Genomic DNA, 72,089 nt, shown 5'->3' with positions numbered 1-72,089 from the left:
TTGACTTTTATTTTTGCTGAGTCCAGTAGCTTTTGATTTTGATTTGGACTAAAGGTCTTTTCTTTATTTTTTACTTTTAGATTTTTCTTTTCAAAGCTTGATTTGTCATCCCCTATTAGTAAGGGCTCTTGTAATTCTTGTTGATCCAGGTCTGGAAGTGGAGTGGAAATAGAATGAGTGGATGAAATAGTAAGGCTATGTGAGTTCTCAAGAGGGTTGGCGATACGCTCAATAGATTCTTCACTGGAACCACTCTTAGGACTATTGATATGAAGAGCTGCTTGCACCGCTGGAGGAGATTTGCATTCGGACCTAGTAGCCACAACACTAGGTGGTTCACACCCAATTCCTTGGCATTGCAAATTGTTTGTAGATTGTTCTTGTCGATTGAATGTCTTAGAAGATAGTGGGAGTTGATCAACATGAAAGATATACTCACCACATCCCATGTCTTTAATCTTGAACTTGTCTTCTTTTAGCTCTGCCTGTTTTGATGTAGAAGCTTTTAAGGATTTAGGATCCACATATGCCGATGAAGGAATAGCTTGTCGATTGACTGGTATTGTTATTTCTGATCTAGGTTGTAGATTGTTGCAATAGATGAATGGATTTGGATCCGCTTTGACGGTCACTTCAACTCCATTGTGTGGAAACTTGATACATCGATGATATGTAGATGGTATTGCTCTCATCTCATGAATCCATGGACGCCCTAGCAATATGTTGTATGCAAGATCTAAATCAAGGACTTGACAAACCACATCCTTTGTAACCGGTCCAACTCTGAGAGGTAAGATGACTGTGCCCTTGGACGAACGCTCTTCATCATCATAAGCCTTAATAGTGATTTGGTTTGTAGAATTTACAGCTTTGTCAGAATATCCCAATTGTCTTATGGTACTCAAGGTACAAATGTTAAGACCTGCTCCTCCATCTATCAGGACTCGTTTGATTCGATGTTTATGTATGAAGGCTTCAATATGTAGAGGTGCATTATGAGGCTGACTTATGGAGGCGTCATCGGCTTCTATGAATGTGAGGGAGTGTGGAACGGATAGGTATCCCACCATGGCTTGAAATTGGTCCACGTTTAGATCCGTAGGGACAGAAGTATCTCTCAAGGTTTTGTCAAGGACAGCTTTATGTGCAGGAGATATACGTAAGAGCTCAAGAATAGAGATGAGTGTGGGTGTTTTCCCTAATTGCTCTACAAGGTCGTACTCAGGCTTAGTTGACGGAAGATTGGTATTCTTAGTAGAGGTACCTGGCAATGTGATCTTACCTCGACGGGTTGTAACATGACATTCAGAGGTAGATGCGGACGAAGATCCCACACCTTTTAGGACAATTTTGGGTCTTTGAGAAGGATTCTCAGGATTTTTATTTTTGATAGTAATGGTAGAAATATGATTATCCATTGAGATGTGATTAATAGTGGAATCATAATTGTAAGGTGCTCTGGTGTAATTGGCTTGATCATCTGTGACTTTGCCTTTTCCCTTGTCATGTTTTGGGAATGTTTCCTTAAACACCTCATGCTCTTGGTTAGATGAATGTCCCTCAATCTCTATATCTCCTCTATCAATGAGATCTTGTACAATGTTTTTCAATCGATGGCAATTACCTGTCTTGTGACCCTTGCTCTTATGAAACTCACAAAATTCATCATCATTCCACCAATTCGGTTTGACCTTTGGTTCATATGGAGGAAAATCTGGGACCGTGATCACTTTGTTTGCTACAAGCTTTTTGAATACTGATTCAAGTGGTTCTCCCAATGGAGTGTACTTCCTTCGTGGTTTAGCAGTTGTTTGATTGTTCACTTGATTGTTGGTAGAACTTGATCCAGAAAAGACGAACTTTGGTCTCACTGTGTTGGCATCAACAACACCATCATTAACCGTGTTCTTGTTCTTGTTCCAAAATTTTGGTTTGTCCTTTCCTTTGAAGTCCTCTTTGTTTTCTTTGAATAGTTTGATAACTCCTTGTTCAATTAAGACTTTTTCTGTTGCTAGGCCCTTTTCAATGACATCCTTGAATGTAGACAAACAAGCTTTTCTGAGATCATAGCCGATAGCCTTGTTAACATTTTGTGTGAACATCTCCACCATTTGTTTTTGCGGAATCTCACAAGAGCATCTGCTAGCTAAGTTTCTCCATCTCTGTAAGAATGTTGCGAAAGATTCTCCTTCATTTTGTTTCGTATTGCACAAGGTAGTAACTGAGACATCTGTTTCAATGTTGTAAGAGAAATGCTGAATGAATGCCTCTGCTAAGTCGCCCCATGACTTAATACCGGGAGGTAATTGAGAAAACCATTCCATAGCTTGGTCACCTAAGCTCTGTGGGAACAACCTCATTAAGTATGTTTCTTCTGCCGCTACCTCAATGCAAGCTGTGAAGAATTGTCTTATATGTGCCTTGGGGTCTCCTCTCCCTCTATATTTGTCAAATTTTGGTGTTACAAAGTGCGGAGGAAACGGAGGCATTGGAATGCTCTTATCAAATGGATAAGGGCATATATCTCTCATAGTATATGTGGGTTTTGATGTGCCCATATCTTCCACTTTCTTTTGTAGATCTCTAATTTGTTGCTCCAAATTATTTTTGGGAGGAGATTGATTTCTTGTAGCATACCCCATGTTTGAAACACCCATTTGAGGAGGAGCTTGTTGCATGTATGGATGATACTGATCGTAGACATGTCCATATGGAGGTCTATATTGTTCCGACATGTATGGAGCACTTGGCATAACTTCTTGTTGAGGGACCCCATATCTGTTTGGTGTATATAAACCATATTCAATAGGCCTTTTATTTTCCATTGTGTTGCCCCCAATTTTGGCATGAGGTCTTCTTGTGTCAAAATTTTGAGGAAGTCCTTGAGTATCCATTTGTCTTGGTTGACCCATATCTTGAGCATGTGTTTGAGCATAGGGCCTCCATGAGGGTCTTTGAATGTAATTATCATACATTTGAGCTTGTGTATGTGGGATTGCTGGTTTCTGAAGCAAAACTGATGGTGACTCCGGCATCATATTATTTGGTCCTCCACTATGAGGTTGAGTTTGTTGTGAAGGTCTACTTTCCATAAGTTGAGATAAGTCAAAATCATGTGGTATCTTGGTGCCACTTTGTGCCATCATGTTTAGGAAATACTGACGATCTCTCTTCATTATCTCTTCAACCAATCTATTGAATTGAGGATCCATTATAGATTCTTGTATGTCTGCTGAAAGTATTGAAGAATTGTCCACGGTGTCATTGTGTGTAGCGTTGTGTATAGTGTTTGTGCTTTCCACATTTGGATTGTGTCTATAAACATTCATGTCTGGTAATGTAGTGTGCTCAGGATTGTAGAAGACGTCATTGTCATACTCATAAGAACTCATGTTTGCGGATTCTTGAGCTTCTTTAGTTATTCTCCTAGATTTTTGAAGGCGGGTTTCAACCATGAACTAGGTGTTTAGCAATATGTGAGAGACTAGACGAAAATGACAAGAGTATGGAAGACCAAGAGTTGTATGGAGTGTAAATGAATCTTGAGGTGTACTTGCAATGTCCAAAGTGTAAGACCAAGTATGTAAGTAGTAGAGTAGGTGTGACTTCCAAAGAGAGGATAGTTTCTCTTGATGAGGTAAGCTGACCTTGACTCTAAGTAAGACCAAATGAGACCCAAAGGTAAGAAACCTTGATGAGGGACCACTTAGCAAAAGTGTAGTTGTATGTAGTGTGTTGACAAAGTATGATGAGGACAAGCAAGTGACCTTTTGACTCAAGTTTAGACAAGTATGAATGTAAAATGAGATGTGAAGCAATGATGGACTATGTGAGACCCTAGAACAGGCTGAATGCTAGATGAAATCTGAAGAGACAACCTAGGAAGCTCAAGTATGCCGAAATTGATTTCTTTTGTTTGTTTGACTATTAAAATTTTCAAATCCTGACACAGATGCCTCTGTATACTTCACAGACGCGGTTTTAAGACACAGACGCTACTCTGTTTAACGCAGACGTGATTCTGAGATTTTCCTGTTGCTGTTTGCTGGGACTGTAACAGTTTTTTGCAATTGTGGACACAGACGCGCCTGTATACTTCACAGGCGCGATTCCCAGATACAGACGTGTCTCTGCTCGACACAGACGCTGATAAAAACACAGACGCTATTATGTACTTCACAGACGCGTCTATCCGACACAGACGCGGTTTAAACAGACACAGACGCGTTTCTGTAACCTTAGTGCAATCTTTCCTATCTGTGAATTTGTTTTGCTGTGACCAAATCTGATTTTTCGACTGTTTTTCGTGACAAGAGGACACAGTGTTGATGACTCAATGTTTGCAGACTGTTTAGACTCCAAAAAAGTGTGTTGTTTGATGTAAAAAGTTTTTTTGCATACACTTGAAGACACAAAAGACACAATGTTTTGTTGTTTTGTCTTTGAGTGTTTGAATGTTTATCATAAGTCAAGCACAATTCTTATGGCTGGCCAAGACAATAGTTGTTGATCCCACATGGGGTTTTACCCCCGAGGCTATGCTATTCAGAGTGGATACTTAGATGCTTGACCTCACTGGCTCCACCCTCGGCACTCACTTCTCGGGTCAGCCAAGCATCAGTCCCCATGAAAACTCCCCATGGTGAACTTTGTATCTCTACTAAGAACCGTATGTGTGTGGGCCGCTACCAGAGGTCCGACCTCCTGCCTCAACAACTAGAAGGATTTGGGCATCTAAAACAAAGAGGTGCTAGTAAGGGCATCCGCTCGTGTGGCCATACATGTGGCACTTTCAGCTCTGTAAATACAGAAGGCTCCCAGCCGGTAGGGGTTACGCCCTACAAATGATCAAATAAATTTGATCAAACGGGTTTATGGGGAGACATAGTGTCGGTATGAACTAATCAGCACACGTTATTCATAGTTTTCACCATGAATACATTTGATTATAGTGGCTTGGAAGAAGATGGCTTTTCTTTTGCTACCACTTGGGTCGTTCTCTTCTCACTAGTAGTCCTAATGACCACACGGGAAGACAGGCCCTCTGAAGAGTAAACAAAAAGAGCCTATTGCTCAAGACACAAAAGACAATGATTCAATTTTAATGCACCAATTGAAGTGTTTGCTAAGCTATGAAACAAGGCACACAATAAAAATTACAAAACCCTAGCCAAGGCCCTGCAACAAAATTGTTAGTAGTTTGGGTTGTTTCAAATGATAACCCCTTCCTGTAGGCACACAAGTTAGGTAAATTTTAGAAAACCCAAAAAGACTTTGTGAAAAGGGGCCTTCAACAAAAACGTATTTGCCTCCAAAGCAAACTGCACAAATCAGGTTAGCTAGATCTGCAAAGGTTAGCCGAAAATAAACCAGATCTGAAACCCCAAAATACAAAATCCAAAAACCCGAATTGAAAAACTTGAAAATTTGCAAAACAGAATGCACAGACGCTGTTATACCAGACACAGACGCGTATGTCCTACACAGACGCGGTTTTGTGATGCACAGACGCGATCGAAGAACACAGACGCTTCTTTCTGCTACAGACGCGATAAGATGATGCACAGACGCGATTCGGAATCACAGACGCGACTTTCGGAAACCTGCAAAAATAGAAAATGACAGAAACACAAACGCGATCCAAGATATCGCAGACGCCTCTGAAATACAAAAACGCGATCCGAACACTCGCAGACGCGGAAAAAACCTAAAATACCGTCGAAATCGTCCGATCTGCAACTTCAAAAATGCAAAATCTGCAACAAAATTGTTAAATGCAAAGGGACAAGAGTCCCACCGGCCGTGCCAAAATGTTTATGGTGAAAATGGATAACAATGAACAATAATATTAAAAGACTAAAATGGATTCAACCACAAAACCCTAGCCTAACAATGAACAAAGATCCACAATAACATATGAAGATAACCTAAGACAATGCAAATAACTCAAAATCACAAAGATTATACCATCACATGTCCAATAGGGTTTTGATCTCCATTCTTCCTATCTCCATTGATCTTACTTGATATACTTGCTCTCAGATTTTCATATGCACAAGAGCTCAACAAAGAACGGAATGCGGTTGCAAGTAGAATTGTAGTCTAGTCAATTGATCAAGTAGTTAGGCATGTCTCATTAAAGATTAGGATATGTCATTAGGGTTTGACAATGAAGAAAGTATCTCCTTAAATAGAAGACACAATAAGAAATGGAGGGTTAAGATTGAGAGGTGTAAAAAGAGAGGTCGGCTAGGATTAGAGGGTAGGTATAAGAAATACCAAAATAATGAAAGAGGTAGGTAGTGTAGGAATTAAGAGATGAATGACATGTGTCATGTGTAGAAAAGGATAATGAATTAATTAAATAAATAAAGATTTATTTAATTAATAGAAGAAGTAGGACAATTAAATAAATAAAATATTTATTTAATTTAGGAAAGGGATAATTTAAATAAATAAATGTATTTATTTAAATGAGAAATAAGGCTAGAAGAGGATAAATGAATTAATTAAATAAATAAAAATTTATTTAATTAATAGAAGAATTAGGCTTAGATAATTAAATAAATAAAATATTTATTTAATTAGACATGACAATTTTGAGTGTCTACAAGATGAAATGTAAATGAGTCTGAAGTGTACTTGTAATGTCCAAAGTGTAAGACCAAGTATGTATGTAGTAGAGTAGGTGTGGCTTCCAAAGAGAGGATAGTTTCTCTTGATGAGGTAAGTTGACCTTGAATCTAAGTAAAACCAAATGAGACCCAAAGGTAAGAAACCTTGATGAGGGACCACTTAGCAAAATGTAGTTGTATGTAGTGTGTTGACAAAGTATGGTGAGGACAAGCAAGTGACCTTTGACTCAAGTTTAGACAATTGTGAATGTAATGAGAGATGTAAAGCAATGATGGGCTGGGTGAGACTCAAAGATAGGTTGAATGCTAGATGAAACCTGAAGAAACAACCTAGGAAGCTCAAGTATTCCGAAACTGATTTCTTTTGTTTGCTGGACTGTAAAATTTTTCCAATTTGTGAAGTTGTTGGTTGTGACCAAATCTGAATGTTTGACTATTTTTCGTGACAAGAGGACACAATGTTGTTGAGGACTCAATGTTTGCAAGTGTTTAGACTTCAAAATGACTCCAAGAAAGTGTGTTGTTTGATGTAAAATTGTTTTGCATACACTTGAAGACACAAAAGACACAATGTTTTGCTGTTTGGTCTTGAATGTTTGAATGTTTAAAATAAGTCAAGCACAATTCTTATGGCTGGCCAAGACAATAGTTGTTGATCCCACATGAGGTTTTACCCCCGAGGCTACGCTATTCAGAGCAGATACTTAGATGCTTGACCTCACTAGCTCCACCCTCGGCACTCACTTCTCGGGTCAGCCAAGCATCAGTCCCCACGAAAACTCCCCGTGGTGAACTTTGTATCTCTACTAAGAACCGTATGTGTGTGGGCCGCTACCAGAGGTCCGACCTCCTGCCCCAACAACTAGAAGGATTTGGGCCTCTAAAACAAAATGGTGCTAGTAAGGGCATCCGCTCGTGTGGCCATACATGCGGCACTTTCAGCTCTGTAAATACAGAAGGCTCCCAGCCGGTAGGGGTTGCGCCCTACAAATGATCAAATAAATTTGATCAAACGAGTTTATGGGGAGACATAGTGTCGGTATGAACTAATCAGCACACGTTATTCATAGTTTTCACCATGAATACATTTGATTATAGTGGTTCGGATGAGGTGGGTTTTCCTCGCTACCACTTGGGTTGTTCTCTTCTCACTAGTAGTCCTAATGACCACACGGGAAGACAGGCCCTCTAAAGATTAAACAAAAAGAGCCTATTGCTCAAGACACAAAAGACAATGATTCAATTTTAGTGCACCAATTGAAGTGTTTGCTAGTCTATGAAAACAAGGCACACAATAAAAATCCAAAAACCCTTGCCAAGGATCTGCAACAAAGATTTATTAGTAGTTTGGATTGTTTGAAATAATCACCCCTTCCTGCAAGCACACAAGTTAGGTAAATTTTAGATCCAAAAGACTTTGTGAAATAGGGGCCTTCAATAATGCGTTTTGTTGACCAATTCAAAGATCTAATTCATCATAAAAAAAGACCACTGGAGAGTCTTGATGGTCTTCCAAACTTGTACAAAAAATTTTCATCACATGTCCAATAGGGTTTGGATCTCCATTCTTCCTATCTCCATTGATCTTGCTTGATATATATTTGCTCTCAGATTTTTATATGCACAAGAGCTCAACAAAGAACGGAATGTGGTTGCAAGTAGGATCGTAGTGTAGTCAAGTCCTCCAAATTGTCGATTAGGCTGAGTGATTAGGGTTTGATAATGAAGGAAACATCTCCTTAAATAGAAGACACAATATGAAATGGAGGGATAAGATTGAGAGGTGTAAAAAGGAGGTCGGCTAGGATTAGAGGGTAGGTAGAAGAAATAGTAAAATAATGAAAGGGGTAGGTAGTGTATGAATTAAGAAATGAATGACATGTGTCATGTGTAGAAAAAGATAATGAATTAATTAAATAAATAAAGATTTATTTAATTAATAGAAGAAGTAGGACAATTAAATAAATAAAATATTTATTTAATTTAAGAAAAGGATAATTTAAATAAATAAATGTATTTATTTAAATGAGAAATAAGGCTAGAAGAGGATAAATGAATTAATTAAATAAATAATAATTTATTTAATTAATAGAAGAATTAGGCTTAGATAATTAAATAAATAAAATATTTATGTAATTAGACATGACAATTTTGGGTGTCTACAGTAGTTATTAAATGAAATGTGGAAACAAAGAACTATGGCTTCTATGGGAGTCAAATTTGCACATGCGTGCATGAATGTGTGAATGATAGATTTGTTTCTTCTAGATAAATAAAATATTTCATACACCATAACATATCCTACCTTTAATGGATATCACAATTACCAATGTCAAAAAATGCCTCAAGAACTGTTGCCATTTTCAAGGCATGAAAGTCTCGTACGTCCCACCCATCTCCCCATGGACGCAATAAAAATTCTTTACAGTCAAAATATATTTTCTACCTCCACTTTAAAAATGAAGTAATTCAATTTATTGGTTGCGTCAATATTTTGGACTATTAAATGGCAATCTATTCACCTATGAAAGATGTTTCTATATAGTGTGGTCTGCAAGTTTTATTCTGAATTTTGTTAGATTATTTTGATTCATAAAAGTGGTAATTGTCCAAAAATGGTAGCTGTTGATTTTAGAAATTGAGCATAATTATGTCACTCGCTCCCAAGGTCCAGTCAAGGGTTTCAGCTTCGCATGATAAAGGATTAATGGAGGACAAGCTATGACAACTTCCCAATCAGTGTGGATTCAGCGATGCAGGCATTGAGATGAGCGAAGAGGAAATGGCACAGGTTTGGAAGGTGGTTGGATTGAACAGAGGATCGCAGAATTACACAGTAGAAAACTACAAGAATGAAATTTTTCTTAAAGAGACTACAAGAATGATATTATTCTTAAAAGATGATTAAAAAATGTGAGGAATACAGTCAACGGTGACGGTAAAGCAAGAAGGAAAAACGAGAACGGACAGGAGAGGAACGAAAAAATTATAACGGACAATCTAACGACCACCCACCTTTCAATCGTCTTGCAAGCTTCTTGGATGTTGTCAATCGTTGATTTGTGAAGTGAACCTATTTTTCCCATATAGGTTACGCCGCCATATAGGGTACGCCTTCGACATAAAAATTGTATCTATATGATCAATTAGAAACTTTTAATAATAAATATTTTTATATCTTAAATATTATATAGTATTTTTAAAATATTTGTGTATGTACATAACTTTGATTTTTTGAATTTAGAAAATTTATATTTTTATGATTGAAATTTAGAAACATATAAGTTTTGTTTTGCTTCTAGTTTCAGTATTCCAATCCTTTCTAACCTTTCTAAATTGGATATTAGATTATTTCCTTTCTTTTTAATCTTTATATAACAACATTCTATGTAGGCATCATAAACTTAAGAAATTAAAATATAAATAGAATCTTTTCTAATTTTTTTTGTAGATATATAAATAATAATTCTATTATATTTTTTCTTTCTCCATGCAAGTCATTTCGTGTTCTCAAATTAAACTAAATTCTACTTTTATTTTTATTTTTAAATGAATCACCAATCAATTTTAGAATAAATTAATTTTACAATTGATTTTTGAGATTTATAAGTAATATTTAAAAAAATTAAAATAAATAAATTGATCAAAGCTTACATTCATTCCTTTTTTTGATTTGTAATCTATTTTATTTCAATGATTTGACCATCTTACTTTTTTGGTTGAAATGATGGATCAATAGCCATTGTATTTCACTTATATTTATTTATTCGTGAGTTATATTAGTATTGAACAAAATGAAATGATGGATCAATAGCCATTGTATTTCACTTCTATTTATTTGTTCGTGAGTTATATTAGTATTGAAAAGAATAGAAGTTGCCTTATGTCTGTCAAACATTTGTATTCTCAAAGAATACAGAGAATGCATAAAACATTGTTCTCACATGAATAACATAACCTTATACAAATTATCAAACTTCAAAAGAGGCACAACTAATTTTTATCTCCTCCAACATAATCCTAATTCTTGAGAAAATTGTGAGAATTTGAGCTTAAAGCTTTTAAGCCATGATTAATTTTTATTTGCTTGATATTTTGGAAAGTAGAACTTGGATCATACTAATGTAAATATTTAATCACACATTGAAATTGTTAATACATTAGCATGCACAATTTTTTAAGAAATACTATTGAAATGTACATCGAAAAACACAAGCCATGTATGAAATTTTGATCAAAGCCCATAAACGAACATGAACAGAATGGAAATGCAACATTTTCAAAATGAACAAAGCCCATAAACGCACATGAACAAAATGGAAATGCAATATTTTCAAAATGACTGAGACATATAATGGAGGAAGGGGCTTTGAAAAACAAGAAGACGACAAACATAAACTCATAAACTCATCAAAGATTAGACATAAACTTCATTTATCTCCAAAAAGTTCACAGTAGAACAAAGAAGTTTTTCACTTTTCCTAAATTGGTAAATAAGCTGTAGAAATAAAACTTCAAAACATCTAATTCAACAATTTACTCTCAATTTTCCCAATCTGCAAGCAATCATGGAATATGTAAAGAAAACATAATAGCAAAACACATACATATAGGGACGGATAATGAAGATGAAACAATTGGTCTTTTATCACCGTTTAGTTATATACGAAACGACTGACCTTCCAAATTCCATACTCTTAAAAATTTAATGTCAATGTGATTGTAACTACTCAATCTTTTTTTTCTTTTATCAATGTGTCGAGACTCTATAGGAATGCCTCTCATCATAATCATTAATCGCAGAAGCGAATACTCCATGTTTCCAACACTATATGCTGTCAAAATAAAGGATGAAGATTTATTGTTTGCATATTCCAACAAATATACAAGAATAAAACTCATATGAAGTGAATCAAATCAAAACACAAGCATGATTTTTTTCTGCTTAAAATCTGAAAAAGTCACTTAAGGATTGTAAAAACTACTACAAATAAGTTTTGCCAAAAAAAAAATCCCAACCTGTGCATGGATCAAAAATGCATTTTTGAATAGAATAGGTGCATTACCTACCAAACAAACCCCAACAATAAGCTCTTCGACTGAGACTGTTACAGTTCCAAATGGATCGTATAGATTGAAAAAAATAACGATATAAATGATCTGAGCTCAAATAGAAGGATGCTTTTAACAAAATAATTTTATTTCCTCGCAAATGTCTATCGATCGAAATCAGAAACTTCCATGAAGAACATAGGCAAGCCTATGTAATTTACAGTAACGAATTGCAGTATGGATACAAATATTAGCACAGAGTCATGAAAATTGAAACAATTAGTGTGCCTTTGGTTAGTTACATGCAAGAAGAAATGGATGCTCCTATCTATGCAAGGCTCTTCGAATTTCATACGTTATGATTGTAACTGTGGGGAATGTCAAACATTTCTTTTTTCTTACATGGAATATTTCATTCTGCTACCATTGTAGGTTACGCCTCTCCGCATAATTAGAAGTGAGAGTATACACTGTATAATTTGCGAGTTTTTTTATATCTAATTTGCTAAGGTGTCACTTTGTGTCATGGGTTAGGAGAACCCAAATCCGAAGTCATATTTTATTAAGAATATGGATGTTTGTTGTGAAACAAAGATCAAGGTATATGTTTAGGATTTTTAAATATCTTCAGTTTCTTTTATTTGAAAAAGAAATTTTGAAATATAAATAAATGATAATGAAATTCAATAATTTGTGAAATATTTGATTATAGTTGTCTTAGTTATTTGAATCATATGAGAATAGGTTTTATTTTAATCTTAAATTTTTGAATAAGAATTTAGCTTCTTTAGAATGATTATTGTTTTTTAGGAGTATTATATTTTTTCAAATTGTTGCAAGATAATATTTTTGTGATTGTGGTGGCCTTTGTTTAAAACTGCACGCTTGGAGAAAAGGCCAATAAAACTTTTTATAAGCTAAGTGATAAAGGGGACAAATTCACACATATGTATTTGAGGGTAAAGTTTAGCTCCAAGTAATTTCTTTTGAAAAATGAATTGCAGAGGATAATTGTAAATGAACAATAAAAATAAAATCTCTAGCTCATATCGGATATTGCAATTGGTAATATAATTTACTAGAATTGTCAATTTGCATATCTATGATATTACTTCAATATAGAGCCTTGACCACTTTAATCATAGATTCATCGATGACAATTGAAGAAAAGAAATCGTGACCAACAAATTTTTAATTATGAAAGAGGATATATAACTACTACATTGTTTCAATGTTTGATTTACAATTATTCATAGTACTATTTAATTAATAGAAACTGTTTAAAATATAAAATTTTAATTGATTTTGTTGAACTTAAAAATTATACTATTTAATTTACATGCATAGAGATATTATCTTTAATTTTAGATTTAATATATATATATATATATATAAAATTCAAATTTAATTATTATTTTATATGATTATCTTTTATAAATTTCTTTAAATAAAAATGTTTTTTCTTTAAAACAATTTTTTTTTCATTGAGTACACATTAGTTAGCTATTCATTATAACTATTCAATTAATAGAAATTGCCTTAAAAAAAGTAATTTTGTTGAGCTTCAGAATTATACTATCTAATTTAATTGGGAAATGCATAGAGATATTATCTTTAATATTAGATATTTGAAAAAAAAAATCTCTAATTTAACTTTAAATTTTATGTTTGATGACTATTTTTAATAACTTCTATAAAGGAAATCACTTTTTCTTTAAAATAAAATAAAAAATCATTGACTGCACATTAGGTAGTTATTCATATACTATTCAAATAATATAAATCGCTTGAAAAATAGATTATTAACTTTTTTTTTCAACTTAAAAAATAATACTAACTTGATTGGAACATGCATAAATATATTATATTTAGTTTTAGACATTCTAAAAAACATATTTTTAAAATTTAATTTTAAATGTTATGTTTGATGGCTACCTTTTAATAACTTTATAAAGAAAATACGGGGCAGCTAAGGGTAGCCTTGGGCTTGCTGGTTGTGGGGGAGTTGCTAGGAATCACAATGGTAAGCTTGTCTTGGTAGTGGCACTCCCTTTGGATACCCAAACAAACCACTATGTTGAGACTCACGTGGCTTACGTTGGGTTATGATGGTTAGACAAGGGTTTAACCGTGTTTGGTTGGAAAGTGATTCGATGAATATAATCAACTGCATTAACAAACACTAGGAGCCAAGCTAGACAATCAGGCATCTAATTAAGGATTGCCATATCATGATTGCCAACCTGGAGGACTTTAAAGCTTCGCACACGTTTCAGGAAGGGAATGCCCCCACCAATTATATGGCAAATCTTGGGGTGGATTACGTGGAGGCTAAATGGTGGACGAAAATGGAAAGTTTCCCAAGAAACCTGTGCGAGTTGTCTAGAAGGGATGCTGAATTAATCGACCACTCGTTACCAATTCATAATGATTGAAAGCTATTGGGATAATTTATTTTGGTGGATTTTTTCACGACTGCCAATTTCTGCTATTCTAGAGGCTTTGCTCGTTTCTGGTTAGGTGTGTTACTATCTGGGTTGGGTGTGCTTTCTGATTATATCAAAATTGTGCATTTCATGGGCGGTGACAAGAACATGATGGAACCCACCTCTTTTGAAAACTGGAAAAGTAACTTTGTGGTTTGGAATGAGATTTTGGATGGAGGACTGGTGTTGTATATTGAAGGTTGAAAGGGTATTTGTCGAGCGCCACTGAAGAATTTGTGAACGGATGGGATAATGGCATCCTTAAGGTCTATGGCGCATAATTTAGGATTGATGAAGACTTTATTGCTGAAATTACTGGCCTGCAGATAAAGGGAAGGAAGTTCTATAGAGGAAATCTACAAATGAAGCTATATCCACCTTCTTCGACAAGTTGAAAGAGCAGAATAGGTTTCAGAAGATGGCTGATGGTGGCTACAACTGGAAGGATCTTTTGATGCCTTGGGCTGATGTGGTGGAAGTGATCATGCAATACATAACTCTTGATGGTTGGTATGCGAGCAATTTTTCCTATCACTATGTCATTTTGAATCACTTCATACATGATAGGAAAAGCTTGATCCCATTTTATCTTGTCTTCCTTAAAGCATAGTCTGGAGAAAATATGCTGAGAATGTGGAAAACTTGGTCCTCCATGAGGTCCTTATTTATCTCATTATGAATTATGCTAAGGCCCATGAAGTCAAGCCATCCCCTGTTTTGAATACCCATGTTTCTTCTTCCAAACCGAAGGTTCAAGTGGTTTATGATACGAATTCAGAAGGGGGAGATAGTGGGCTTGTCAAGGATTGGCAAGATCAAGCCTTGTTTGATGATCTCGAGTATTGTCTGCCTACTAGTGAGGGTCCCATTCTTACCCCTGGGACAGGTAGTAGCAGACGCAATAGGCACCCTAGGTGGGCCACTAGTAAATACAAAAAATTGGGAACTAAGCCTGCTAACTTTGTCTCTCCCAGACATAAGAAGCCCAAATTTGGAAAGAGGGGGAAAACATTGATAATGAAAAGGAGATTAAAATTAAAATCCCCATTAACATTGATCCTGGGAAACAGGGGAGGGATGTCATAGACCCTGACCTGGATGATTGTATTTCCCTTACGGTCAACAATCAAATGGAGTGCCTTCGGAAAATGGGTATGGAGATTGAAGTCCTTAAGGAGGGTATAAAGGGTATTGTTGATACTTTTACGGATAGTCCGAGACCAAGTAAATCAGAAAAAATCCTCCAACTGACCCAAAAAGTGAGCGAGGATGTGGACAAGCTTAAATCGAATCATGAAAGTGTAGGATATGGAATTTGGAGGTGAGTGTTGTAGAAATCAAAGGAATTCTACAAAATCTGGTTGAGATCAGCAAGGCCGCCATGAATAATAATTTGAAAGGTTTGTTGAGGGTCCACAACACAATTGTGGACTACAGGGTTGATCCCATTGATAGTGTGACACCTTCAGACTCTAAGCAGAAGAAGAAAGTGAAGGGTGAAGGTAGTCAGACGCCTCGATCCCAAACTATGACTGGTCCGTCTACCTGATGAGGAGCAAGAACCAGTTGGAGGATATCAGTAAGAAAGTGATTCAGAAGAATGCAGATTTGGTGCATTATTATCAGTAGGTCTCTATGTGTGTTGGTATTAATCATTGTTGTTTTGTAGATTGTTCTGTGGGCTTGGCCCAATTTCATTTTGCTTTTGCTGTTGGTTTTGTAAAACTTTTGGGTTTCGGGTACCTGTAAAACCCGTTTACCTTAATCAATAAATTTATAGAGAAAATTTAATTAATGTCTTACATCATTAAGTTAGGGTTAGGGTTAGTGTTAATGTTATAGAATAAAGTTTGGGATCAAGTTTACAATTAGCAAAGGTTAAAATAGGGTTTAGGTTTAGGGTTAATTCAAATTAAAATAAGAATAAAGGTTGTCATTACAATTAGGGTTAGTGTTATGGTTAAGATTAAGTTAGGGCAAGGGTTAAATAAGATTAGGTATCGATTAGGATTATAGAAGAAATCTTTGAGTTAAGGTTAGGACCAGGGTTTAAATTATGATTACGGTTAGGGTTATATTATGAATAAAGTTTCAACAGCATTAGGGTTAATATTAGACTAGGGTTGAGGTTAAGGTTAGGATTCAATTAGGAATAGGATTAATGTTAGACTAGGGTTCAATTAAGAGAAAATATTTCAATTACAATTGAGGTTGAATTAGGGTTTAGCTAGGGTTATATCTAAAATTAGGGTTAGGGTTGAATTGGGGTTAGGATTAATGTTAGGCCAGGGTTTAAACTCGAGGGTAGCATTAGGTTTGATTAGGGTTAGATTAAATGTTATACTATGATTAAATTTAGAATGAGAGATAGGATTAGGATTATGGCTAAATTGGGGTGAGGTTTCAATAAGGGTTACGATTAAGATTAAGGTTAGTGTTCAACTTGAGTTGTAGCTCAATAAGTATTGAAGTTAGGGTTCATTTAAATTAGGATTAACCTTCAATCAATATTATTAATGGAGTTTAATTATGATTAGGGTTTAATTAGTGTTAGAGTTGGGCATGTGTAGGATCACGGTGTGCCAAACACAAGCCCTTAAGTGGCAATGAAATTTAGAAAATCAGAGTTATGCAACTTGACATAAAAATTTGAATAATTTATGAACATTATTTTTAAAATATGTAAGAAGAGAACCTATAGAAAATTGAATGTAGTTTCTAAGATATTAGTTATTTTTTGGAAAAAAAAATCCCTATTTGATGAAAATTTCAAATTTCAATGCAGTCTAGTACTAAAATTTCAGGGAAAAGATAAGAAGTAGGCGTATGTCTGACCATCCTAATCGCAATAAAATCATAATAATTTTTTGTAAGATTTATAATATAAGTATTAGACTCATGTCCAGATGTGACACATATTTTTTTATAAAGTAAATAATTATTTATGAATTTTTTACTACAACTTTTCAAAAATTCAGAAACTCCTATGTCTGACCACCTTAACTTGGTCAAAACCTTATGAAAATCATTTTTAAAATTTTTTTCCCTATAGTAGATGAAGCATAGGATGTGACACATGTTTCGTTATGAGTGTTTTTCAATCAATCTATCAATTAGGACTTTTATTAGCATTCAATTAGAAAATAAATAATAATAATTTATTAAAGTCAAAATAAGACAAGCCTTATATTGTTGGAAAGCTGAGAACGTCCTTAAAAAAACCCTTTTCGTTTTATCAATTTTGACTATATAAAAAAAGTCGCCAGCCACTAGTGTAAAGCTAAAAAATCAAGGAATACTGAAAAACACGTTTTTTCAGTTGACTTTCCAGGCTTGTCACTTCCAAACCAAATCCCAAAGCATTCCCGAGCCAAAAATGGAGGGAAAAAATTATGTGTTTTAAAATCGGATATCCGTTTTGAAAAAATAAAAAAAAATATATTTTAGTAAATTGGGCATAACTTTTGCATTTCATATCGAAATTTTGTTTTTTTATAGGCATTAGAAAGGTAATTCAGAGCTCTATGACATGGAATAGGTGTTTTTTTAATATTTAATTTTAAAAAATAATTATAATTGATTTAAATTCATCCTTTATTTTTAAAACATCAAAAGCTCACAACTTTTTCATATGAATTTCATATTTCATGAATTTTTGTAACAATCATCTCAAAATAATTGAAACACTAAATAAGTAATTAATAATAGAAAATTTAAGAATTTTATCAAGTTCAATAAATTTTGATAAACCATGTTATCACTTCCTCTTGTATCTCACTCTCTCTTCCCTAAGATCTAGACTAGTCTCTTTGCATTTCGTTCCCATCTCTAGCTACAAAATTCATAGGGGACAAGGAGAGGCACAAGGAAGTATCAACAAAAGGAGATGGGGACAGAGGTGAGGAGAGGGTAATTGGAGGGAAGAGAGAGTGTGTGAGAGAGAGATATAGAGGTAATTAGGTGGTAGGTGAAGAGAGAGAGAGAGCGAGGGTGATTGGGGTGAAGAGAGAACGAGAGGGAGGATTTGGGATTGTTAGGGGGTAGGAGGAGAGAGGGAGATGAAAGAGTATCAATAAAGAGAGAAGAGAGACATGGAGATAGGTGAAGAGAGAGATAGAGAGTAATTAGGGGGTGGGGAGAGGGGGAGAGGAAAGTATCTATAAATTCATAGGAGAGAGGTGAGAGAGAGGGTAATTGAGGGGAAGAAATATTGTGAAAGAGAGTTGGGTGTAATTAGTGGATAAGAAGAGAGGGAGAGGGGGTAAGTATCAACAAAAGAAGAGAGGGAGAGATGTGGACAGAGGTGAAGAGATTGATAGAGAGAGGATAATTAGGGGGAGGGTGAGCCCCTGGGGGAGAGGGAAGTATTAACAAAGAGATAGAGAGAGAGGGTAATTAGGGGGCTCTCCCCATCTCTCCATCCTCTTCCTTTGTTGATACTCCCTCCCTCTCTCTCTCCCCCTTTTTTGATACTTCCCTCTCCCCCTCTCCCCTCCCCCTAATCATCTTCTCTCTAGACCTCTTTTTGAACCTCTCTCCTCATCTCTCCCTCTCTCCCTTTGTTGATAATTTCCCACTCCCCCTCTTCTCCTACCCCCTAATTACCCCCAAATATCTATAGTTCTCTCTTACCTAATTACCACCTATCTCCCCCTCTAACTTTACCCCAACTCTCTCTCATTCTCTCTTCACCCTAATTACCCTCTCTCTCTCACAACACTCACCCCCTTGAGCTCTTTGTTGATACTTCACTCTTCCATTCTCCCCCTCTCCCCTCCCCCTTAATTAACCCCCCGTCTCTCTCTTGCTTGATACTTCCCTCATCCCCCTCTCCCCCTCCCCATAATTACCTCTCGTATGGCGTCCTAAGGGATCATATCATATCCTAATGGGTCATATGGTGTCGTTACGAGTCATATGAGATCCTATGGGGCCACACATGTGTTAGAACAACATATGACCTCTTAGGACACCATATGACCCATTAGGAAATCATATTGTCCTAAGGGGTCATATGGTGTACCAAGGTTTCATATTGTGTCCTAAGGGGTCATATGGTGTCGTTAGGGGTCATATGGGATCGTAAGAGGCCACACATGTGTTAGAACACCATATGAGCCCTTAGGGCACCATATGGACATCATATGGTCCTAAGAGATCACATTGTGTTGTGAGGGGTCATATGGTGTCCTAAGGGGTCATATGGTGCAGTTAGGGGTCATATGGAGTCTTAAGGGGCTACACATGTGTTAGAAGACCATATGATCCCTTAGGACACCATATGAACCCTTAGAACACCATATGACCCCTTTAGACACCATATGACCCATTAGGACATCATATTGTCATAAGGGTTTTGATGCTCTGCAAAAGGAGATTGTTAGGACAATGTAAAGTCGAACACAAACAACAAGCAACAAAACCAGGCATTAGTGTTAGAAATCACAATTTAAACAATAGCCTAATCAAGCATATCAAGAGAGACACAACACATAAGATAGAAAGCTTAATGAATCTAAGAAATGCAACAAGACATCTCCAAATGCCTTCCATCGTGCTTGTAGCTTCTCCTCCCTTGTTCCTCTCCTCTCCAAGTTCCCAAATGAGTGTAGCTCTCAATAGCTTTTTGCACTATTCTAGATGTCTTATGGAGATTCAAGATTATATAATGAAAAATTATGAGAATAAAAATGTGAACAAGCTAAAATGATATATTATCTAATCTAGCGTTAATTTTAGTCCAAAAGAGTAAATGTAAATGATTATGCTAAATGCTCTCTAAAATTCACTATAAGTTAGATGCATACAATATTTCAGGATCTAGATTATGAAGAAATGAGCTATATTTATAGGTAAAATGGAGCAATGGAGGGTTGAGATTGAGTAATCTCAACAAGGGTCAGGATTGATGGGTTTATGATCTATGTGAGGGCTTTCAACCCAATCCCAAGATGACAAATGTCAACAAGAGATGGGTTGAGAGGAGAGGGAATACACATTAAATGCTTGACATGACTTGAGGGTTAACTTGGGAGGTAAGGTTAATGTTGAGTTGAAAGAACAAAGCCATTGTCCAATAAATAATGTCTTTATCCAATGGGTAAACTCTTGTGCAAGAGTTAGTGAGGATAACCATGGTCAAAGCAATAAATTCTTGAGGAGACACATGGGTTACATAAGGGTTGAGTTAGAGGTAAAGTCTCTAACCATGGGGGCAAGTGGATTTAACCATAAATGGTTATGTAAGAGCCATTGATGGTCATGTAAGAGCCATTAGTGGTTTAGAAGACTTTAGGGGTTAGCTTGTTGAACCTATAAAGCATTAAATTCTTTTCAAAGACGTTGGAGTCTTTGAGAAGTGACTTCAAGTTGTTTAGGAATGTGACAATATTTAAGGGATCGATTAGGCTAATTAGGAATGATTAGAAAGTGGTTAGAAGAGTCTAGAAGGGGATTTAGGATTGCAAGTGGGTTTGGTGGGTGAGGGAAAATAGGATTTAAATTAAAATAAAATTAATTTATTTTAATCGTGGTTGCAACTTGCATTTGTAGGAGAATGCAAGTAGGGGGGAGTTTAATGATTTTAAATAAATGTTTTAATTATTTATTTAAAAAGGAAAAGGGTTGAAATTAAATATATAGGATTTATTCATTTAATTGATTATGAATTTGGTGTAATGAATTAATTAAAATAAATTGAACAATTTATTTAATTAATAGGAGAATGTTTGAGGATGAATTAATTAAATGTTAATTTAATTAACTGTTGGCTAGTGGGTTTATTAATCAAATAAATAGTAAACATTCATTTAATTAAATGGACAAATTTATGCGACTACAGGTTCATATGATATCATAAGGGGTCATGTTGTGTAGTAGGATGTTAAAAGGGGTCATATGATGTCCTGAGGGGTCATATGGTGTCCTAAGGGGTCATATGGCGTTGTTAGGGGTCATATAGGGTCCTAAAGGGGCACACGTGTTAGAACACCATATGACCCCTTAAAATGTCATCTCTCTCTCTCTCTCTCTCTCTCTCTCACACACACACACACACACACACACACACACACACACACACACATTTTGTCTCCCACCCAATAACCCTCTCTTTCTCTAACCTCTCTTTACATCCCCCTTTGTTGATACTTGCCCCTCTCTGCTCCCCCCCTACACCCTAATTATCCCCATCTCTCTCTCTCTCTCTCTCTCTCTCTCTCTCTCTCTCTCTCTCTCTCTCTCTCTCTCTCTCTCTCTCTCTCTCTCTCTCTCTCTCTCTCTCTCTCTCTCTCCCACCAAATAACCCTCTCTTTCTCTAACCTCTCTTTCTCTCTCCCTTTGTTGATACTTCCCTCTCCCCCCTACCCCCTCTTTCTCTTTGTCTCTCCCCATCTCCCCCTCTCCACTTCTCTCCCTATCTCTCCCTCTCACAGTCTCTATCGCTCTCCTATATCTCCCCCCTCCCCCTTCCTCCTTAGCAATAAAATTCTTAGGGAAAAGATACTCCGCACACCTCATCAAGAACTAAGATCCAAATATAGCTAAGACAAAAACATATAAATTAGGAAGATGATCAAGATCCATTACCAATAGGGAGAGAGATCTCTACATAGATTAAAATAGAGATAGACATGGAGATACAAATAAAGAGAGAGGATATGGATAGATAGAGGTAGAATAGATAAATATATAGAGAGGGAGATATAGAGATTTATAAAGATAAAGATTCAAATAAGGAGAGATATAAGGGTCAGGAGTGATGAAGAGATAAAGAGAGGGAGAGATAGAAGGAGAAATAGAGAGAGATAGACATACTTAGAAAAGAGATGGATACATAAATAAAGATATAGATATTAAGGACTACGAAGAGAGAGTGAGAAAAACTGAAGGATAAGGATGGATAGAAAGAGGTAAACATATACAGAGATCGAAAAGGAGAGAGGAAGATAGAGATGAAAATGGAGATAAAGGGAGAGGGAGATGAATAGATATAGAGAAAGAGAGAGGCAAAGACAAAGATAAATATATAAAGAGATAGAGAAAAATGGATAGAGGGGTAAAAAGAATGAGATACAAAAAGGAAGAGATATAGAGATACAAAGGAAGAGGAATATTGGTAGATAGAGAGATGTAGATAGTGCAAGAGAGTGATAAAGAGAGAAATAAACATTATAGGTAGGGATAGATAGAGAGGGAGAGAGAAATAGGGAGATATAGAGATATATATAGGGGCTATAGAGAAGGATGGAGGGTGAGAGCCAAAAATATACAAATAGGGAGTAAATAAAGAGATAAAGGTATAGAAAGGGAAATATACTTAGAGAGTGCGATAGAGGAAGAGAGGGAGAGGTAGATTAATCATGTATAGAGGAAGATATATAAAGATAGAGGGATATATAGAAAGAGATAGTGAAAGAGATAAAGATGTGAAGATGGAGATAGAGATAGATATGGATATAAAGTGATAGAGAGTGAAAGAAAAATGGAAAGAGAGATGGAGTGAATAAGTGAGATTTAGAGATCTAATGAGATATAAATATATATGAAGATAGATCTATAGGGGAATAGAGATAGAGGAGACAAGAGAAAGAGAGAAAGGAGGTGATAGAGACAAGTAATAATATGTATAGGCAGGATAAGGTAAATGAGAGAGATAAATAGAGAGAAGAGATATTAGTAGAGAGATATAGAAATAAGGAGTGACAAGGATGGAGTGGGAGAGGGAGAGATAGGAATAAAAAGAGGGAGATATATGCAGAGATAGATGTAACTTGGGAATTTATTTATCTAGATGGGATGAGAAAAGAAGTGAGATAAGTAGTGAAGGAAGAGATAGATAAAAGATATTCATAGAAGTATAGATCGACAAGTGATAGATAAAGGAGTTGATAGGAAGAAAAAAAGGAGACTTTGTGTGCAAAATTTGTGAGTATTTAAAGTTTTAAAAATGAAGGATTAACTTCAAATGATTATAATTAATTTTTGGTTTATAATATAATAAAATTACCTTATCCATTTGATAGGTCTCTGAATTACCTTTCCAATGCCTGTAAAAGATTGAAATTTTGATAAGAAACGCAAAAGTTATACCCATTTTACTAAAGTATACTTTTTATGTTGAGCAAAACGGATATCCGATTCGGTTTCGAAAACGGATATTCGATTTGGTTTCCAAAATGGATATCCGATTTGAAAAAAACATGACATCACAAATCAAATATTTGTATCCGTTATTAACGGATATTCTATTTGGTTTGGTATTACCAAACCAAATTCAAATTTTGGCCGACCCAAACAAAAAGTCAAAGCGGATTTTGACATGTTTGGCGAAGTTTAAAACATGTTTTTTTCCCATTGCCACTTTTTGGACCCTCATGATCCTGCACATACCCAGTTAGGCTATTATTCAAATAAATTAGGATTTAGTAAGGTTCAAATAGAGTTAATTCTACAATTCAATCAAGATTAAGGTTAGAATTAAAATTAGAGAAATTTTTTAATTAGGTTTAGGGTTTAATTAGGGTTTTGAGAGAAATATTCAAGTTAGGGTTAAGACTTGATTATGATTATGGTTTGAATATTATTACGGTTAATATTAGATTAGTAAGGTTAGGGTTAGTGTAGTGTTGGATTAGGGTTCAATAAAAGTTAGAGCTAGGGTTCAATTAGGGTTATGGTAAAATTATGGTTATAAGAAAAGTATTAGAGTTAGGTTTGAATTATGGTTAAGGTTTATATAGGGTGAAGGTTAGAGATTAACTATGGTTAGGATTAATGTTAGATTAGGGTTTAAACAAGGTTAGCATCGCGGGTAAATTAGAGTTAGATTCAATGTTAAATTAAGGTTGAAGTTAGGTTTAGAATTAGAATCAAAGATAAGATTATAGTTAAGGATGAATTAGCATTAGTATCAATATTAATTTATTGAACCATTTCACATCAATCTCATTACAATCAGCTCTTTACAATTATTTTTGAATATTAAACATTTTAAATTTGATATCTCTTGACATACTTTACTTAGATTTTTAAAAATATAAGTATGCTAGTTTAATTATTACTAATATTAATAAATAATATTAAAAACACTTTAATCCTTCTCTTTTAATATTTTTTAATATATCTATGTTAATAATAATATAATTTTAAAACTGTAAATACTTTTTCCCCTCTTTAACATAAACTTTTTATTAAAAATTATTATTATGATCCGAACCAGAAAAAATGTCGCCGACACCGTAAAATAATTACAAAAGAACTAAAAATTTCTTTTCAATTAAAGGCGACTTTACCTGCTGGCCATATCAGGCTTTTAAAGCATTCTGATCAATGTAAAAGATTTCACTGTCGAGTCATGCCGATCGCCTACTTTATTGATGATACACTGTCGAGAGTTCGAATCACAAGTAGCTATAGAAACAACAGTTTAGGAGAAAGACACCAGTAGCAGCGGCAAAATCTTCGCCAGGTTTTTCCTGCTTGCTTTTTTGGCTTAAGTTCCCATTCTTTAACCTGATTTAACACAGTTTAATTTTAGGGTTTTAGTTGTATTTGCGCATTGTCAGGGTTTTGTACTAATTGTTTATTTTCTCCTTGAAGCTTTGATCCACTTAACTGCGATATTTTGACACTTATAGTCCCAATCAATCAGAAACTATATCGTTCGCAAATCTTCTGGTTTCAATTGGTTTTAATCGTACGAGCCAATAAAACTAGACATGGTTACCTAGATTTTCGTATTTGTGGTTTTTCCTCCTATTATTTCATATTTTCGGGAAACATTACAACACTTTAATTTTTAAATTATTTGCAAATAATTTAAAACAGTAATACTGCATGTTTGTCTTCGTTCTCGTTGATAGTGCCATCTGTAGAATCGACCATCCCTATTAAAGATTTAAGTGCCACGGGTTAAGACTATTTAGCAAAATCAATTAGTGTGCAGATGGCCAGTTTGTGTTATCAGTTTAGCTGATACTATACTGGTAAGTTTTAAGTTATTGTATGCAATTATCTTTATATATTTTTTAAATTAACTTATTTCTACCCTTTCTTTGAGTTTAAACCTATGTATTTCACCTCTGCTTTTGTAACCGGTGCACGTAGCACAGATTCTCAATAAAAAATTTACCCCTGTAATCTTGGTTGAAACTCTCCATGGCTATTGAGACCCAAGCTTCACCCAAACTAACTGATGTTAGCTACTGAAATTACACTACCAGAGCCACAAGTCGTAGTACAATTAAACGATAGAACCACCATTCATACAGAGAATGATCTAATGAGAAACTGGAAAATGATGCTTTATTTCAAAATTATTTTTCAATACAGTGAAAGCAGTAGAGAGAGTGGAAGAGTTCTGAAATTATCCACAAGAGCCAAGAATCACTTGCAACCAAAACAACTTTCCAAGCAATGAAATGCTATGAAGTTATTGAATTGATTAGATGCATACAAAATGGTATAATGAATTATTCATGTACAAATAAAAGGACCTTGTATATATGTATATATATATATATATAGGCAAGGATATAATTATAAGACAAATTAAGATCATGACATGTATCTTAATCCTATGACATGAGAGATGAAAAATACAAGTGAACTAAGTAAACTTAAGTATGTGAGTGTTAATAAGACCTAGAAGGAAACTAATTAGTAGCACTATATAGTATATACTATTTAGGTATGTATGTTAATGGTAATATACCTTGTTTAGGTGGTGTTAATTTTAGCATACCCTGTTAACACCAACAGAGAGGACCTATCCGAAAATCACTGCCCTTCCAATTATAGTGCATGTACTGTTTGGAGGACCAACATTTGTCGGTTAAGGCACAATTTGTGGTCTTGCTGTTTATCATGATCATCTAACTATTAACGTAAGCTACCTAAACCAGTAATTATAACAACAAAACTAAGTCTGCATAATAACATATAATAATATAACATAAGGCGGTATACAAATACAGGGTGGCTCGTCAGCCATTATTACTTAAGACATGCATGCACAAACTTGTAGTTCATTATGGTAATTAGACATTTAAAGAAATATACATTTGTTAAACTCTATGGTATAACTTGCGGTCAAAGAGCAAAATACATGGAATTTTGTATGCTAATTTGTGGTTGCTTACCCACAACAGTAGTTAGAAACTTAGACGTATTTAAATGGATTAATTGTGGGTTCTATTGGGGCCTTCACACTTAGAGAAAATGACAAAAGAACAACCAAGTTTGCAAACTACAAACAGAAGAAACAAGTCATTAAAACTACACAGGCATACATAGCTATCAATCCTATACTTTCATTCAAAAAGTGAAGCAGAAGAAGCTCCAATACCATTTAGTTTTACTAAGACTGTCACACCTGGGTCCAATGTGGATGTCAATTGAGTTTATATCAGCCCATCAGCTGAAAGATTGGGCGTGGTGAAGTCACTTTCCACATTTAGATGATTATCCCTTATGATAACCCTCAAGTTTTAAAAAAGAAAAACCAAAGCAAAATTTTTGTGGAATCCGTTCTAAATGCCAGCTCAATTTTCAACGCTCTACTCACCAACTATGCTCTCCACTCTCTAGGACTTGGCTGCTAAAATCTGCTAGTTTTCTAAACCCTGGTCACTATTTATAGAGCCGTCCATTGGCGATGTTGGAACTAGAGCATTCAGGATCCAATCTCCCATCCTATCATCTCCAACCTAGACACTTAAGGTGGCTTCAAAAATTGCTAAAACATATTCTGTATTGTTGTCTCCTACTGTATACACTGATAGAGACCCTCTCTCCCAGGGACTGACTTTACTAAATTCAAAGATACCATATCAGCAATCTTGTAGAAGGATTTCAAAATCCTCATTTGTTATTAAACTTCTCTGTACTGGGTTGGAGCTGCTTAAATGCTTGTAGCAGCAACCTCCATTAGTACGTTGCAACCTTTCAAATTCACTAACGGCTAAACAGCTGAAAAACCCAGAACTGTGGATCCCTAAAACCTCTACAAAGCTATGCACAGTCTAACTCTGTACGAACAAATAGAACTACCTTTATCTGCCACACATATGGGACATCACTTAAGTGTTTTCCACACTTATCCTGATCAGCCGCATGTGAAAATAATACCCATCAACTTTCATCACTACTCTCACATGGTGGGGAATGGAACTGGGGTGGCGGTGGGGGAAGAGAGTTCATATAATCGGCGATTCACTCAAATCTGAACTTAAGTTAGCTAGAAACAGACATTACTCTATACTGCAATTTGGTAGACAATCTACTACCTGGGTTCTCAGACAATGCATAAACATCACTTTGTTAATCTCCCTGGTATGGATTTTATATCATCAACTAAATTCTCTATATTCTAGCCCCTGATCATTTCCTGCGGACAAGTGACAACCATTTATTTCCATTTGATAGTCTACTTCCATCTCTAGCTATGAGCAATTTACTGATTTTACCATTGTCAGACTTTCCAATAATATCATAGCCTCTGCAACATTATTAGATTTGGTGCCAAGGAAGAAAGAGCCTCCTTTTATAAAGGCCCAACTTCCAATCTTCGCGTGGCACCTGCCCCACCTTGGTCTGGATTACCCCTTGCCGGTTCCTCAAAATTAAGTTAATAAATCCTAATCCCGGGCTTTTCCAAAATAGATTCTTTCTCTTATTGTTTTTTCTATTATCCCATCACAGGGTTTGGTCGTTAGACATATTTAAAATGCACGTTTTAATATTATAAATTATGGAAAAAGAGCTATGTACATTGAATATTTTATATTGACAATTTAATGTTACAAGTTCATATTAGTTTATTCCTAAGTCACTTGGTTCAAATTTGTGTTGAAATTTGGTGACGATAATTTTTAGAAGCAGCTTGTTATAGAAAAGTGACAAATAAAGTTTATTTTGTTCAATAAACAAAAGTAGGTATTTTATATACAATTTATACACTTTAATATTTGTAAATTAGAAAAAGACTCTAAACAAGAAAAAAAACAGGAAAAAGCTATTTGTAATGATTTTTACCTCAAGTTTTTTTTTAATGAATTAAAAAGAACTCGAACAATTAAAATGAATTTAAAAGTATTTCAACAAATTTTTATTCTAAATACCAAATTCCAAATACAACAATGGTATTTTGATTTTCAAATTAGTGACTATGGTTTTCTCTAAATTTATTTATTTGCTGAGTAGATGTTTGGATTATAGTTTATGAATTCCCATCAAAACTTCAGCATTTTAGATTTGATGGTATGTAGGAAGTTGGAACCAATGCCTCTTTTTACACTTGTTCCGTGGGGATGCGTCCCTCCTTGAAAACTAGGTGTTTTTTGGACGGGAATGTTTTGGGGGCATGGGGATTTGGAGGAAATGTCCCTTCGCCATCCCACTACCAATACCAAGTACCCAAGGACATTTTGAAGACATCTATTTCAAAGAGGGGACTTTTTTGGGATATCCCCTTGGTTTGGAGATGTTGTCAAGATTTTGTGACAGCCTCAAGACACTCAAGGAACTCCTAGATGTTTCCTAACCACACACTCAAGGAACTCCTAGATGTTTCCTAACCACACACTCAAGATTCCCAGGTGTACCCTGTGGTAGATTAGTAAAAATGTCAAATTTTTTCACTCAAAAGGCTTTTTGGATCTTTATGCCACAAACCTTAATTCTAATGCCCTATGAGCTCCATCTCCTACCTGAGCAGTCACAAAAAAACTTATAAATAGGCATCTAAAAGCCTCATTCCAAATCATTCCCAAGTTTCAAAAATAGTAATGCTTGGTGTTGCAGAAAATAAAGTGATAAAATTGTGGAAATGGTGTTGAAATATAGGAAAATGGAGTAGCCTAAGAATGCAAACTAGGAACTATTTCCAAACTCTTTCATTGGGGAACAACCAATTAGGCTCAATAGAAGAGTTGAACCCTGTGACTGATTGTTCCCTTTTGAATGTTGATTGGATATGATTAGATCTAAAGATGCAAGAATTAGATTAAATGATGCAAAATTGACAAGATTCAGCATAAATAAACAGAATCAGATTAGAAAGCTAACACAAAAGTATAGATCTGAAAATAAGATACAGAAAGGAACCTGTCACTGAAATCTGATTTTGAAAATGTCGAACAATGTAATATCTCCAACTCAAATCATGAGGATTAGCAGCACATTGGCTGTCCTTTCCTTGGACTATCCAAGAGGAAGAGGACTTAGAGCATCATTGGGAAGATACGGAGTTCTTGGTTTGCTCTAAATTCTATTCTTTAGTTGTGTGCATGTCTTTTAATGCAACTTAAGTGAACTTAAGTTATTTTAAGTTATGGGCACGTCTTTTTAGGCAATTAAAGAAACTTTTAGCCAAAGGACTTAAGTTGTCCCCTTTTCATGTCCTTCAAGTGACTTTTTAAAACATGTAACAAATTGCCAAAAAGGGGTGTACATCTGTTAGGAGCTGATAAGAGCATATTTTAGGGTTTTATTTTGGGCCATTGGATTAAGAGGTGGAATTTCAATGGTGGAGATTAATTCATCTCTTTAGGAGTTGTTATATAACTCCCTTGGGCTCATTTTGAGCTCATTGTGTGAGGAATTTTTCTGTTTATTGCTGTTGCATCTTGGCTTGAGGATTGAAACCCGTAAGTATTCTTGATTTCGGTGAGACATATGGGTTCTCCCTAGTCAGAAGAGTGTGTTTCAGTGGAAGAACTCCGGTTTGTGAAACCCTAGCACATTATTATTTCTGGGCTGTAATTATCCATTAGGTTTGGGTACCAAATTGGAGGAGAATCTCAGTGTTGAAGACTCAGATCTGGAATCATCTACAGCTGCAAACCATCAATTTCGGAGCACTTTACAGATGGCTACTGAAGAGTACATAAAATAGACCTAGCATTGACCATTTTGGAAGCCTAGGGCCACTTTGAGGGTCGGCTAGGGTTTGGAAATTATTTTGAACCAGTTCTGAGGTAGTTTTGGTATTGAAATCTGTATATTTATCTCTGCTCTTTTCTTAGAAAGTTTAAGGAAAGACATTGTATTTCAGTTTTGAAAATTTTGGGCATTAATGAGGGTTTTTGTTGTATTTTCGTAGCTCAGAAATAATCTAATATCGATAACTTTTAGTTGCACAAATCAAATCTGAAATCTGAGTAAAATTCTGGGTTTGAAATGAAAATACTTATATGCAAATAAATTTCTAGATTTTGTGCGAACTTTGGTCTTTGTTTTTATTAGCCCTATTTGGGGATACTACAGACAAGTGTGCTAGGTTCCTAGTCTTGAAGGTGTTTTTGTTAGATAACACTTGAGATTTTGGACCATGATGCTTTGTAGATCACTCTCCTCGAAATTCGGCCAAAAAGTGTCCGACATGTGCAAATCGGCATAGTCCAGGGGTTTTTGCTTGTTAAAAAATTGGAGCTGTCTCAGTCTGCTCTCTACAATCCTGCAACTTTCGGTTGTTGAATTTGTAATGTGAACACAAAAAAGAGGAAAAATGTTGTACTGTATAGGAGGTGCCTAAGTCAAACCCCGGGTAGGAATTAACATCCACTACAGCTACGATTGATTAGAAATGAGAGCTTATCCCTAGTAGGGCAGAGGCTAAATCTGAAGTGAAATGCTGAATTGACAAGAGTATACCTCAAGATTGATAATGGTGATGATGCAGTGCTCTTTAGATAAGTCCTCCAAGTGTTGATGCAATAACATGATAAATCATAACAAAATCTATCATGAAAACATACTTTAAGATAGCTTGCTGTAGCTTGATGCTCCTTGTACTCAGATATGCTCCTAAAGGAAGTAGGAATGCTTGTGAATAAAATTGCTAGATGTCTAAATGGATTAGAAATGATGCCTTTATATGGGGTTCTCAAGGTATTTTTACTTTTAAGTTGACTTCCAACGATCATATCAATTTATTCGGATTGGATCACAAATGGCGGGAACCGACACTCCAAGAGGTTTAAATCTGGGCCCCTTTTGGAGGGACTAAAGCGCTAGGTGCCATAGTCCATCCAGAAAGGGACCAAAGCAAGGTGCTTGTAGAGTGCACAAGTCTAGGACATTGGATCAGGGCATTGTTGAGACATGGACCAGCTAGGACTCGAACCTAGGACCTTCCATCGCTGCTGGAGTGCTCTACCACTGAGCTACTGGCCCCTCTTGGACCAATCCATCGTCGGTCCGGGTATGGCTTATTTCCAACACCAACACCCCCCCTTAAGCCACACCTCTCGTGTGCTTGGGGCTCCTAGCTTGGACCTGGCTCTGATACCATATTGATTTTAAGGTAGTGCTCGTTAACCACAGGCAAACATCAGATCTGTTGCCTTCCCAACCATAGACGATAAGCTCTCATCGTCACCCCCGAGCACGCTACATAAATTTCTCACCATCAATTGGTCTGCTTGTACATGAATTCGATCTGCCTGATTATGATCGAACTTGTTGTCTTATCTCTGTTCTAAAGATGTTGAGACATGGACCAGCTAGGACTCGAACCTAGGACCTTCCATCGCTGCTGGAGTGCTCTACCACTGAGCTACTGGCCCCTCTTGGACAAATCCATCATCGGTCCGGGTGTGGCTTATTTCCAACACCAACACCCCCCCTTAAGCCACACCTCTCGTGTGCTTGGGGCTCCTAGCTTGGACCTGGCTCTGATACCATGTTGAGACATGGACCAGCTAGGACTCGAACCTAGGACCTTCCATCGCTGCTGGAGTGCTCTACCACTGAGCTACTGGCCCCTCTTGGACCAATCCATCGTCGGTCCAGGTGTGGCTTATTTCCAACACCAATAGGCATCTCATGAGCATATGACGACAGTTTGGATATAAGGCCAAAATAGGCTGAAAATGACCTAGGAGGAGGCACACTAAAGCAAGCGCCCAAAAAGGAGTGTGAAATTGCAATGGGCTTAACTCATTACAAAGAAAATTAACTCTTATAGAAATTCTAAGGCATAAAGCTTATAGCCTACCCAAAGAGACAAAGCTCTGCTAAGCTTTAAAAAGGCATGTAGTACTATTAGATTATATGAGACAACCATACCTTGGGAAAATTGGCAGTTTCATATGCGATATTTATGCAGAATGATTCATTAACAACATTTCCAAGACGCAAGGCAATAATTGGATATCCGTGGAAGGAGCCAGTGATCTCTTCAACACTAGGCAGGCCAGTTAGTTTGAGATTTATTTGCCATTGTTAGATCTAATTTAATTTACTCCTTAATTTCTGGTCTGAGCAAAGTTTATGATTAAATCTGTATATGTAATTCTGAGGATGGTTTATTTTTATATCTGCATCTGTGTATTCACCGTGTAAGCCATTCTGCTGAAGGATGAATATAATCTGTTCTGGAATAATTTAATCTTTGGAAATATTATTGGGATTCAATATATTATTTAGACTTGCAATGTTATTTCTCAGTGATATCATTGAAATCTGGAAACACTGAGTTTTCAATCATCTTATTCAAGTCTCTATTGTTCTGAATTTTACATCTGCAACTAGTTTATTCCTGAATTGAATATCTAGAACTCAGGTATTTTACATTTGGCCATATGATAATTACGTAGTGTTCATATTTTAGTTACTGGTTGTAATCAATATTCTATGTGGCCATCCCATAAATTATGCTATGAGATGAAAAATAGAGTTTAAGAGTTTGGTGTGCTATTTGAAGGACAGACACATTAAATAACCATGTCTGTTGACATCATATTATCAGTAGAATATATTTTTCTCTCTGTCTATGAAAGAATAGCAAGGATGAGGTTACATGTAAGCCATCTCTTTTAATGACAGAATTAGGAAACCATCATTTTATGTATATTCTTTTGCTTGTGTTCAGTAGTCAGTGGAAGTTACAGAGCTATGATCCCTTGAGTCAATTACATGTTTATGCATGTTTGAAAATAGAATAAGATAACTATGCACATGCAAGATACTGTTTCTTAACTAATGTTGCTGGTTTCAATCCACTATGCAATTTTTATCTCACTTGATTTCCTTGTTATGTTTAGGAGCTAATTATAGATGTCTCAGCTTGTGAGTAGTAATCAAAGCTGATAGATATCTATGGCAGAGAGCAATTTGTGTCTGGATGGTGATTTAGAAAATCAATCCTCTTCAAGGCCTATGATAGATGATGGTGCGATTGACAGTAGGAGTGACAAAGAAACTACTTTCAGTTTGAACAAACAATGCTCAAGTCAAAGTGTGTCTGCAGGAGACATGTCTAATAATGTGAATCTACAGCTCACCTGTTTTACTGAGGAGGCTCATGATGCTACCCTAAATTTTCAGATAATAAGCCTTTCTAAACAGGTATTCATTTCGATCTTGAAGCAAAATGTAGAAGCAGGGCTTGCTGTGTTTTCTCATCATATTGTTGGCAAGGATTCTACCTGCCTACTAGCCTAGTATAGAGTTATGGCATCATGGAAAAATGGATTTTTGTTATATTCTAACTTTAAACTGGAAATCAGATAAGCAAATTTTCTTTAAAATGCATTTTAAACTTCTGTTTAGACATGCCATTTGATGCACCAGTCAAACTCACATTTGATTTGAAAAACAATGTTCAGTTAAAAATGAGAATAAAACACAAGTTGTTGAAAAATAAAATCCTTTTTCTCCAATTCTTTCTTATTATCTTGTTTATTGTGTTCACATTTTCCAAATTTAACCTGAATATTTGAAGACCACTTACACTATGGCCATGCTGTGCCATTGCTGTACAAGTTTCATGCTACGATGTTTGAAGTCATGCAAATGGCTGCATATATAGGGAAAACACAGTATAAGATGAAAGCGATAATGATTATGCCAATGTGCAACTATGACGAGCATTGATCTATTCGATCAATACAAGTAAACATGTCATATTATTACAAATGTTTAATGGCTAAAATATTTCAGGCTCAAGTTTATGAAGTTATAAATCAAATAAAAGGAAGAACAGTAGAAGGTAGAAGTGCTAAATTACTTTTTATGGTACATATGTACTTTAAGGAATCTCATATAAAGTAAATTAAATAATAAGTGCAATGTAACACTAATGGAGGCAGAGCTCAGCAAATTAAAGATGATTTCTAATTAGAGTTTTAAGAACATTGCTCTCTTGCCTCAACATTCTATGCCTATGATCAGATGTTTTGGAAAGTCTCAAAATAATGACATTCCTAGTTTTCCACTTCCTGATAATGGATCATGGAGTGTGATCTGAAATGTCAATGCAATAAGCTACCATACAGTTATATCCAGCAGCATTCTCTATCACTATTATGCACTGTGGAAAGATTATGTCTCTTATTCTTCATTAGTGCCTTAAACATGATTCTTGAAAAACATCTTCTGATAACACCTACTGATCAGCATTGTCTTTTGTGCAATTCTTTGCTTTAGGGCAAAGAACATTAGTGGACACTGTTGTGAGCTTTTTCACACATCATCCCATCGCGAATGGGGATCTCCTCTTTTTGCCAACAATCCTAAGTCTCAGGCAGTTTGGTAGTAGTCTAGTCTCCCTTTAGGTTGAAATGAGTCATAGCAGCTCTGAAGAGATTGAGTGATGAAAGGGATTGGAGATCAAAGTTAATCAATGGATGATGTCTCAAACCAGATCAAGATGTTAAGCCGAGAATTTAGAAGCCAAGAACAAGCAAGGATGTGGGAGCAGTTATCAAGTGATGAAGTATCAAACATGCCCAATCCTTGACTTGGATCAATTGAATGAGGACAATGCCTTAGCAAAAACAGAAGGATAGGCTAGGTCCAGTCAAACTGACCAAAATGAGGAATGTCCTTCATGCCTTCCATTCCACAGCATGTCCCTCATGCTCTCAAATCCACGGCATGTGCCTCGTGTTCCCAAATCCACGGCATGTGCCTCTCCTTTCTAAGTCCATGACTTAGCAATATGACTTGAAATTGTTTGAAAATCAGGATTTGATTGCTTTGGCGAATCAAGGAAGAATGTTGAAGGGAATACAATGAAAATTGCAATATCCCTTATGCCTTTCATCCCACGACATATCCTTGGCAAAGCTTCCTTATCCACCTCCAAATCCCGACACCTTCCTTGCATCATCAAATTCGCGGCACATCCCTCATCCATCCTTCCCCACGGCACATCCCTCATGCATCCTTCCCATGGCACATGCTTTATCCTCCAAAATCCCGATCCTTCCTAAGGCACATCCCTGACTCCCTTCTTCCCACGACACATGCCAGACCCCCCTCCATTCCACGGTACATGCCTCACCACTCAAAATCCACGGCATATGCCTAGCATCCCCAAATCCACGGCATAACATGAAGGCAAAGTTTGGCACTAAAGAGGATAGGAAGGCCAACCTTTGGGTTATCTAATCCAATTCAAATAACCGTTGGGATTCAAATTCAAATGAATAAAATAAAACATTGCAAGATCAAGTTGGCCTTTTACATGGGAAATGCAAATCATTAAATGAAAAGGCAAGACCAAGTCGGCCTTATGAGGAAAATGAAAAAGCAAAAGACACACCCCAAGTGATCAATGCCTATTTAAGATGGCTCATCATTTCATTTGATCAACCATCATTAAAAAAAAGATTTGTCTCTGTTACTCAGCAGTGATCTTCTCCATTGAGAAGTGAATTTACTTTCAGAAGCAGCGCATTACATCTTTTGTAGGCGAATTCCAGCAAATTTGATTTGAGGCCAGCAGACATAAAGCCTGAGATCAGCGAATTCTTCCATTGGAGCAGGCGAATCTTTATCATCAGCAGCGATCATCCACAACAAAAACAGCGAATTTGATCTGCAATTAAAGCAAAAATCAGTGAATTTCATTCTTCAACTAGCAAACCTCTCATGCATTTGCAAATTCTAGGGATTGCTACAGCTATCATTGAAGCGAATTTTGCAAATCTAAGAGGCAGAATTCAAACATCAGCATTTTAAAGCAGTCACTTACAGGTCTGATTTTGACATTTTGATCATTTTACATATCATAAATCAGGCCTGATTTTGTGATGTTACAGTCACAGATCAGGGTTTCGGAGGACTTAAAAGAGAAAAAAATCTTTTCAAACATTTGTTTTCAAAATCCTTAATTTGCTGATGCGTCTTCTAATGGAAATTCATTGTCTTTTGATAATCATCTTTTAAGCAAAATCTGATTTTTGACAGTCTAGGCTTTATAGCAGCACCTAGGGTTTAAGCAATTTATTGAAATTTAAGTTTTTTAGATGAAAATTGCTATCCTAGTAGGTGAATTTCAATCCTATATGCATTAATTACCTTCAAAACCCTAACTTAAGCAACTCTCACAGGAAGAATATGGCAGCTCCAAAGGCCAAAGGTGTCACAAGGCAGGCTCTCATTAAGGAAGATTTGAGAGGGATGCTACCTGAATCAAAGATCACATCACCGTGGGCGAATGTTGGAGACACCAACTTGGGCAAGATTGACATGAAGAAATTTCAAGACCCTCTCTACACAAGCAAGTCTACTGGAGTCTCAAAGAAGATGATTGAGAGCGTAGTTGTGCAAGCAGTTGGCTTTTCCTGAGCTATCCAGTGCAATGAACTAATGGTTGAATGTGCTAGACATTATGATGTGGACACAAGGCAAATAAAGGCACCTGATGGCAAAGTCTTAGCATTTGTCGAAAGCTGCCATCAATGAGCCATTGAATATACTGGACCCTAAGGACATGATATTCAAGAATAAGGAAGGAGCATATCAATTTATGAGGATGATCTTGACAAATGCTTAGTTATCATCAATAAGTATTGGTTGCCAAAGGCTAGGCCCGCCCTCAGTAAAGTACCTAGCAAGCTTCACCGACCAAACTTTAAGGAAGAATTTAGTGATTTGATCACTCTGGTCAACCGGAACATGGGAAGTCCTCATGCTTCCTCATTTGAGAATTGGATGTTCTACTTCATGGAAGTAGTGACAATGGGTAGAGAGAAGATCAATTGGGCAAAGATCATAAGTAACAACATCGATCTATAGTTAAGAAGACTAGAGTGCACCAAGCATTTTTACATGAGCTCCTATATCTTCTACTCATTAGCAAGGGCTTATGAGTATATGGGATTGATGTATAGAGGCCCAATTGGAAACGGAAAAGGAGAAATAAGAGCATGTGAGAACTACACACAACTGCACTTCCATAATAAGGCGCATTGCAGGAGAGTAAACAATGCTTTCTCCATGCATATAACAAGGAAGTTGCAAGGCAGTATCCATCAAAGATTATCTCCGTAGGCACAAGAGTTAGTGAAGAAATATGGTGCTTGGTTAATTCAATTTCCCAAGTTCACCTACATAAGAGTTCAAGGATTCTTATCCCTGCCATACAAGTTTTCGCACTATCTGTTGATGTGTTTTTAGGCACATGCAAACACAAAATAAAATACCAAGGTATCTTATCCTCTCTTGAACAAAGTCTCTCAAATGTTGAAGATTCACATAAGGATCACTTGAGATAACTCCAAGGTTCTCAATGTCGGGTCACAACGTGTGGATAAGCTCAATGGTTTGATGTGATTATGTTGGAATCACAAGGGGACTTACGTTGTACAAGAATGCTTGAATTGCTGGAACTTGATCATCTGATGTTGCAATATTGTGATGCTTTTTATCCTAAACTAGCTTGAGTTTGAAAAAAGGGCAAAAGGGAAAGGGTTGAGGAAGTCTAGGAAAGTAGGAACAATGGACAATCTTTGGTGAAACTTGACTAAGCCTTGCTTTGACATGCAAAGCAACAACTCCACAAAGCTTAGTGCAATCTTCTAAGGAAATCAGATTATTTTCAAATCATTATCAAGCATAGACACCATTAATTGAATGCATATCAATGATTGAATAACAATTGAATTTAAGCTCATTCAAGTATTCCAGTTGACCACACAAGGCGAATTTGCAATCAACAAATTGCTAGTGGTATGGATTAGGAATTTCACCATAAATCATACACAACATTCTTTCATCCACCTAATTATCATTAGCTAACGTGAAGATCCAACAAGAAATCATGCAAGTGTAAAAGAAACAACACATTCCACCATAACTTCAATGAAAAGGAAGTTTATTTACAACTTAGGCAACAATTTCTGCCTTCTCCTAATCTACTCTAGCTGCTATTAACTATTCTTTATTCTATTTACTCTTAACTATTCCCCTTTACAAATGAAGAGCTTGAGCTTGATGTTGACTTGTTCTTGATTCCTTACTTAATTGTTAATTTTAACACTTTCAGATTGATATAACTTAGAATTTAGACTTAGTTTCTAATTAGTTAGTTTAACTGAAAGAAAATGACAATATAGAAATGAACAAATTGAGAGCAAGACACAGTTACCCTGGGAAAACCTCCTAGGAGGAAAAACCCAGCCAGAAAAGATCCTTAGATCTGATTATGGATTATAGTTATGTAATCATTACAACACTTATCTCTTGTATTTGCAGATTCAGATGTTGCTGTGCAGGAGGTGCCTTCAACGTTCACTTGCTGTCATATGCAGAATAGATACTGCTGCTCCCTTCTCCAGATTGTAGGCTTCTAAGAATTATGTTGTGTATGACTCTAAGTTGACAGTCCTTCAATTAGTACTTCGTTGGATATGGATGGCTGGTAGACCTCCAATCAGTTTGCTGTGCAACCTCCAATCAGTTTGCTGTGCAACCTCCAATCAGTTTGCTGTGCAACCTCCAATCAGTTTGCTGTGCATACCCTGAATGTTGCCAAGTACCCTAAGGTGAATTTCGCATCTTCAAATGGTGAATGAGGTTGCTGCTTGAAGTTGACTGAAGTTCGCACTATGTAGACATATGAATTTTCGCATAGGATGAGAGAGCTTATGTTTGCTTGATTGAATAACAAATGAATCTTAATCTTTATTTATATGGAGCGAACCCCTTAACTAGGTCGGCTTCCCAAATAATTAATCTTTTAATTATTTCCTTTTTAACTGCCTTTGTTAATAGGGTCGGCCCTATTGGACAACACGTTGAATGTTTATTAGATGAAGCGTGGGGGATAGGGCCACGTTGGAGGGAAAAGGGGCCAGCCCCTTTTTGGGTGGATTCCAGTGTTGCCCAAGGCAATATGAATCCGCCCTTCCCTAATTAATATCAACATTAATCACTTGCAAAGCAAACAAAAGTGTGTCAAACACATAGAATACGTACTAATTTCACTTTCCTTCCACTTTTATATGTCTGACTTTGTGTTTGCTACAAGTCTGATGCAATGTGACTTCACACAATTTTTCCCTCAACATGGAGAAAAGATGTCTTCAATTTGATCTTGAAATCTTCTTTCAACCAAAATCACTGCCTTCAAGTGAATTAGAGACCTTTGTATCTTGCATACTTGGCGGATTTCTATATCACCTTTGCAATGTTTGCTTAGAGGCGACTTTTTCTAGGACCTTTGCAACTTTGCATCAAGGTGGATTTGCATATACCTTTGCAAGTCTTTATCATGGTGGCTTTTGACAACACCTTTGCAAGTCGTCATCATGGTGGCTTTTTGACAACATCTTTGGAAGTCATCACTTAATTGACTTTTGCAGATAGCTTTGCAAGTCATTCATCAAGGCAGATTTTCAACTCACCTTTGCAACTTTTGCTTGAAGGCGACATTTCATGGTAACTTTTCAAGTCACTATCAAGGCAGATTTTCAACTCACCTTTGCAAGATTAGATTGGGGTGGCTTTTTGAAGGACCTTTGCAATCTTGGGATTGAGGCAGCATTTTAAGTGACCTTTGCAACTTTGGATTGTGGCGGCTTTTTGGAGGACCTTTGCAACTCCTTCATTTGGCGGCTTTTTCAAGTACATTTGCAAGTCATGATCAAGGCAACATTTGAAGACACCTTTGCATCTTAGCTTTCTTGGCAAAAATTTGAAATACCTTTGCATCATTTAGTCAAATCGGCTTTTGGAGGCACCTTTGCAACATGATCATCATGGCGGATTTTAGAGAAACCTTTGCACTTCATATGTTTGGGCAACCTTTTAGAGAACCTTTGCAAGATTTGGTTGGTGGCGGTATTTTAAGACACCTTTGCAGCTCATGACCTAATCGGCCAAGTTGAAGACCTTTGCAATATGATGGTTGGATCAGCCAATTTTGCTAGCTTTGCAATTTTGTGTCTTAATCGGCCAATTTGAGTATCTTTGGATGTTATGATTTGATTGGCCAAATTAGGTTGTTTTGCAATTTGCATACTTGCGTGGATTTTGAAGGCGTTCACTGTGCATTAAATGCCTTCAATTAATAACATTCCTGCCAAAAATGGTGTTCATTGTGCATTAAATGCACCACTTCTTTCAAATTCGCTCAATGTGATAAATGATCCATCATGCAATAAATTGCCCACTGTGCAATAAATGCACCATCACCTCATTAAGTATGACAACCATCATGCATTGAATCAATCGTCACTTGGTCTAATGCCTACCAGCAATAAATGTGTCATCATGTTGCCATGCATTAATACATTCTTGGCATGCAAGTGGACCCCGCCGTCGTAGGAACTTCTATAATTTCTTGGGTTGTGCTTCATTAATATAGAATATTCTCTTTGGATGTCGCCAACTCATCCTTTACAAGAATCTTTCCATTTCGGGCTCACGAAAGACATTTTGGAAGATTTTCCTGTTTCGGAAGAATTTTAACAATCTTTTCCACTTCTAAAGGATCTCTGTATGTCTGGAATTCTAGGAGAGAAAATCTTTGTAGAGAGATTTTTCTTGTCCTGAAGGAATTTTCTCATGTCCTTGTGCACACCTCATCCCAAAGGAAGATTTTCCTGACCACTGACCATTTTCTATGTTCAAGGAATTTTGTATTGTCCAGAGTCCTGGAGAGAGAAAATCCTCTCTCAACCAATTTTCCTCGTGCCTTGAAATTCTTTACCTTGGGCACATTTCTTCCTCAAGGAATTTTTGAATTTCAAACTTTTCTTCTTGAACCTTGATTTTCACGTCTTGTTTGCAACCTTGGGCATTGTTTCCACGTGCTGCAAGAAAAATGTGCTTGGAGGAGAATTCCTCCATCACCTTGATTTGGTGCCTTGACTCCTTGCTTGGGCACTATTTTGACCTTGTGGAGGAATATATGTTTTCTTAATTATTTTCTCTTGAATGCCAGTTCAATGCTTCATCACCTTCTTGGGCGCTGATTCCATGTGAACAAGGATTCTAGTCTTGGAAGGAAATTCCTCCCTTTCCTTGTTTTGGCGCTCATCCGCTATTCTTGCACGGAATTTACAACTTGTGGAGGAATTTTGGTTTTTCAAGGAATTCCTTCGTGACCTCAATTTGGCGCCCATGCATATTGATTTGGGTGGAAATTCTACGAGAAAGACTGTTTGATCATCAAGGAATTCCTCCTTGACCCCTATTTGGCGCTTTACTCCTATCTTGGGTGCTAGAATGACATGGTGTAGGAATTTCCTTTGGAGGGAGAAAATCCTCCCTCTCCCCTTTCTAGCACGCCTTCTCTAGTTTGGGTGCCAATTTCATGCTATGCAGGAATTTAGCTTGGAGTACAAAATTCCTCCTGACCCCCATTTTGTTGCCCTATCCTTTCTTTGGGCGGTTTTTTGACCATGTGGAGGAATTTCTAGCATGGAGGAAAATTCCTCCATCTCATTTTGGCGCCCTCAATTAGTCCTAAGCAGAATTTTGACTAGGTGAAGGATTTTTGGCCTTGGAGGAAAATTCCTTGACTACCCCCTTTTGGCACCCTCCTTCAGGTTTGGGCGGAAATTTGCTTAGGTGAAGGAATTTCCTTTGGAGGAGGAAATTCCTCCTATACTTCACTTTGGCGCCCTAACCCTTGCTAGAGTGCCATTTCCATATGATGGAATTTTTTTTTGAAAACTTTAAGATTCCTTCATGATCTCAAATTGGCGACCATCCTTAACTTGATATGCATTTTGATCTGAATGAAGGAGAACATTGTACAAACTTAGAAATTCTTCACTGCCTTAGACATTTTTTCACCTTTCCAAATTCAGATGCCATTTTTGGATTTTAAGTGGATTTTTCGACCTTAGCAGATTTTACATGCTTTTCCACTTCAGGAAAGAACTTTGCACTTAGCTGCTTTTCTGACCACTTGTCTACTTTTTCAACTTTTTGGATTTAGACACAGATTTTCAGGAATGCTTTGCCTTCAGTGTCGTGACCATTGCCTGAGGTGGACCTGCCAAAAATAGACTTACTAAAACTAGTAAGTACTTCAAAATGTTAAAATTAGGGCAAACTGGGACATAGTGACACTAAAAATAGAAACTACTAAAAATAGTAAGTTTGATTTTTGGAAAAATTAGGCCAACTTGGGACAGTGAAACTTACTAAAAATAGTAAGTGCTCAGAATTCACTCAAATTTCACTGGTAGCTTCCTTGAAGGGCCCTAACCTCATTGCAAGGTTCATATTTTCCAAAACCCTAAGGAAAAGACCTCAAACCTAAAGTTGAAGGGCAAAACCCTTAAATAGGCAAAACATGTTCCAAACCTAGCCAAATTCGCTCAAACGACTTGCAGACGATCAAATTTCATCAAAAAGCATTTGCAAACTGGGTAGACCGAAAGGATTGCTACGAAAAGACCTAGAGAAACACAACCAAAAGACAAAGAGGACCTAAAAAAGCAGGGGGTCCCCATTTGCAATGGGACAATGTGTGAAAAGGTCACAACAAGTCCCCTTGTAAAAACAACAATCACATCAACCATTGAAGCTATCCACATGTCAAGACCTGACATATATAAACCTTGGAGTCATCTCAAGTGATCCTGCTGTTCAGCATTTGAGAAGATTTTGTTCAAGAGAGGATAGAGTATTCAATATTTTATTTTTTGTTCGAAGTGTCATAAAACGCACATCAATAGACACACTATCTAAACCATTGTGGTCCTTATCATTATGTAATTGACTGTAAGGGAGGTGCTTATTTATGTGTGGCCTTGTATAGTAGTGGTCCATCTTTCCATTTATTTCAACCCTTATGGGCTTGATTTAGCGTTCTCATTTGTTTATTATGAGATTTGTATAGTCTCTTGGTTAAAGTACGTCCCTCTAACACTTGAATGTCGAATGTAGCTTGTCATATATTTGTCTTCATGATATTATGTCTATCACATTCCTCAATTTGTCTTAGTATGTAGAATATCAGATATTAGTTTAGAGTTCTCTTCTTGATTGTATATCAATTGTCCGACATGGGATATTGACACTGTTAAATTATATTGTCTCACATTATATATTAATAGCATATTTATCTTCTTGATTGCATATCATTTATATTACATAGGATATCAACACTAATTATATCACCTCACACACTACATACTTGTATAGTAGTATGTTGTTCATGAATCTTTTTGCATCAATATCACATATGGAACTGCCAATTTTCCTAAGGTTTGGTTGTCCCATTTAATCCAGTATTCCTACATGCTTTTTTTAAGCTTAGCAGAGCTTTGTATGAAGCATCTAAGATAGGGTTCTATAGAAACAATTTGTTTGGAAGTGGTGACAATGAATTAATATAGACTCGGACATTCGAACTGAATTCTAATTGTAGACTAACCTTTCAAAGTTGCATGGACTTCCTCAACGTTGCCGTGAATCCTTCTGACTAGTGTCATGAATCCTTTTGACTGGTGTCGTGAATCCTCACGATTTTCCTTCCGAGCGTCGTTTTCTTCCTTGCATTGCGTTATTTTTTGGCTTTTGTCCTTGTGCTTTGTGTTTTTTGTTACGTTTTAGGGTTTTCTTGTTTTTTCTTATGAGACTGTGGGAGACGCTCAAAGATGGCGGTGGAGCATCTCCTACGTGCAGGCATGTCTCCCCTCACGTCCCAGTCCCCAAGACACATCTCGGGGGGCCGAAGATACATCTTTGTGCAACCTTGATTTTTATAAGTTAGATTCTAGAGCTTCTCAATAAGAAGCCCCATATATATATATGACAAGAGAGAGAGAGAGAGAGATTTGGGTTGTATAGGATTCTAAATAGAAGATAGTGTTGATGTGTTTTTTATGCACATGCGAACATAGAATAAAATAACCAAAAGTATCTTATCCTCTCTTGAAAAAAGCTTCTCAAATGTTGAAGATTGGCTTAAGGATCACTTGAGACAATTCCAAGGTTCTTGTATGTCAGGCCTTGACATGTGGATAAGCACAGTTTGATGATGTGATTACTAGTATCACAAGGCAACTTACGTTGAATTGTTGAATGCTTGAATCGCTAGAACTTAATCATTTGATGTTGCAATCTTGTGATGCTTTTTTGTTCCTAAACTAACCTGAGTTGAAAAAAGGGCAAAAGATAAAGGGTTGGGGAGTTCTATTCTTAGACCTAGAATGTAAGAAAATGGGTGAATGATTAGATGGAATCTTATTGGGCGAGTTCTCACCATCAACTTGAACAATTTGACACAAGCTCAGTGCAATCTTCTAAGGACATTTCAAAGATGTTCAAATCATTACCATCAAACATTGATCACCATTCAAGTCAATGCATAAACAATGGACGCATAACAATTTGAAGTTAAGCTCATATCATTCCAGTTGACCACACAAGGGGCACTTACAATCAGTAAGAGGCTAGTGGTGTGGAATCTCCATCCAGTAGGGGTAGAGTCACCTCCGGGCTGGCTTTCAACATTGGATTTTCTCCTGGTATGGACTAAACGGATTCCACACAAATGCATTCAACAAATCCTTCCATTCAATCTAATGACAAGAAAGCGAATATGAGAAGTAAAGATCATTCAAGTTGTTGAAGTAACAAATCAAATTCACCATAACTTCAATGAAATCAATTGTTCTTTACAACAAGGTTTGGCAACAATCTTTGCCTTCTCCTAATCTAACTTCTACTCTAATTGCTATTCTCCTAACTATCTATTAACTATTAACCTTTACAAATGAAGAGCTTGAGCCTTTTATAATGCTCTCAATACAATTCAATGGCTCAGATCGATTTGAAATCAATGGTCAAGATCTTACAATGAAAACCCTAATTAGGGTTTATTACAACAAACTCAATTCTAGCCAATGAAATAATTACAACACTTTGGCATGACCAATAGATAATAGGTGTAGGTGCCTCGATGTTCGTGCCATCACGGGTAAGTCAAGTACATTGCATCTAGACATGCTGATGTGGAACCTCTCTGATTGGCGAGTGGTGACTATGATGATGACTAGGATTCCACCTTTAACTGCACTTGTAGGCTTGATAGATCATCATGAAGGAATATTTCTTGATACTCAATATTATCCAGCTTCAGCAGTGATGATGATGATCTTCTAATCTTTGATTAACTCTTTTGAAACTATTCTCTTGATGGCTTCAATCATGGAGGTGCAAGGTATAGATCTTGTCCTCGTCTTAGTTTTGAAGTATTTGATGTTGCCTTGGAACAAATTCTTGATGTCATCACTGCTTCTCTTCTTTGGAATTCCTTCTCTGTGACTCCCTGGTGCTGTGAGAGTTGAGATTCCTCTTGGGCATTTATGCTTGTAAATGAAGTTTTCTTCCTTGCATGGTGATGTAGATCTTACAATCTTTCTCCTTTCGCTTTGTAATCACCATCCTCTCTCATCTGCAAAACAAAACAAACATGGTATCAAATACATAATATATAACTTTGATAGTTCTTCTAACTTGATATATCCCTTGATTTTATGTGTTTTGCAGGTTTGATAAGAGGATTTAGAGAGAGGAGCACTTGAAGTTCGCTACAACACTAATGCTCATGAAGTTACCCTTAAACTTGCTTCACATGAAGTGATCTTTGAACTTTCACCTTTCATCTTCTCAACTCAAAATGACTCTTTCCAAACATCAAATCAGTTCAAGGTAGTGGTCTTGTAATCAATCTTGCAAATTTGCCTTCACTTAGGAACACATGGTGTAGAGTTTACTTGAAATTCGTTCTTGAAGCTCAGAACATGAAGTTCGCTCTCGTATGCTAGAAGGTGAAGTTCGCTCCTGTCTCTCAATTTGTGAAGTTCTCTCTAATGGGCTTGTTTGCTTTCAACTGAAAATTTGATTGACTCAAAGTAAATACTCTTATATCATCCCTTGGGCAAATGAAGGACATTCACTCTCATTTAGGAATACATGAATTATGCTCCACTCCTCTCAAACATGAAGTTCGCTCCCCTCCTCTCAAACATGAATTTCACTCCTCTATGCTAAAACATGAAGTTCACTCATCTCCTTCAAATCATGAAATTCACTCATGTACCTTGATTCTTTAAGTTTGATCATGTACCTTGATTCTTGAAGTTCGCTCATCTCCTTCAAATCATGAAGTTCTCTTACCCTACTCATTTTGTGAAGTTTGCTCACCCTGCTCAGTTTGTGAAGTTCGCTCACCCTGCTCAGTTTGTGAAGTTCTCTCATATGCCTGAGTACATGAAGTTTGCTCATATCCCTCCAAACATGAAGTTCACTCATCTCCCTCCAAACATGAAGTTTGCTCATGTACCTTGATTCTTGAAGTTCACTCATGTGCTTGAGTTCATGAAGTTTCCTTTCTACCTCAAATCTAATCAGCTCAAAGCATATGAAAGAAATTCACTCTTACTTGGAATTCATGAAGTAAAAAAAATAAATTTCGCTCCACTACCTTAAGACATGAATTTCGCTCTCCTACTCCAAGACATGAAGTTCTCTCATCTCCTTCAAAACATGAAGTTCGCTCACCTATGCTAAAACATGAAATTCACTCATGTATCTCAGTTCATGAAGGTGAAGTTTGCTCCTCTTGCCTTGAAGGTGAAGTGAAAACCAAAATGAACCCTTCATTACTTCATCGTTTTATCAATTCAATCCTTAGGTTTCTCAAGCTTTCCTTCACAAAACCATGTCAAACTTTCCCTATGAGGGCCTAAAATGCAAGCTTCGTTCCTATCATGGAGCACATGAAGTAAACTTTGCTCCAAAGAAGGAGCATTTGAGGTGATCTCAAATCAAAATCATGCTCACTATCTTCATTCAAATGCTCTAATTCAAATTCAAATAAGGCTTTTAGAGGAATTCGCTCCAAGGGTGATGGTTATGAAGTACGCTCTTGACGACATGCACATGAAGTGAAGGCTCTAACATATTTACTCATTTCACACCTTACACAAGGCTATCCACTTGACTCCTGGCTTTTGACCACCTACACCCCTCTAATGCAAAGGCTAATAGCTAAGGACTCTAACACTATCCTAGAAAGCAGGAAAAAAGTGGGGGTCCCCATTTGCGATGGGGCGATGTGTGAATGCCTCACAACAGATAGTATCATATTACTTTGGTCTATAGAGAAGCCCCATTTGAATCACATTTCCTCCATATTCAAAACCCAAGACATATCTAGTGGAGTCCGAAATATTGTTTGTTGAGTTCTTCTTCTTCTCTATTACTGGCTGCACCATAGTCAGTTGTACTTCAGGAGATTTATCAGCTGTGGATGATTAGGTTTGAGGTGACCAACTATAGAGTTGACTTGTGATTTCTCTTATTTCTTTTTCATTATGATAACAAAATATTTTTGGAATTATATAATATACATTGCATGTCTAAGGTACAAACTCTAACCTTATCACATAGATTTGAATTTCCATACATGAAGTTAAGAGTTAATTCAACCAGAAGCTTATTTTCTACAAAGAAACATAGCTTTTCTTTGTCTTCAAACCGTACAAATAATGGATCTATATGCTGATCTGATCTCAGTGGAGACAACTGGGCATCACTTATGCTCAAATTTATTCAGTTTGCTATGCATGGCTGTCACAATATAAGTTAAATCCCTTTATTAATTTCTATCTTAGTTGTTTAAATTATACCTTGTACCTTTCAGCTTCTGTAGCGACTAGTTGTTGTATTAAGTACTTTAGCAGTGTATGTATTTTAAATTTATATTACATAGTTAATAGATTCATAGATACATTCTTTAGAACTGACATGCTTATTTTATATTCGATTCACTATATTGTACAGATATATATTTGGATTGGCTGTAATTCAGCAAAGCTTGGTCATCTATATGCAGGTGCACCTACTCGACCTGTAAGAAACTTGTCTTTGCTATACTTGATTCCAGCTGGTTAAAATATTTATGCATTGATTACAATAAGCCTGTTGAGGAAAAATTAACTGATATAAGCTTATAGAGTATGGGGGGATTCAAGGTTTGTTTTCTGCTGGTTTGAAGTTTCTATGCTGATTGTATTTTTAGTTATTTGTCTTTCCAACTTAATCTTTACTCGTTTGTTGTAGATTTTTTCTTGCATCTTCTTGTTGTAAGAGTTACACAATAGACTCAAGCAATTAGGATCACTTGCAAAACCAAAACAACCTTTCACAAGAGGGTAGTATGAAATGAATGCTGGACTATGCATTGAGATACATAATGTACAATAGGAATCTTGTTTATATATGAAAGTTGAAAGATAGGACAATATAGGATTATGACAAGTGTCACAATCATATGGAATGAGACACTAAGAGTAAATGACCTAAATGTGCTCAAAGTAAACTAAATTGAGTGTGAATAGGACCTAGATGGGAACTAGTTAGGTAATATACTCTGTTCACACTAATACTTGTCTTGGGTGCTTACACGTAGCCCTATTGCAAATGGTGACCCCCTCTTTTTTGCTGAATAAACCAAATCTTTTATAGTATGTGTCGTGTCTCGACCCTAAGGAATGAGTTGTAAGGTCTTGTTGGTTTGGATTTTGATCTTGGAAAGTAATAAAATGACTAAGTGGGGAATGGATTCTTAAGGAACATACAACCTAGACAAGATATAGTCTTAATATTGTCATCAAGTCGAGAATTACGATTTTGATGTATTGAGAAATGCATTGTGCTTATTGCTTTATCCTTCGAACTCTGCATTTTGCTAACTATGAACTTGATTGATACTTGTACTTCACAACATTTCCTTGTCTTTTTTTAGGTACATTGTAGGGAGCAAGACTTTGGATGTTGAGAGGAGGACATCATTGAGTGGATGATATCATCATCCAAGGAAGAGATTGTAGTGATAGAACACAAAATGCATGTGTAGAGGAATGGAATGATGGATATTTGGCTAAGTGTTTGGATAAACTTGAGAATTGCTATGAAGAAATGAAAGAGAAACAACCAGAAATAAAAGAGAAACAACCAAATTTTGGCTAAGTTTGGAAGTTGGTATTGTCTATTTTAGGGTTTTTACCCTTCAGACTTAGAAATGATGTCAATAACTTAGGGTTTTAAGAAATCTGAACGAAGCATCGAAATGAGAACCCTTCAAGGAAGCTACTAGTGAAATTTGAGCGAATTTTGAGGACTTAATATTTTTAGTAAGTTTCATTGCGGCCTGGATTGGTCTATTTTTGTGTTTAAATAAATTTACTATTTTTAGCAGTGTCTATTTTTAGTAAGTCTATTTTTAGTGTCACAGTGTCCCGGTTTTCCCTAATTTGATGTTTGGAAGAACTTACTATTTTTAGTAAGTCTATTTTTGGAAAGCCTATATTTGGCAGTTGGTAGGAGACTAATGACACAACTCCTAAATATCCAATTCTAAATCTGGAAAAGTTGAAAAGCAGGCATACGATCAAAATTTTGGTTGTTTGAAAATTTTCCCCGAAATGGCAAAGGCACGAAAAGTCTATTCTTGGGCATGAAGGAATTCATCCTTCACTGAAAATTTCTCCACTACCTCAAAATTGTGCTCAAGGACAAAGAGGAGAGCGCATTTCCTTGGTCAAGGAGGATTTTCCTTCCTTGGCAAAATAACTCCGCTACCTCAAAATTGCGCTCAAGGACAAGAGGAGAGTGCATTTCCTTGATCAAGGAGGATTTTTCCTCCCTATCAAAATTCCTCCTCCACCTCAAATTTGTGCCCAAGACAAGGAAGGGAGTGTATTTCACTGGCAATGGAGTTTTAAAAAATGCACAAATTCCTCCTTCCATGCCAAAATGCGACAAGTATGCAGAATTCCAGGAAAGTGAAAAATTGACTAAGTGTTGAGAATTCCTCTCTTCCAGACTCTAGATTGGACAAAATTCTTGAAAGATGGAAAAAGTGGTTGGATGCCAGAAAATTCCTCCTTTAGGACAAAGCACGCACGAGCATTCACAGAGCAGGAAATGGTAGAACTTCACAAGGAAAGGAATTTTTCCTTCTCCACAGTTGATATGCGCTTAGGAATTCCTCAAAAATGAAAAAGATCATGAATTTTTTTCCAAGACAAAGATATCCTTTAGTTCCTCCCAAATGCGTCCAAGCACTTTCAGGGCATAGACAGGATGAAATTTCACTAAGGAAAAATTCCTTCTTTCCCTTCCAAATGCGCCCAAGTATCTAGAGAGGCAAGAAATGATGAAATTTTACTAAGTTTGGGAGGAATCCTCTGTGTCATTTTGTGTGCACCCAAGCAAGAAGAATCCTCCACCATGGAGAATTGGTGCCCAAACATGGAGAATCCTTCCGCCTATCTCAAATGCGCCCATAGAAGAAAAGTGATTGGAGACATAAAATTGAAGTTCCTAAGGAGATATTTTGATAAAACATGGCATTCTTGACAATCCAAAAATGATAAACATCAAGAATTCATCTATCTAATCCAAAGACAACATCAGGACGTCAATAGGCACGAAGGTCCAAGATGAGCAGATCTAGTTTATGATTTCCAAGTATAAGAAGAAACCCATTCTCAGGATGTTCATGGAGGAGGAATTCCAGTTCTAGAGAATGTTAGTTGAAAGACCTCAAGATTCAAACAAGTACAGATGAGAAGAATTTACAATAATCTTGAATTTCCTTTGGAAGTCCAAGATTCTAGTCAAGAAAGAACAAGGAGGAAGAATTCCAGTTCCAGATGTTCAAGGCATTCAAAGTTCTTGAGATCTAGTTCAAGTATGAAAGACTTCAGGAATGACATAATCATTGACAAGGAAAGATATTCCAAGAAGGTGAATTCCCAAGCAAGGACATGGAAGGAAGAAAATGATCAAGGAAAGATAAATTTAGATTAGTTATTCAAAGTTAGAACCTTGATCACAAAATGATGCAAAATGGAATATTCCTCATGATGAGTCACCGGGTCTAGATGGTGTCCAACATGCTGAGGTGTTTGATGAACCATCATGACCAAATTCAACATATTTGCTGCTATGGAGAGGGATAGTAGGTGTGCTATTTTGGGCGAGAATCTATTAAATGCCTGGAGTGGCAGTTCATTTAATGCATAGTGGCCGGCTTACTTGTAATGATGGGTCATTTAATAGTGGGCGTTGTGCCTTATTTATTACCAGACCCACTACTTGGCGTCACAAAGGGTTCATTTTTGGTCAAACCCTAATTAGGGTTTTGCATCTTGTAATCTCGGCCCTTGATTTCAAATCAATCTTGGTTGTTCATTTGTGGGGGGATCTCTATAAAAGGCCCTGCCTTCTCAATTGTAATTCATTAGATAGATAGCTCATTAGTTCAAGTAGAGAGCTCTTGCTCCTTAAGTAGAAGTAGAGTAGGAGAAGGAGAAGACATTGTTGTAAGACTTGGAGAAATTAGATTTGATTTCATTGAAGATATGGTGGATTCATGTTTATTTCAACTTGTTGCATGATGTTCTTCCAATTTCTCAATTGCTAGATAAAGTGCTTTGATTTCAATGGAGAATGTAATGGTGTTTGATGAATTTCCATGGCTCATTCTTTTTGCATCTTATTGATTATAAGTTGCAGTGTAAAGTTAGCTTGAGCCTTTTATATGGATGCTTAACTTCAATCATTGAATGTGCATTGTTCGTTATGATGGTGTTCATTTTGAGATGAAAATTCTTTGCATAATCCTTGGAAGATTGCACCAGTTCTTGTGGAGTTGTAGTTGATATTGGCGAAGTAGAACTTGATTAATGTGGAATTCGTACATTGGAGCACTATGCATTGATATCATTGTCCTTAGGAGTAGAATAGATTCTCTAACCCTTTCCCCTTTAATTTCAATTCATTTCAGTTGTATCCGTTCGAAGAAGCATCAAGAGATTGCAATATCCGATGAAGAAGTTCCAGCCAACATTGTAGAAGAAGTGAAGAACCCTTTGTGTTACCAGGATGTCACATGACCATTGAGCTTATCCACACGTCAGGACCTGACAAAGAAGAACCTTGGAGTCACCTGTATGATCTTTTGCAATCTTAGCATACACGGGATGTTGCTCAAGACAGGATAAGATACCTTGGTATTTTATTCTGTGTTGGTGTGGTCATAAAACACCCTTGAATAGGTGGACTTTTTGCGTGGGGCTCTAGAGATATTTTTGTTGTCTTTTTCTATTGTCGAGCTTTTAACTTAATTTCATTATCATTAATTTCCTTATTAGAATTTTTAACTAAAAATTACATCCTTGGATTAGGACCAAGGTATTATTTACACCATTGAACCATTTTTTTTTGATGTATGGCAAGGTACTCTTGATCGAATTGGATCTGAAGATGAACCTGCTAAAAAGAAAGGCAAAATAATATGTTTGCCTTTTACAAAAAAGGGTTTCACTTCTAGAAATTATTGCAACTATTGCAAAAATGATAGACATATTTTTTGCATACAAGCATCAACAATCATATCCCTTGGTTCCGTTGCATAAAGATAGGGAATTGTAGGTTACTTGGCAATGCAAGTTCAAGTTTTCCATAACCACTAGCTTATTGATGAAATTAAATGCAACTTGATGTGTGAGGCGGTGTTTGGAAATTGGAAGCTTTTACATCTGGGATAGAAAATGCAATTTTGTAAAAAAGGGAAAACAATCATTCCTGCTCAACTCATATAAAAGGAGGCAAAAATTTATTTTATGTATCTATTGAAGCAAAGTAGTAGTTGCAAAAGCTTTTGGGTCAAAGTGTGATGATGACATTTACATTCACTAGGTGGGCTACCTATAGTCTTGGTTCCCAGGAAGAATGGATTATGGAGAATTTGCATTAATTGTAGGCCTCAACAAACTAACTGCTAATAATTGATGTCTTTTACCTTGTATTGTTGATTTACACTATTAATTGGAGGATGCCAAATACTTTACAAAACTGTATTTAAAATTTGGTCATCATCAAGTTGTAGAGGATATATGCAGAAATGCATTCAAGAGGAACCAACAGGGTTTAAATGTGTGGCTTGTACCTCCTTTTGGGTTGTGCAATGCACTTTGTACCTACAAGAGTGTGATGAATGATGTGCTCCTCCCATTTGTTGTTTTTTTTTATAGTGTAGGTGAATAACATTCCAGTTATCAGCAGGAGATGGAAATAACATATGTAATATTTGTAACAGGTATTAGAGACTCTAAAAGAACAAGCTGCTGGTCCATTTGAAAAATGAGGTTGTGAGGTAGTCATTGCAAGTTGGTATATTTGGAAAATATGATTGGCTGAGGAAAGTTGTGGATAGGCCCAACCTAGATAAAAGTGATCTTAAAGTATTCAAAATGTTTTGATGTGATTGAAGTAAGAAGCTTTGTAGGTGTTGTCTAATATCTTAGCAAGCTCATAACCTCTTTCTCCAAAATTTGATAAACTTTACATGCCTTCAGAACAAGGGATAAATCATTTAGTTAGGGAATGAAAAAGCTAACTTCATTTGGTAAGTTCATGCAAAACGTGAACAATGCTCAGGATTTGGCACTACCTGACTTATAGAAACCAGTTGGAGAATGAGTCTGATGCATCAGGGCAAGCAAATGGAGCATCATATTAGCAAGGAGGAAAATAATTTTACTACCATTCTGGGATGTTTGCTAGGTAAAATTTGAGGTTTCATGTCTAACAAGGATTTGTATTCATTGGCACAAGTATTGAATAAGTGGAAGCATTATTTGATGAGCAAGGAAACCATGGTGCACACTGATCATTAACTGTTGCAATAGTTGAATGATTACATAAAACAAATTGTGTCAATCTCGTTATTTCAAATGGATAGTTTCTCTTTTACAGTCCCCTTTGGTGATTAAGCATGAGAAAGGAATAATTAATATGACAGAGCATATGTTGTCTAATCCTATTCTACAGATTGCAGCAAAGGGCGCCATCATGCAATTTGAACCATATAAGCATTAATTGTTTGGGGAATTAATCAACAAAACAAAAGTAGGGAAAAAAAAAGAAAAATCGGTTTTACAAAAAAAAACGTAAAAAATTGTAGAAAAACAATCAAAAGCTACTTTTCTTTTTATATCTAAGGGCATTTCCATAGCATAGAGATAATGTTGGCAAACAAAATAGAGACTTCAACACATGAATTGTAGAAAATAGATTTTCGTTGTTTATATTCATATCGCTGATTGCATTGCACAAAACATACCACAACATAAATAATAACTGGATGGTGATAGTTGTCAAAATGTCAATTACAATATAATTTGTGACTTTGGACAAATTCAACCTGTAAACTAAGTAGAAATTCCAAAAAATCAATTGTAACCAATGACATGCTAGAGGACAAGAGGCTTTGATGATGATGCTCCTGGGTGAGAGCATGTCCTAGCTCGTTCAATCCATTCAGGATCCAGGTTGGCCATCCTTAGGACATCAAAATCTTTAGGATCAAGCGAAGTATCATCATCATCATCAGCAATAGCAGCAATCCACTCAGAGTCTGGATCTATCTCATCGAGGTCAATTAGCTCATCTCCCTCAATAGTTCCTAATTTTGCCCATGTAGAAATTAGTCTTTGCCTTACAAGTGAAAAACACAATGAATACAATTTCAACTAACTGCAAGTATATATTAATATTCTTACCTTGAGCTTTCTTTAGCTTCAAGCGGAGATTGTGGTGAACAAACACCAAGTCATTCATGCGTTGTTGTGTTAGGCAGTTGAATTTTCTGGAATGTATGCGTTAAAAAACACTCCAATTACGCTCACAAGCGGATGAGCTGCATGGTTGGCTCAAAATGCGCACTGCCATCCACATAAGTTTTTTGCATTCATTACCAAAACAAGCCCACCATTGAACTGAAAAACACATTATATGGAGATGATATTGTAAGATTATCTTAAAATATTAACGAGTTTAATGACCATGTTGGCAAAATAAAGAGATTGTCAAAAGTTTATAGAGGCTACTTGGTTGGAAGTTCTTTCTGCTTTCCATGGTAGCTGTAGAAGAGAGAAAACCCCTAGCCTACTTGTACAATTCCATCTCTGACAAGTAAATAGTGCCAATCTCACAAGAGACTAGGAAATTAATGAGGGTTCGGTTCCTTCTATTTATCCATCCATCTCCCATAATGCTGCAACCAGTAATAGCCCATTGTAACCCATGCTTTTTAACAACATCTTCAACATCCCGTACTGCATCTTTGAGCATACCAACCCTCAATGACTCATAAGATGGGGCTTGAAACCTAGAACCAGCAACTGGAATAACATCTACCATAGCTTGCCAATATGGAGATCTGGAAGCATGGAATGACAAGCTAGAAGAGTACCAAAAATTACCAATTGCCTTTTTTGCTTGTTCATGGACGATTTTTCTCCATCCTATACTCTTCGAAATGTTTTGTGATGCTGGTGTAGTATGAGGTTGGAAGAAATCATTAATGTTTCCTCCACTTGTGTTTTGGTCCGCGTGCTATAGAAGAAGGTGCTGACCCTAAATGGTTCCTCTTGGCATCTGCAGAACTAGAACCTAGTTCAACCCTAGTTCTTGCTTTTTTGGCCTTACTCTTAGTAATCCCATCAAGAGATTGCTTTGCCTGATATGAGACATCTGTAGGGCATTGTTTGCAAATCTCGGTGTTATTTCCTCGCTCTTTTGACAAATGCCATTTGAAACGTTAAATTCCACCATTGATCTCATTTAGACACCAATTGCATTTAACCTTGGTGCTATCGGGAACTGGTGTGCAATGTGTCCACGCAAAGTGGTTTTGACATGGTATTGTGATCAAGAATCAGATCTGCAAAAGCATTTTAATGTTGTAGTTATGTGTTGATAAGTGATGTTCACCATTTAGATAGATAGATTTTAAGATATGCATGAAGTTTTTGTAATGAAAACATGGACAAACTTTTGTTTCATAAATCCGTATTGTGTTTTTGGAGGTTGCAATCTCTATAAATTGGTTTGATTTTTTATGTTTTCTTGCAATACCTATTTTTATTACTTCTAAGAATCGCCAAGAACTGATTAGTGACTTAAGTCATAGCAAATTTCAATGCCTATGTTTGCCTATTGTTTAAAGGTTTGAAACAATTGTTTTATGCTGTTGCAAAGTTATAGTTGAATGTTTTTTTTTGTCATTGTTTAAAATGACAAAAAACGACAGCAAGTTATATTGTAGCATCAAGTAGCATTGAGTATAATAATATGCACATTTGATTTGTCATATTGAGGTAAAGGCTTAAAGTTTGAGTTATGGCAGAAGATGAGCTAGTTTAGTGAGGTAGGTGTTTCATTTTTTTAATTTTCAGATTAAAAACTTAAATGTAAGTTAATCATTTCTCATTTTCAAACTTGCTTTCTTTTTCCAGTTTGTAGTATCATTTTCTCAAACAATATAACTTGTTAAAAACTAGCTAGGTATAGAGTTTGGTTGTGATATTTGTACATAAATGCATGACAAAGGTTCAAACTTGTCGAAAGATAATCATTTGATATTTAATAGACTATTTATAGAAGACAAAGCATGTTTTTAAATGAAATTTTTGTACTAAAAATATAAATTTTTTTATTGATATTATTGAAGTATTTATATATTTTTTAATTTATTTAATATGTTTTATTAATATCCCTTTATAGATCATTTAAAAAAATACTGATTTTTGTGTTTTTTTTAAAGATAAGTTCTGCCATATGGGAGCAATACCTGTTCCATTACTTTCAAAATAAAAACATTACATAGATATTACATAGATTGGTGGGGATTAAGGGATTTATGGTAGAGATAACCAATTCCATTCGCAATCTCCCTCAGCGTTTCCACAATCTCTTCTAGCATGAGATCCTTGTTGCCATCCATAAATGCCACAAATTCATGCAAACAATAGTTCTTGCCAACTCCAACCTTGTTGATTTTCCATGCTTTGAACATTTTGGTCTCCTTCCCTACAGCGTTGAGATCAAAATATCCCATCATTATCCCTGATTTGGGCATAGTCCCTTGACAAGGATTTTCCAAAAATGACGGTGTTTCCAAAAATGATAGCTTTAGCTCCGTTTAGTCCCTTCATTATCCCATCTTATGTCCTTTTTCGATACTTCCTTTAAGTGATCAATCTTTTTCTATATTTTATCCTTGCCTCGATATTTGTTCTCTGATATAAGGAAAGTAACATCTTTTCAATCCTTATTCTACTGATGACAAAATCTGTGCCCTGCATACTTAAAACAAAATCCTTAGATTCTCTATGATTCCTTTGTACTTGTCACTAGCAAGTCACCAAACTATCCTATACCCTCAGGTCTAAATTGGTATCATTCAATTTTTCCTTCTCTATTATTTCGATCGGAGCTGGTCATTTTGAGATTTTATCCGTAATATTCTCATGATCTTCTCCAACACCAATATTTGCTATGAAGTAAGCTGCCATATTTGCTTCTCGGTAAACATGCTTGATTTTATAATGTCTGATGCCTACCAAACTTTCTTTAATTAATCTTATCAATTTGTTAAGTTTCCAGCTTACAGATTCACCCTTAACCACTGCATTAACCACAACTTTAGAATTTCCTTCAATATCCAAGGCTTGAATTCCGAGCCTATTATAGAGAGCCAGTCCCCTTTCTAAAGCTTTGATTTCTGCTTCATTGTTGGTTGCAAAATCCATTGATCTGTAAAAAATATTCTGGCAATTCCCATCATTGTCCCTAATAATGCAGCCAATCCGGGCCTGTGTTCCCTTTTGAAGTTTCGTTGAAGTTCAACTTGAGTTTACCAACTTTGGGCTTCAACCATTTGGCATCTTTTCTACTTATGTTTTGTTTGATGTAGTAGCCTTGTGGGGGTCTTAGACCATTCCAACTTTTTTGAATATTTTCATCCCAGTTTTTCACGATATTTATTCTTTTGCTTTGGACTTTTCCATTCACCACCTCACATATGCCATTTTCTATTTTTTTGATTACCTATTCAATTGGTAAAGCTTTATTGTTGATCATTCTTTTGTTTTTTTCCTTCCAGATATGCCAAACAACTATTGAGGGGGCCACCATCCAAATATCACTCCAAAGGGATTTTCTATTTATAATCGACCAACTATTGGTAAAATCGAATAGTTTTTCGTTTCTGGCATTATTCCACCCACACATTGAGGAGAGCCAAACCCAACATTTCGAGGCAAAGGGGCACCGGATGATTGTGGGTTTCTTCCTCGACCAAACAGAGTATACAACACTTGGTCCCACCATACCATATCTCTCTAACCTGTAACCTGTTAATGCTCGCCCATGAAGTGCCGTCGAAAGGAATGCCCTCGCTCTCGGGGCCACTGAACTATTCCAACAAAATTTAGCTGGTCAATTTGGTCGTGGAAGAAACCCAGAATCATCTCTTTTTATGGTGCCCCTTCGTGTCAAAATGTTGGGATTGGCTCTCCTCGATGTGTGCGTGGAATAACGCCAAAAAAGAAAAACTATTGGATTTTACCAATAGTTGGTCGATTATAAACAAAAAATCCCTTTGGGGTGATATTTGGATGGTGGCCCCCTCGATAATTTTCTAGCATATCTGGAAGGAAAGAAACAAAAGAATATTCAACAATAAAGCTTTACCAAGTGAACATGTAATAAAAAAGATAGAAGATGGCATATGTGAGGTGTTGGATGGAAAAGTCCAAAACAAAAGAATAAACTTAGTGAATAAGTGTGTTGAAAATATATAGAAAAGATGGAATCATCTCAGAGCCCCACAAGGCTGCTACATCAAACATAACATGGGTAGAAAAGATGCCAAATGGTTGAAGCCCAAAGTTGGTAGACTCAAGTCAAACTTTTACGAGGTTTCAAAAGGGAACCAAGGCAAAGTTGGGATTGGTTGTATCATTAGGGATAGTGATGGGAATTGCCAGAATATTTTGTATAGGTCAATTGATTCTGCAACCAACAAATAAACAAAAATCAAAGTTTTAGAAAGGGGATTGGCTTTCTGTAATAGGCTTGGAATTCAGGCCTTGGATATTGAAGGGGATTCCCAAGTTGTGGTTAATGCAGTGGTTCAAGGTGAATCTGTAAGCTAGAAACTTGACAAATGGATAAAATTAATTAAAGAAAGACTGGTAGGCATCAAAGATTATAAAATCAAGCATGTTCATTGAGAAGCAAATATGGTAGTTGATTTCATAGCAAATATTGGTTTGGAGAAGATCATGAGAATATTACGGATAATATCTCAGAATGGCTAACTCTGATTGAAATAATAGAGAAGGAAAAATTGAATGGTACCAATTCCGTACCTAAGGGTATAGATAGTTTGGCGACTTGCTGGTGACAAGTAGGGAGGAATCGCAGAGAATCTAATGATTTTGTTTAAGTATGCAGGACATTGATTTTGTCATAAGTAGAATGAGGACTGAAAATATGTTACTTTCCTTAGATCAGAGAACAATTATTGGGGCAAGGATAAAATATAGAAAAAGACCGATCACTTAAAGGAAGGATTGAAAAAGGACATTAGATGGGATAGTGAAGGGATTGAACGGAGCTAAAGCTGTCATTTTTGGAAAATCCTTGTTACGACATAGATTGTATATCTAGAGTAGGATACGCGTGCTGGATTTTGGGTTTATCATGGGCAGATTTTGTGGAAAGTATTTCAAGAAACTGTCGTTTCAATGAAGAGAAGCTAGAAAGTAGTGCACTGGGGTCTTTGAGGATTATATAAATAATAGAGGAGTAGACAGAAGAAAACCACACAAGCAGAAAATATCAAAACAAGCTAGGAGATGGCGGAATACTTTGGAGTCAAATGTGTTTGCTCCTCAGTGGAGGAGGTCAAGGAATCACCTGAAGAGTAGGTGGACGAGCTCTTTAGCAAAGGGGAAGAAAAGGAAAAGTTGATGGTGATAAAGATCATAGGGACCGATTTCTGGGTTGACTGTCATGTACACGATGGTGCAGTCTATGAAAGTATGTTTTCACCCATCATGCAGATTTTGAGGAATGCATTGAGTGCATTTGTATTGCCAATCGTATGGTGATGGAGGAAAATGCAGTGATTGTCAAAACTGCAATGGTGACTGTGGAAACTGTGCCCAAATCAGGAATAATGATGGGATATTTTGATTTGAATGCTGAAGGGAAGAAGACCAAAATGTTCAAAGCATGGAAAATCTACAGGGCTGGAGTTGGCAAGAAATATTGTTTGGATGAATTTGTGGCATTTATGGATGGCAACAAGGATTACATGCCAGAAGAGATTGTGGAAAGGCAGAGGGAGATTGGGGATGGAATTGGTTATCTCTACCATAAATCCCTTAATCCCCACCAATCTATGTAATATCTAGTAATGTTTTTATTTTGAAAGAAATGGAGCGGGTACTGCCCCCACATGGCAGAACTTATCCAAAACAATACACAAAAATGGGTATATTTTTAAACAATCTATAAAGGATATTAATTAAAGATTTAAATAAATTAAAAAACATATAAATTCTTAATTATTAACAATAAATTTGTTTATAGTTTTAGTACAAAAATTACATTTAAAAACATGCTTTGTCTTCTATAAATAGTCTATTAAATATCAAATGATTATCTTTGGACAAGCTTGAACCTTTGTCATGCATCTGTGTACAAATGTCACAACCAAACTCTATCCCTAGCTAGTTTTGATTGGGTAAGGCCAAAAAGGCGAGAACTGGGGTTGAGCTAGGTTCTAGTTCGTAAATGCTAGGAGGAATCGTTTGGGTGAGGAGGATGGTGAAGATGGGGGTTTTAGGGAATCTGGGTCAGGACCTTCTACAACATGTGGAACAAACATAGGTGGAGGAAACTTTAATGATTTCTTCCAACTTCGTACTACACCAAGATCACAAACCACTTTGGAGAGTATAGGATGGACGAGAATCGTCCATGAACAAGCAAAGAAGACAATTGGTAATTTTTGGTACTCCTTTAGCTTGTCATTCCATGCTTCTAGATCTCCATATTGGGAAGCTATGGTAGATGCTTTTGTAGCTGCAGGTCTTCGGTTTCAAGCCCCATCTTATGAGTCATTGAGGGTTGGTATGCTCAAAAATGTAGTATGTGATGTTGAAGATGTTGTAAAATAGCATCGGTTATAGTGGGCTATTACTAGTTGTAGTATTATGTGAGATGGATTGATAGATAGAAGGAAACAAACCCTCATTAACTTCCTTGTCTCTTGTGAGATTGACACTATTTTTTTTGAAATCTGTGAATGCATCTCATATAATGAAATCCACTATTGCATTGTTTTAAATGTATGAAATGGTAGTTATGGATTGAGGGCCACAAAATGTGGTTTAATTTATCACAAACAATGCTGCTGGGAGACTTCTGATAGATAAATACCTCTTTATGTTTTTTACATCATGTGCAACACATTGCCTTGATCTAACCCTAGAGGACATTGGAAAAATTGAATCGGTTAAAGAGGCATTGTAGAAGGCTCACAAGTTTACCAAGTTTATTTATAATCATACGTAATGCACTCTTTCACAGGAGGCAAGGAGCTAGTTCGATCGTGGGTGACAAGATTTTTACCACACTTCCTTGCATTACTAAAACCATCTGAACAAAAAAGTAATTTGTGGTGAATGTTTGTTTCAGCTGAGTGGATGGAGTCTGGCTTGACAAATCAATCAAATGGCATAGTAGTGGTAGAGTACATTTATTCTACCAGTTTTTGGAAATCGTTTGAACACATTTTAGAATTTTCAAAGCTTATAGTAAAATTCTTGAGACTAGTGGATGGGAAAAAAACCCCAATGGGATATGTGTATGAGGCCATGGATAGGGCCAAGGAGGTGATAAGGAGTAAGTTGACAAATAACAAGGAGAGGTATATGCCGTTGTGGGACATAAATTGATAGGAGATGAGATGGACAGATGCACTCTCCTCTCCATGCTGCGGGATACTTTCTCAATCCATCGTTATTCTAGAAGGCTCCATTCATGGATATTGATCCTAAGATCAAACAATGCTTCATCTAGTAGATGGACAAAATGTTTCCAAATTAGGATAAATTTAGTGCAGTTATGTCAGAGATGGTATTGTACAAGCAGGCTAGGGATTTTCTCTATTCTAGGGCTGCCATGGAAGGCAGAAAGACCTTCCAACTAGGTAGACTCTATTAACTTTTGATAGTCTTTTTATTTTGCCAACATGGTAATTAAATTTGTTAAGATTTTAAGATATTCTTACAATATCATCTCCATGTAATGTGTTTTTCAGCTCAATGGTGGGCTTGTTTTGGTGAAGAATGCAAAAGTCTTAGGTGGATGGCGGTGTGCATTTTGAGCCAACCATGCAGCTCATCCCGCTTGTGAGCGTAATTGGAGTGTTTTTGAACACATCTATTCCAACAAACGCAACTGCCTAACACAACAACGGATGAATGACTTGTTGTTTTTCACCACAACCTCCTCTTGAAGCTAAAGAAAGATCAAGGTAAGAATATTAATATATACTTGCAGTTAGTTGAAATTGTATTCATTGTGTTTTTCACTTGTAAAACAAAGACTAATTTGTACATGGGCAAAATTATGAACTATTGAGGAAGACGAGTCAATTGACCTCGATGAGATAGATCTAGAGGAGTGGATTGTTGCTGCTGCTGCTGATGATACTTCGCTTGAGCTTGAAGATTTTGATGTCATGAGGATGGCCAACCTGGATCTTGAATGGATTGAACGAGCTAGGACACGCTCTCACCATGAGCTTCATCATCGTGGCCTCTTGTCCTCTAGCGTCTCATTTGCTACGGTTGATTTTTTGGAATTTTTTACTTAGTTTACAGATTGACTTTGCAAAATTGCAAAAACTATATTGTAATTGACATTTTGACAACTGTCACCATCTAGATATTATTTATATTGTGGAATGTTTTGTACAATGTAATCCGTGATATGAATTTAAACAGTGAAAATCCATTTTCTACAATTCATGTGTTGAAGTCTCTATTTTATTTGCCTACAATATCTCTATGCTATGGAAATGCCCTTAAATATATAAAAAAAGTTGTTTTTGATTGTTTTTCTACAATTTTTTACATTTGTTTGTAAATTTTAATTTTTCTTGATTTTTCCCCATTTTTTCAAAAAATCTTATACTTTTGTTTTGCCGATTAATTCCGCAAACAATTAATGCTTCTATGGTCTATAGAGTGAGGCCAATTTTTAAATAAACCTAATAAGAGGATATGATCTGCTGTGGTATTATTCTTCAGATTAATGTGGGTTCTTTAGGGGCCCACACCCAGGAAAATACTTGAACTTACATAAGCTAACAAAACAAAGGATTCAGCTAGACGGAGAGTTAACACATATCAATATTACAAACCATTACCCCTCTGGAAACACATTACAGAAACAAACTCTCAAACCAAATAGAGGGTTGCACAATGAACAACGAGACAGTCCCGGCTCTTCATCAGCCACCACCTTAGGATCTGCCATGTTCTATGAACTCTTGAATTTAGAATCTACAAATTAAGAATTATATGGTAACATACTATGCCACTTCTAATTTAAATGATAGTTGTTAGAGAGAATGAACTGCTGGGAAATATACATGCTGCAAATAAAATGAATCCCACAAAGTCTTGAAACTTGTATCCTGGAAACTCCTCAGCAAGAGAAAACCAGACTGTATGGTAGTGCAAAACGTCATACTACCTATAATAAGAATAGCAGTTTTACCAGATACAATAGGATGCCTGGATGCATGCTGTCCCTTGCTCCTTTAATAGCCATACTACTGTCTCAGCATTTCAACACACCTACAAACAATCAGATCTTCCTTGCCCTATACAATTCCTTCCTTGATCCAAACCAATACAAGAAAATCACTGCATTTAGTTTTCTAGATCCATTTTACTGTCCATAAATATTCATGTCTGTGGCTGTTCTATCAAATTTTTTTATGATCCATTTAGATCAGAACAAGATCCTAGGCTCTGGGAAAGTTCGTTGGTGACCTATGTGACACCTATCAGGGACAAGAAGGGTACGGTGAACTGACTGGAGATCTCCCTTGTGGCAAGAACCCATTTCTCAAAATAATCTGAAGATTATCCACATAAAGAGCCATATCTTGACAAAAGTGGACCAAGTCTGTCTGCCGCTTGGCCATAGTGAAGCAGAATTCTTCAAACTTTCTACCTTCTTCACATATAGACAACAATCCATACCCTTTTACTCATCATCATAATTCTCAAGAAGAAAATCGTCTTCAGATGGGAGAACTCAGCTAATAGTCCAACCCCCTAACACAACATCCTGCTCTTGCACAGATAAATTCATTGCAAAATTTTCAGTAATGGACACTCTGGTTCTCAGTGTCTATGTTGCTGAGGTGTTACTTCCCGAGAACATCTTATATCATCTCGAAAGAATTTGTATCAATAGTGCAAATGTCCTCCATAGCCTCCTATCTGAGACTACCTTGACTTAGGGAGAGTCTCACGGCTCTTAAACCCTTTTTCATAACTGCAGAGCTTTAATCTGCACAGAACAGTTAGAATAAGGCTGGAAAGCAAACCCTGTAAACCTAAAAAAGTCAGACTGCGGAAATTCTGCCATAAGCCATAAAACTCAGTTAACATGCTTCCCATAAGTCCAAGATTGAGCTGCATGCTTGTCACACTTGGGAGAGTATAATTAACAGGTATGTGGGGGCCTAAACCAAACCTGATATGGATTCACTGATGTCTACTAAAACAGAAGATCAGGGAGGTGAGCAGAAGTTAGGAGGAAACGAAAATTCAAAGGACGCCCTTCCTAGCATCAGATGGGCATATGCTTTCAGGTTCAAGAATTATCAGTCCTTCATTCTGAGGATTCCAAGCTAGGTTTTTCCACAAAAGGCATCTGAGTAATTCCTTTGTTAGGTGACAAATCTGCCACCTTATTACTTTTCTTGAAGTAATGGGAATAAACAACTTTCTAAAAATGCCTATGAACCTCTAAAATTTCATTCACAATGCTCGAGTTTCAATCTTTCAACAACCTATTTATACACCCACTGATAATCACTTGAGAGTCTCTCTTGACTTAAAGATTGTCGCATCTTAAAAAGGGAACTATTTTGAAATCTTCTAGAAGTGCTAGAGCCTTTTACATCATTATTAGACTTCACTCCAAGCTAGAAAGCAATGCCTTTCAAGTAAGATCCTCGGTGGTGTTCTAACATTACTCCTGTCTTGCTGGACTGCGATTGCCTTACAATGCTCCATTAAAACTCAACTTTACAAACCGACGTTATGTGGTTTCCAAGAAACTTTACAGTTCTCCTTATTCTTGATTACCCTGTTAGCAGGGGACGTTCTATTGTGGTAATACTATATTTGTAAATTTTCATCGTTTCATCCCTCAATACAAATTATCTTTGGAGACCCTTATTTGAATTATCTTGCTTTGCCATCCTCGCATTTTTTGGGGGAATGTGCTCGAAACATGCAAAAATAGAAGAGATGGTTTCACTTTCTGGGAACAGAATTTCTTTCATTATAACTAGTTCATCCTTGCAGGCACTTTTATTGGCGTGACTGTCAAATTTCTTTATTAAGTCTCATTTTCAAAAATATTTTAAAATTCCCTGTATACTCCCCGTGCTTCATTTCTGTCTTCTTGTCATAAATAGCAAGCTTACAGATCTTCTTTCTGTGGCACACTCTTGCCATAATTAAGTTTGATTTGATTATTCTATGTATTCTTTGTTGTCAGCTGCTTCCTGGATGCCCTGCACTTGTAGAATACAGTTCTTCTACTCGTTAAGAGGCCTCTCAAAAATCTGGAGTTATAATATCCTAGTTAACTGTAATAACTAAAACACAATAAAAAAGTATTACTGCAGGTGCACATGTCATAATAAAAACATATAAAAGAACCTAATAATACATGAAAAATATTGAAAACACAATTAAACTGACAGTAGTCTTACTAAATCTGGTTCTGATGAACGGATTACCGATGTGGATGCTCTCTAATGAATAACAATATGATGATTAATTCATGCAGTTCTTGAGTTCGATTATCACCACTGCCCAGTTTCCTGTTTTAAGAGAGCATAAAGTTATAAATCTATGTGATGTATCATATCATGACTCATTTAATATTTTAATTATCTATTACAAGTAGTTTTCTGTTATGCTTTTGTCTATTTCATGCATATGACGTTGATATTATGGTTAATTATTTGTATTTTTTGTTGCTTATTGTATTGATATACCCAAACCGTACTATATGCACATCCCAAAACTATCTGCAAATCCTTGGTATCTTCACCTGTACCCTGGTAACTTAGTATGTAGTAGATAGACAAGTGACATGCCTGATAGCCTGAGTTAAACACTAGGTTGTTTCCTATACAATCTTAGTATGCGTAATATAATAAATTCAGAGATTCTCTAATGTCAGCTGAATATTTAGCACATCTTTACAATTTTGAATTATCAGATCTTTTTAGTACTTTCTGAATGGATATTTCTTGAATATTACTTGTGTACAGAATAATACAGTAAGCGTAACATCTTTACTAGGAGGAGGTGCAGATAGCACAGGAGCAGGCATTGCTCGCAGGCTTGGTACGTTTTTCTAAAATTGTTTAACAGTGACATTCTAGCCTTACTCATACCAGGTGAAGTCTATGAGAATCTGTTGAAATGTATGGGTTAGCTTGTGTCTGTGTGCAGTACTGAGGACAGGACTAAATATCATACTAGCGTGCAATATTCCAAAGGGCAGTCCAATGCTTGAGGTATTTCCCATGATTAAAACAACGTTAATTTTGTCTTGTTCTTAAGTAGGAGTATTTAGAGCGCTTTGCTTTATGCTAACGAAATAATTATATATTATTCTAACTTATACTGCCGTCTCTATTTGGAAGTCTGAGTGTTAGATATGTGTTGCTCATTGTTTAAACTCACGACATTTTACGTCGAATTATTTTGTAGGCACATGCAGAAAGAATACTTATTCAGAAGTTAAATAGTCTGGGCTATTCAAAGGAGGAATGTAAGAGGCGTTCTCCTGTCAGTGTTGTCTAAAAAAGGTTATGCCTTGCTATGCAATTGCATTTGACAAGTTGCATTTTTCTAAAGATACTTTGTTGATCTTTTCTTTAGTCTATTTGTATTTAAGAATCATATAGGGATGATAAGTCATCCACTTCATTTTAATGTTCAAACAACAATGTTTGGCAGCCTTGGTAGATAGGCGTGCAAGAGTGCCAGGTTAGTTACATTCAGTGCATTTTTAAGGTTTAATTTTATTTGGATAAAGCAACTGTAATTTTTATCAGATGGTTAGTTTAAGGATAAACAGAAGAGGCTTTCTCCTTTCAACGTTATCCAGAATGGTTATGTATGGTTGTTATATATGTTACCCATTTTAAAGAAATTTTCTTCTGTCAATGTATCAATGGTGCAAATGTATTTAAGGATCATATGTGAAGTGATAAGTCAGGGACGTCACTTTAATGTATGAACATTGCACTTTTTGCTAGCCCTGGTAAATATGTGTTTGGGAGTGCCAGTTTAGTTAGGGGAGAGGACCTAGTAGTTGAACACCCCAACTTCATGCCTCTAAAAATATTGTGACAATTTCAAATTACTCTTAAATTTTACAGCAGTTTACTTCCCAAGGTCCTTGCTTATAACTATATGTGTTTGGGATTGCCAGTTTAGTTAGGGGAGAGGACCTAGTAGTTGAATACCCCAACTTCATGCCTCTAAAAATCATGTGGCAATTTCAAATTACTCTCAAATTTTACAGGAGTTTACTTCTCAAGGTCCTTGCTTATAACTAAGATTTCAGGTCCACATCATCAAATATAATGCCACATCAACATGTTCTATATTGAGGTGTTCAAAAAGATCAAAAAAAGGGTATATCGATGGTTGTGCATTAAGTCGTGTTTTTGTGGTCTGCAGATGTGGCATTACATGATTTGTTGCTTTTAGATCTAAAGGATACATTTCATTCAATTATAAGTACTCATGGTCAACATTAATTACTTTGAAGTCACAACTACTAATGCTATGCTATTAAACATATTAGGTATTAATTCCACAATATCATCACAACTATTGAAACATGTTCAACTATTGGATTCTCTCCTATATATCTAGTGTCTTTTTCCAGTTTTATTCTATTTGGATAAAGTGATTACAGCTTTTTTTTGTTAGAGGATAATCTAATATTAAGTTCTCAAAATTACATAGAATGAAGTGGGAAATCCAACTTTTCAAATGAACCAAAGTGATTTTCCCAGTGCAGCATGGTAAATATATTTTTTTACCATGAATGCTATTAAAAAGAAGCATACAAATGTTTTACAGTATGAATACATTTAAAAAACCTCAAGCATAAAAACTTGTCAGGTCAGTCCAAACAAAAACAAATTTTTGTAATGCCTTGCTATGAGGCCCAGAGGATTTAAACAAATATCCAATGAAAATGCGAACAATTTTTTTTTTTGGTTATTAAAAGTTAAACTATACAATTGCACTGAGTAACATGATAAGGAAAATATGTACAAATACTAACTAGAAAAATTCCTCGAGGCTCCATAACGATGTTAGTCAAGGATAACAATAACCATACATATGAATAAATGAGACTTTTACCAATAAGATTACACCACCCTTTACAAGGTACATGATTTAATAATGCATTACCAAGAGAAAATACATATGATCATTGTTTACATTACAAGGTATCCATAAAGATAAATCTCCAAGAGTACAATAGTGAAGTGAGTATAAACTGCAACATGTAATGCCCCCCCCAGAACCCCGAAGGAAAACCCACAAGAAGGTTGAAACAATTTTTTTTTTTAAAAGTATAAACATCATAAGTGCATTTACACAACATGCACGATAACACAAGACGAAGACTTACACCAACATTCCTTAAGGGTTACCAACGAAGAATAACTTCAAGAATAAAATCCACAAAACCAAATATCCACATATGCATCATTAACTCAATGATCACAAGAAGCCAAAGCAAATAAAGATTCATCATTGAAAGATTAAAAGGATACAACATAATCTCCACTTCAATAAGCATTTACTAAAATCATCAAGGAAACCTGATAAAAACATCCAAACATAGGATTACATTGCTCTTCCAATACATAGCCTCTCAATAAACATAAAGGATAGATCTCATCCAATTACAAGGTCACATAAGATCAATACTACAATGATACAATGACCACATAGGTCTACAAATACCAAAAATCTCTAAAACATGAGATGAGGCACGAGTCACAAACCACAGAAACACCTACGAAGGCAATCCTCGTATGAAGGCACAAATCCGAACATACGATGGGAAGTGCCACTACCACCCGACCATGTAATTCCTAAATGGAATCACCCCACCGTGCTAGGAGATAGCTAAGGACCCTCAAACAAGCATAAGCATGACATGGTCGACAAACAATACGACTCCACAAGAATCCAGGTGACTCAACTTCACAAACACCAGTGAACTGACATCACAAAACACAAGTGAACCAAATGAGAGTGTCATTGCATAGCTTAAGATGGTTACCCTGGTACAACTTCCATGGTTACACTGGTACAACTTCCATAGGGACCAGCCTTTCGTGAAGACAAGGTGGTTCGTTTACCATTCCAGGCCTTCTTGGAACATTATGAGCCCTACGATGGGAAGTGCCACTACCACCCGACCATGTAATTCCTAAATGGAATCACCCCACCGTGCTAGGAGATAGCTAAGGACCCTCAAACAAGCATAAGCATGACATGGTCGACAAACAATACGACTCCACAAGAATCCAGGTGACTCAACTTCACAAACACCAGTGAACTGACATCACAAAACACAAGTGAACCAAATGAGAGTGTCATTGCATAGCTTAAGATGGTTACCCTGGTACAACTTCCATGGTTACACTGGTACAACTTCCATAGGGACCAGCCTTTCGTGAAGACAAGGTGGTTCGTTTACCATTCCAGGCCTTCTTGGAACATTATGAGCCCTATACTAGCAGTCACCTACAATTATCTTTATTAATGTTATGATACTACCCACCTAATCAATTCATTAGATTACCAGTTATTATTTGACTTTCGTTGGGTCGTAATACCTACCACTTTGGGTGCGACCCCCAAGCGAAAGCCACTCTCTCAAAGGACACTACACAAACATGGTCACTCCCCGAGGATCCTATGGCGAAGCAGACAACCATAACACCACTATCAAAAACAAGTGGTCAAACAAGGACATACTGACTCTTGACTAACCATAAGGCAAAGACACTACATGGTTAAGACAACCGAGCCAACATATATCACTTGGTCAAAGGTACCAATTACACCACCACAGGATGACTGAACAACAAACCAAAATATCACAATAAACACTTGCAATGACAACTAAATACATCAAATCCCCCCACAGTCAATTTTTGAAAATATCAGCATCATAAACACTTCCAACATCATTGATTGAAAATTAAATAAAACACTCCTTTCCAGTAGTCACATCTAATCAATTTCCAAATCAATATTCCAAATCTACCCATTTGAATCTCCAATTCATGCCTTAATTTTCATTGATAAATTTATTAACCACATAATATAAATCACATGAAAATCACATTACATCACGCAACACCACTTTAAACATTCCATTTATAAAAATTAAGTTCTTAACACAAACCGGTTTGGAGCCCTGTGAGGGCTCAAAACCAAGCGGGGGTCAAACCAACCCGCGGTTGTGTTGCTGCCGGGGCAACAGACACCACTTACCGGTAGTGCTGCTACCACTGGTAACACTTCAGCTACCAACCGGTAACACTTACCACTTCGAACCGGTGACACTTACCATTTCGAACATTCCATTTCCAAAATTATTTCACGGGCACACACATACAGTTCCAATTTCCAAAATTTCAAGGAAGAGTTTTACCAGCAAGGTGAATGGTGAGTTAAACACACTGGAAAGAATGACTAACCAAATCTTGACAATCTAGAAACAAGGAAGCACCCAGCCAAACCAATCTAAAGTTCATTCTTTCAAAAGAAGAGGTAAAACAAGAAATTGATTTCCAAGAATAGAACACACAACAGATAGAGAAATGAACCATTTCTTTCCTGTAAGCAACCATATGATTTAGGATTCACAAAATCAACAACCACAGGCATTCTTTCTTCCATTTCAACATTCCAAAAAGAATCTACATGCAGAATACATAAATTTCCATGCACAGGAAGCAAATTGAAAATTTCAAAATAAATTCAAAACCAAAAGGGAACCCCCAACCTTCAAGCAATTAGCAAGCAAAAGGTATGAAGCGAATCCAGTCTTGCAGCCAAGACGAATTTCCAACTCCTCCAGGAAGTTTTTCCAGAATTTTTTCTTCAAAAATCCTCTTCTTCTCCTGCTGTGAATCCCCAGAATGGATGCCCAAAAATAATTTTTAACCCAAGCTTCTAGGTTAAAGTTTTTCATCCAATCAAATTTAATTATTTTAAAACTAAAAGGCAATCAGATTTAATTCTTTCCCAAAAATAATAATTCTTTCAAATGATTAAATTAAAAGGCCAAATGAAAAAATACAAAGGAAATGAAAAAATACAAAGGAAAGCTTTAATTTATTTCTTTTTCCCTAACTACTTCCTTCAACAAAAGCATTTAACCTTTTTAAATGGCTAGGCAA

The 72,089-nt window shown here is 36.3% G+C and overlaps 1 protein-coding gene and 3 non-coding genes across 5 annotated transcripts; 1 reads left to right on the top strand and 3 right to left on the bottom strand.

Annotated features, from left to right (window-relative positions):
• Positions 1 to 24,408: 24,408 nt before the first annotated feature.
• LOC131071102 (uncharacterized) lies at positions 24,409 to 67,792 on the top strand. Of its 2 annotated transcripts, XM_058006807.2 has the most exons (7): positions 24,409 to 24,641; positions 33,220 to 33,523; positions 48,218 to 48,286; positions 66,903 to 66,978; positions 67,087 to 67,151; positions 67,348 to 67,445; positions 67,597 to 67,792. In XM_058006807.2, the coding sequence occupies exons 2-6, from the start codon at positions 33,275 to 33,277 to the stop codon at positions 67,438 to 67,440; spliced, it is 552 nt and encodes a 183-aa protein (XP_057862790.1). In that variant the 5' UTR covers positions 24,409 to 24,641; positions 33,220 to 33,274; the 3' UTR covers positions 67,441 to 67,445; positions 67,597 to 67,792. The 2 variants fall into 2 exon arrangements, with proteins under 2 accessions (XP_057862790.1, XP_059070112.1); XM_059214129.1 differs by having other exon boundaries at positions 24,410 to 24,641; positions 67,348 to 67,792.
• Positions 31,278 to 31,348, bottom strand: TRNAA-AGC (transfer RNA alanine (anticodon AGC)). Its single transcript has one exon. It is a non-coding gene; the product is annotated as a tRNA-Ala (tRNA).
• TRNAS-AGA (transfer RNA serine (anticodon AGA)) lies at positions 31,670 to 31,740 on the bottom strand. The gene has a single exon. It is a non-coding gene; the product is annotated as a tRNA-Ala (tRNA).
• TRNAA-AGC (transfer RNA alanine (anticodon AGC)) lies at positions 31,868 to 31,938 on the bottom strand. Its single transcript has one exon. It is a non-coding gene; the product is annotated as a tRNA-Ala (tRNA).
• Positions 67,793 to 72,089: the final 4,297 nt, after the last annotated feature.

Source organism: Cryptomeria japonica, chromosome 11 (genome assembly GCF_030272615.1).
Source record: "Cryptomeria japonica chromosome 11, Sugi_1.0, whole genome shotgun sequence".
NCBI lineage: Eukaryota > Viridiplantae > Streptophyta > Pinopsida > Cupressales > Cupressaceae > Cryptomeria > Cryptomeria japonica.
The sequence above is the reverse complement of the archived record's forward strand: the minus strand, read 5'-3'. Positions and strand labels throughout refer to the sequence as shown.

What these genes read in the sequence shown, in the direction of transcription:
- LOC131071102 (XM_058006807.2), top strand. Translation starts at nt 33,275, where the DNA reads ATGGCAGAGAGCAATTTGTGTCTGGATGGTGATTTAGAAAATCAATCC. An exon ending in CAGGTGCACCTACTCGACCT is followed by an intron (nt 48,287 to 66,902) that starts GTAAGAAACTTG and finishes ACTTGTGTACAG; the next exon opens with AATAATACAGTAAGCGTAAC. An exon ending in AGGGCAGTCCAATGCTTGAG is followed by an intron (nt 67,152 to 67,347) that starts GTATTTCCCATG and finishes ATTATTTTGTAG; the next exon opens with GCACATGCAGAAAGAATACT.